The 70642-nt window shown below is 44.9% G+C and overlaps 6 protein-coding genes across 8 annotated transcripts; 3 read left to right on the plus strand and 3 right to left on the minus strand.

Annotated features, from left to right (window-relative positions):
- Window positions 1-28924: 28924 nt before the first annotated feature.
- LOC9653948 (carboxylesterase 1) lies at window positions 28925-29959 on the minus strand. The gene has a single exon (XM_002964509.2). It carries the CDS (start codon window positions 29957-29959, stop codon window positions 29006-29008), a length of 954 nt encoding a protein of 317 aa, XP_002964555.1. The 3' UTR covers window positions 28925-29005.
- Window positions 29960-30526: 567 nt separating this feature from the next.
- LOC112344355 (TELO2-interacting protein 1 homolog) lies at window positions 30527-35052 on the plus strand. Of its 3 annotated transcripts, none has more exons than XM_024668902.1 (16): window positions 30527-30685; window positions 30748-31114; window positions 31164-31253; window positions 31303-31749; window positions 31809-31916; window positions 31971-32101; window positions 32149-32281; window positions 32338-32967; window positions 33011-33190; window positions 33248-33406; window positions 33453-33527; window positions 33577-33634; window positions 33685-33854; window positions 33909-34118; window positions 34178-34801; window positions 34858-34939. In XM_024668902.1, exons 1-16 carry the CDS (start codon window positions 30531-30533, stop codon window positions 34861-34863), a joined length of 3543 nt encoding a protein of 1180 aa, XP_024524670.1. In that variant the 5' UTR covers window positions 30527-30530; the 3' UTR covers window positions 34864-34939. The 3 variants fall into 3 exon arrangements, with proteins under 3 accessions (XP_024524670.1, XP_024524668.1, XP_024524667.1); XM_024668900.1 differs by having other exon boundaries at window positions 34855-34893; XM_024668899.1 differs by having other exon boundaries at window positions 34178-35052.
- Window positions 34981-36081, minus strand: LOC9654720 (splicing factor 3B subunit 4). The gene has a single exon (XM_002964510.2). The coding sequence runs from the start codon at window positions 36011-36013 to the stop codon at window positions 35102-35104; it is 912 nt and encodes a 303-aa protein (XP_002964556.2). The 5' UTR covers window positions 36014-36081; the 3' UTR covers window positions 34981-35101.
- Window positions 36082-38579: 2498 nt separating this feature from the next.
- On the plus strand, window positions 38580-39875 carry LOC9653949 (enoyl-[acyl-carrier-protein] reductase, mitochondrial). The gene is made up of 4 exons (XM_024668904.1): window positions 38580-38843; window positions 38903-39168; window positions 39225-39346; window positions 39402-39875. The coding sequence occupies exons 1-4, from the start codon at window positions 38595-38597 to the stop codon at window positions 39782-39784; spliced, it is 1020 nt and encodes a 339-aa protein (XP_024524672.1). The 5' UTR covers window positions 38580-38594; the 3' UTR covers window positions 39785-39875.
- Window positions 39849-42665, minus strand: LOC9653950 (G-type lectin S-receptor-like serine/threonine-protein kinase At1g34300). The gene is made up of 4 exons (XM_024668903.1): window positions 42552-42665; window positions 42438-42503; window positions 40531-42377; window positions 39849-40483 (listed from the first exon to the last, which is right to left on the minus strand). The coding sequence occupies exons 3-4, from the start codon at window positions 42348-42350 to the stop codon at window positions 39859-39861; spliced, it is 2445 nt and encodes an 814-aa protein (XP_024524671.1). The 5' UTR covers window positions 42351-42377; window positions 42438-42503; window positions 42552-42665; the 3' UTR covers window positions 39849-39858.
- Window positions 42666-43540: 875 nt separating this feature from the next.
- On the plus strand, window positions 43541-44608 carry LOC9654722 (G-type lectin S-receptor-like serine/threonine-protein kinase At1g34300). Its single transcript, XM_024669011.1, has one exon. The coding sequence runs from the start codon at window positions 43541-43543 to the stop codon at window positions 44606-44608; it is 1068 nt and encodes a 355-aa protein (XP_024524779.1).
- The last annotated feature ends 26034 nt before the right edge of the window (window positions 44609-70642 follow it).

Below are 70642 nucleotides of genomic sequence, written 5' to 3' on the forward strand. Positions count from 1 at the left end.
GATCTGAGATGACCACTCACGGATGGTTCGCCTAGTCTTGGAGAGCCAAGACGGTGATGCAAGTGGTATTGGACTACCAGTGTGGCAAAGGTGATTGGGCATGGCCTTAGCGTGATGGGCTGCTATGTCGGTGGTACCTTTGAGTGTCGGTCATGGGATCGGACACGTGGAGCACATGGACCAAGTGCAAAAGTTAAGTGGCATGGATGCCATTCTCGGGGCTAGCAAGTCCCAAGTCCTGGATTGGACTTATGGAGGTGGTGAATGAGACTCCTCCAAGTGGTCAGAGGTGTGGTTAAGTGACTAAAGTAGAATGGAAAATTTAGTCGCTTACAGAAACCTCAATCTAATTACATGGCTAGAGCACCCTAGTGGTGAAAGGTGGGGACAGCATCTATAAGGCTTGTGTTGGGTTGTGGTATTTCAAGATGTCATCCCAAAATATCTAACAGTGAAGAAGAAGAGTGACCCTCTTGATTAATAACTAAAGGTATAGTTGAAGTCCTAGAGGTTAGTAGGATTTAATGAATGGGCTTGTGGGCCCTGACCTAATAGTGATGTTGGCAAGCATTGTTGTGGACAGATTAAGAACTGAAGAAGGGATATTAGGGGATAGTGTTCATGTCTTAAGGCATCCTAAAAATGCTAAAGAATGGTCATATAGTGACCACTTATAGATGGATGGTTTAGTCTTAGAGAGATGCAACTATGGTAAAGATGATATTGGACTACTAATAAAACAGTAAAAATAAACATGGCTTTATTGTAAAAGGGTAGGATGTCTATGGTACCTTTGGGTGTCCAAGATGGGACTTAGATAACACTTGGACTAAATGTGAAGTCGGTGTGGCTTTGAATTCACTTTTAGGGACTTTGTAAATACTCCAAGTTGGGATAAAAACTTATAGAGGTTGTGAGTAAAACTCCTTCAAGTGGTTAAAAGTGTGGTTAAATGACTAAAGTAGAATAGAAAATTTAATCACTTACATTAAGGAATAGACATGAAACAATTGATAAGAAAGTCTTTAAAAAGGAACAAAAGAATGACTAACATATGGCAAGTGTGACACATGAAAGTATCAAAACCAAGTCCAAGATTAAGTTTGAAATTGAGTTTGAGATCGAGGCCAAAATTGAGGCCGAGATCAAGTCCAAGGCCTAATATATCCGAGGCCAGATAAATATGAACGTGGGGTGAAAGCCCAAAGTGATTGTATCCCAAACTTTAAGGGGTTTGATAAGTACTTATGAGATAGTAAAGGGGAGGACTTCTAGGGAATCAATATGGCTAGTGAAGGCTAGTGTAACTAAAGAAGGTTATGCCTATGTAATGGGTGATAATATGAATATTGGGGAGTTTGAAGTTAACGTGAACATAAATGGAAAAGTCAAATAACTTAGTAAAGTGTTCAAAAGTCAACTTAAATGGTTAATGCTCCCAATCCAAGTGTAGCTAGCACTACCTACTTGAATACTTGGGATGGTTAATTGAAGCCACATGGTTGGCCACCTTGGTCAAGAAAGGTGAGGAGAGTACTCATAAAGCTTGTATTGAGCCGTGGTGTTTCAAAATGTTATTCCAAAGTCCTTAACGGTAGAATTGAAAAGGAATAGTCCTCTTGCTTACTAATCAAGGGTATAGTTATATAGTGAAAAAGTCCTAAGGGTTAATGGGACTTAGTGGACAGGCTTTTGGGCACTTTTCTAGCAGTAGTGTTCGCAAACACTATCATGGAAGGAGAAGGATTTCGTAATGATTAAAGAAGGGATATTAGAAATGGTGTTCCCCCATGTTTTGGGGCATTTTATAAATGTTAAGGAGTAGTCATAGGATGAACATTCATGGATGGATGATCTAGTTTTAGAGAGATAAGATTGTGGTACATGTGGTTTTAGATTATTAATAAAATAGTGAGAAGGGACATGACATTAATATAAAAGGTTGTTATGCCCATGGTACCTTTAGGTGTTTGAAATGAGATTAAACACATGCAAGTGCAAAGCTAGTATGGCTTTGAGATCACTTCTAGAGGTTATAAGTACCTTAAGTTAGGATGAAGACTTATAGAAATTATAAATAAGACTCTTTCAGGCTTGATAGAAGTATTCATTTCTACATTGACTATTATCTATTAAATGATATGACAATTTTAGATATGTACTATTTTCCCTACATTACTAATCTTTTAACTATTTAGGGCAAAACTATTAGTTCACCAAGTTGGATTTTGCTTTTGGATACTGACAAGTTCCAATGGCCAAGGAGGATGTTTCTAAGATTGCTTTCCATACATCATTTCATTTATACAAGTTTTTAGTGATGCTGTTAGGGTTGAATAATGTTTTAACAACTTTTCAGTAGATGATGGATAAAGTTTTTTGTGATATGCCAAAAATGACTACTAACTTCATTGCTGATGTCTTGATCCACTCTAAGGGGATATAAAAAGAGCATGTATATGATATTTGCAAGGTGTTAGATCAATTATAAAAAGTTTATTTGAAATTAAAGTGATCAAAGTGTTGGGTTCAAAAATACAACTTATCATTAGTATTGCATTTCTCATGAAGGTTTGCAAGTTGATTTTGACAAACTTATGATTATTATGAAGTTCCCTATTATAAAGTGTGTAAATGATGTATGATGTTTCCTTGGCAAGGTGCAATATCTTAGTTGTATTATTGTTCATCTTTCTGATCATATTGCACCATTGCAAGTGTTGCTAAAGTTATCTATATTGTATTTTACCTAGTTTGAGGATTGTGAACGAGCATTTATAGATCCCAAAGTCCCAATATTCTTGATTTACTTCATGGTGGCAGCCTCGGGAGTGGAGGATTTCCATCGTAGCTCTACATTATCAATTATCTTTTCTTACTTAAAGTGAACTACTCTAACCTTCATGTGTACTTATCAAATATTATTAAAAGGTGATTATGCTATAGTTATTTCACTATTGAAGGGGAAATACTTGGTTGGTCATATAACTTAATGGATTTTAAAACTTTAGATATATGACTTGGTGGTAGTTTATTATATAAGGAGTTATATAATTGATGTTGATGCCTTTCTCAAGCTCCTCTCTCTACTTTGCTATCTTCTCATATTCTTGATGAGTCTATGATTCAAGCATTATTAGATTTTCCAGATGACAATTCCATACTATTGGCAATTATTGTATTTGATGTTCAATATCTATAAGGTGTGAAGCTAGATTTACTTTCTTTTAACAAGGTTTATGAGGCTTAAATGATTAAGTTATGGATCCGAAGCCTTTATGATGGGTTTGAGAATCTTGCATCATTTACTAATGACTTGCTATTTCAGCATTTACATTCTTAATATTGTTTTAAGAACAACCTTCTTTACTTTGTGAGGATTGATCCTAATGACCATTTTGTAAGACACAAATCCCTATGTTCCAAACTAAAGCCAAAAGTGTGCCACATGGTAGTGGTTGAAATAGAAGTTCAACAAGTATAACATGTTTGGACCAAAAGCTTTAACTCAGAAAGTCGAGAGTGGGAGTGGAACTCCTAAAGAAGTGCTCGAGAAATGAGTATGAAACAATCAATGAACAAGTCTCTAAAAAAGGACATAAGAGGGACCAACACATGACAGGTGTCATGATACAGGGAAGTGTCAGGACCAAGTCCGAGATGGAGTCTGAAATGGAGTCCAAGGAGGAGTCTAAGATGAAGTCTAAGATGGAATCCGAAATAGAGTCCGAGAAGGAGTTTGAGATGGAGTCCAAAATGGAGTCCGAGATGGAGTCCAAGAAGGAGACTGAGACCAAGACCAAGACTGAGACCGAGACCGAGACCAAGATGGAGTCCGAGATAGAGTCCAAGAAGGAGTCTGAGATGGGGACTAAGACTAGGATTGGGACCGAGACTGAGATCGAGACCGAGACTAAGTCCGAGTCTGAATTCGAGTCCAAATCTGAGTCCGAGGGTGAAAGCCCAAAGCAATCATCTCCTAAACCCCGAGGGGATTGGTGAGTTCCAAAAGTATAGTAGGGGGAGGACTCCAATAAAGCCAGTTTGGATAAAAAAGGCTAGTGTGACCAAAAAAATTTATACTCATGTGGTGGGTGATATTATAACCATTGAAGAGTCCAAGGTTTGAGTGAACATGGATGAACAAGTGGGGTAACTTAGTGAAGTATTCAAAAGCCTGACTCTAACTCCCTCAGGAGATTGAATGTAAGTGTGAGTGAGGGGCACTACCTATTTGGATACCTAGCATGGCTCATCAGAATCTTGGTTTAGCCACATAGCTAGGGCATCTAAGGGTGGAAGGTGGGGGCAGTACTCATGAGGCCTATATAGGGCCACTAGTGTTTTAAAATGTTGTCTTAAAATCCTAGATTGTGGAAAGGAAGAAGAACAATCCTCTTGCATAGTGACTAAAGGCATAGTCATGTGATAAGGAAGTCTTAAAAGTCAGTGGGATTTAGTGGTTGGGCCCCCGAGCCTTGACCCAGGGGCAGTGTTGGTGAGTATGGCCGTGGATGGAGAGGGACTTGGTGGGGACTAAAGAAGGGACATTGGGGAATGGTGTTCTCTATATCTCCAAACTTTTTAAAGACATTAAGGCGTGGTTCTGAGATGACCACCTATGGACAGATGGCCTAATTTTTGAAAGACTGGACTATAGCATAGATGCTTTTAGACTACTAATGAGATAAAGGTATATAGATATGGCCTTAGTGTAATGGGCTGATAGGTTAGTAGCACCTTTGAGGTGTCTGTTATAGGATTGGATATATGGAGCATTTGGACCAAGTGCAAAGTCTAAATGGCATAGATGCCATTCATAGGGTTAGCATGTCCCCAAGTTTGGAATAAAACTTATGGAGGTTGTGAGTAAGACTTCTCTAAATGGTCAAAAAGTGTGGTTAAATGACTAAAGTAGAATAGAAAATTTAGTCACTTATAACTTGGTATTAAAATTTTTCCTTAGTTCGACTTTTATTAATGATGAAGTATACCATTTGTATTGGCATCAGAAAGTCCCAAGAGTGGGCCTATCCTCGAGGAGTAGCATGTTGAGAGAGCATGACTCTCCACTTTGGTTCATACGTGAACATATTGGCAATGTGGTGGATAGAAAGGGGCCAATAAAGGAATGACTTTGGATCTTGGGAACAATAGAAGGTTTTCCTCATAGAGTTGAGGATGTGATTTATATAAACGTTTGAGTTAGTAAACTAACTAATATGATTATGGTAAACAATTATAGTTGGGATTACAAGAAAGAAACTCTGAGACAATAAAGGAGTTAGAAGATTATCCTCATATAGTTGAGGATGGTGCTTATGAATTGATGTTTTTTGATGGCCAGATTTTTTTTTCTCATTCTTGGTGATATCTAGGAACCTCCTGTGATTGTGAGAAAGGGCTTTGATAGCTCCCCAGCTAGTGTGTGAGGAATAAGAGAGAACAATGCAATGTAAAAAACAAAGTTACCCTTGTGGTACGGAAAACCAGGATCCCTTGTGTACGGTCGGGGCTTTCCCCGCGCAAAAGGGTTTTCTTATTTAGCTATGGCGAAGTGAAGATGACGCTTTAGAGCACGGGATCACCTAGGGTTCGTGGAATGGCATCGAGCAGTAGGCATAGGCTCAACAAGGAGTAGAGTTAATGACCATAAGAGGGCAAATATAGATGAGGACATGTGTCCTTGAAATGGTAACTAAGGCTACCTTTAATAAAAGTTGGAATTGCAAGGTGTAATCAAAGGATAAGTTGATGTTTTTATCATATGGGAAAATAGTCTAAGGTGTAAAAACAGCCCATGTAAAATAAAGGATAAGCAAATGTCAGAGTAACACTTGCAAAGATGGTCTTTATAAATAAAATGTGAATACAAGAAGTTATATTTAAGTGTGATGGCACTTCAAAAGTAGCCAAGAAACTAAGACCTTATAGGACATCAGATTAATAAAGTCCAAAACCTAGATGACCCATTAGAGTCAAGAGATGGTCCCAAAGGCTTGAAGGAATCCCATTTGGATGAAGGTGTGTTGTACCTTACGGAAGACTAAGAGGATTATAAGATCCAAGTATGAGAACAATGGGCATTTTATTGATGGCGAAAAATGTTATACTAAAATCGTGAAAAGGTGTTTATAGAAGATAACAACTTTGATAAAAAACTGTAGGTGAACACTATAAACCAGTGCTAACCAATAGTTGGTATAAGAAAGAACTACTTTGGTTTTGATGAACTTAGACATATGTGGAAAGTGTCTTGAAAGTAGGCTCATGGAGCTAATAGGGTGGAGACCCCAAATGTTTTAAAAGATGATGCTTTGAAGTCAAGTTGATGGGTTCATAAGAACTTTTTACTAAAAGAATCCCAATGGAAATGGGATTGACATAACTTAAGTTGGAAGGCATGTGACTCTAGTGCATTGACCCAAATAAAGATGGAAGTATGGAATCACTAATAATGAGTTGTAAGACTTGACGAATATAAGGTAACTAAACAAAAGGTATGGCCTAATTGACTGGATTTGTGGAAATTAACTTCCTAAGCCTTCTTATTGGGATAAGAAGGAGGTTAGATATATCCCTTAAAGGATAAATTTGCTTATGTTGCAATATAATGAGTCAATAATGTAAAAGAAAATACTCATTATCAAAAAAGGCCATAATTAGAACACCTAAACACTCTCAAACACCTAGAAATGGTGTTTGGTATTATAAGGGCATTAGATAAGGCCCAAAAGAATAAATCCTTAACAAATGATGGATAAAAAATGTTATTCAAGGTCCAAAGTTGCGGAGATAAAAGAAGTTTGTCTATCTGAATTGGACAAAGTTAGAAGGATTTTGGCAAGGTTAGTGACGGGCATACAAAGGCCCATGAATAGTAATATTAATCCTGATGTATGAGATTATAAGATGAATATATCCAAATTGAAGAATCACTCCCTAGATCATTGAGTAAGTTCATCCCTAAGAATACTTGCTAAAGCATAGTAAAAAGTGCAAAACTAACCTCCTGATCAAGAGGGGAATAACCGAAAGGAACGTACAAAGCCAAAAGTAGGTAATAAAGAGATAAGACCAAACTATAAGAATTGAAAAACATAGCCAAGGGTAGTTATGCAAGTTAGGAATGGGGAATCAAGCAAGTGCTCGAAAGTGTTGCTATTAACAACCATAATACTATTGTGAATTTAAAGTATGGAATTGCCTATATTAAACTATATGGCAGTTAAAAAGCTTGTGAAATGAGAAGTTTTGGCAAACTAAGGGATAGAGTCCCTTCAATGTTCCCAAAGAATTTTCTGGGTAGGTTACTACCTAGAAAGACAAGTGTAAATGGTTTATAAAAATTCACAACATCAAAGTGGTGTAGTAGAAGCGTGACCTTGAAGCTTGCCATAAGGCGAGGCTATCAAGGTTGGGGAAGTAATTCCCAAGTGTTTAAAAAGGTGGCTTTGAACAAACGTTAATATTTGAGGACTTTCACGCTTATGCATAAAACCATCTTACACTAGTCATATGACTTGCTAAGTAAAAATGGCAAGTCAGAGAAACAAAGACCCTAATTGAAGGACTTCAAAAGGAGTGGCCCATAAGGCCAAGCATAGAGGAGCCCATACACAATTATATGTTAATTAATTAGCTTGTCAAGTGAGAAGACTTGGAAGCTTAGAGTGTTATGATCCAGCGCAAAAAGACAAAGATCTAGTCACCCTAGATTATACTACACCATCTCTTGAGGTTCCTCACCACCCAACCACCCCTAAGCTACCTCAAAAGCTCCATTGTGCTGCCGCTCCATTGTGAGCCCTAAGGTAAGTTAAACCCTTTACCCTAACATGCCTTAATATACCCTTAAGCCTCCCTTTGACTGATGTTAACCACGTGGTCAAAGTTAGTGCCTAACAATTCTTCCCCCCAACAAAGTTCTTGTCCCAAGGACAAACCCAATGCTTTCTTGATGTATACAGCTGTGGAAGATGGACTAGAAGCTTGAGTAGGGTTCCCCAAAAAGGGTGATGACCGTTACAACCTGTCACTTCAAAATAGTACACCTTTTAACTAACTAAGATAAAATACCAGATGAAATTTCACCCCAGCTAGTAGCCACACCCGATAAGCCGCTTTACCAATGCGCTCCAACACTTTATATGGACCAGCATATCAATAGAAAAGTTTATCACTCTTCCCTGTTCATAAAGGCACTAAGGTGTTTCGCTGCTCATTTGACAGAAAAATCACTCATACAAAGACAAGATCACCCATGTTATATTCCCAGAATTGGCAATGCTCATTAGCAAACTTTTCCGCTTTATCCTAAGCTACTTGTAAATTCCATTTGCACATCTCCAAAATCTCATTAAGTTTTATGGCTAGATCAATCGCCTCAGAATTAAGCTTATCTTGAACGTCCTTACTCAAATGCAATCTTAACTCCACCACTATTCAGGGATGCCTTCCAAATATAACAAAGTAAGGATTTAGCTTCATTCCACTGTGTTGGCTATTGTTATAAGCAAATTGCACCAACGGAAGATATAAATCCCACTATCCTTGCCTTTGGCCAACACTATAATGTAGCATATCCTCCACCACCTAATTCACACACTCAGTTTGCCCATCTGTCTGAGGATGATCTCCACTTGAGAGTTTCAAAGTCATTTATATAGCCTTCAGAAAGCTCTTCCAAAATCCATTTGTAAACTTTGAATCTCGATCACTAATGATGTCTTATAGCAAACTAAAATCAAGAAAAACCTTCTCCAAGTAGACTATAGCCAAGTCTGAGGCAATGACAGTCTTCCGAAGAGCTAACAACCACACATACTTTGTCAATCAATCCATTATAACCCATATTTACTCCTTTTGCCTCTATGTTCATGGTAAACAAATGATGAAGTCCATAGAGATATTACACTAACAGCTCTAAGGAATAAGTAAAGGTTGCAAAAGTCCCCCCGGCTTCTCTCGTGGCACCTTAACCCACTGACAGAGCTCACATGATTTACAATACTTAAGGATATCAACTTTCATATTCCTCCAATAAAAATTATGCTTAATCAACTCATATGTCTTCTTCCCCCTAAAATGTCTGGCCTCTAGACGATTATGATAGTGGAATAAAACTTGAGTAATTAACACATCCACCCGTGGCAAATAGACACAGCCATTGTAGTGGAGAATCCCATCCACCAATGAGAAAGGGGCTTCCATTTGGTCTCGCAAAGAGGCCACCTCAGCATTCTGAGCCTGAGCACGCTTAATCAATTGCCCAAACTCGCTAACCATTTTACTCAAATGATGACAAAACCGTGTTTGTAACACCGTCACATGACGAACACGAGATAAAGCATCTACCACCACATTCAATTTTCCCGGATGATGCTCAATAGGAAACTCCCTAAACTCCATGAGTTTAACCATTTAATGAACTTGCCTAGTGTTCAACTCCTGTGTGAAAAGATACGTAAGTGATTTATGATCCGTCAACACTAGAAACACTGCACCATAAAGATAGTGTTGCCACGTTCACAAAGCATGAACAATAGAGAGTAACTTGCTCATATATGGAATAGTGTTACTATGTGGAATTCAAAGTTTGACTCTCATATGCAATAGGTTGTCCCTTTTGCATAAGAACTCCTCCCAGTGCATAACCACTTGCATCACATGTCACCTCGTAAAGTTTTGATAGATTAGCAATATGAAGCATCAGAGCCTGGCTCAACAATCGTTTTAGCACTACAAAACTCTCATCTTGTGGCATCTTCCACTCAAATGGTACATTTTTGCCCAACAACTATGTTAAGGGAATAGCCACCTCCGCAAACTTATGCTGGAAATGTCGGTAGTAACTATCTATACCAAAAAAACTGCATAACTCAGCCACTGAAGTTTGTGTAGGCCAATTCTCCACCACAACCACCTTTCTTGGATCCGTCTTGACACCCTTAGATATCACAATATGGCTTAGATATTCCATCTCTGATTTTGCAAACTCACATTTGCTTTTCTTCATATGAAGTTTGTTGTCACAAAGTAACAAAAGAACATTGCACAAATGCACCTTATACTCTTCCATATTCTTGCTGAAAACAAAAATATCATCCAAGAAAATCTCCACAAACTCATGAAGATAACACCCAAATACCTTTGTCATCAACCAAGTAAATGTGGCTAGTGCATTCATCAAACCAAATGGCATAACTGTAAACTCAAAATGCCCAAAGTTTGTGTTGAATGCCATCTTAGAGATAGATGCATCATCCATTGCAATCTAATAATATCCACTCCTCAAATCAATCTTGGTAAACACTTGTGCTTCACCAAACTTATCTAAGATATCATCCACACGTGGCATTGGCATCTTATCCTTCACTATTTTTTTGTTCAAGGCACAGTAGTCAATACACATCCGTATTGAACTATCCTTTTTTTTCACAAGCAAGACCAGAGCACCAAATAAAGACTTACTTGGTTGAATAAATCCAAACTCAAGTAACTCCTTGATTTGTTGTTAAACATTTTGCTCCTCTTCATAACTTAACCGAAATGGACACCAGTAAATTGGCCATGTCCCCAGCTCCAACATAATCCCATGCTCTACACCTCATAATGAAGGCAACCCATGAGGAAGTTCAAATGGAAAAACATTGGAAAACTCATCAAGTATATCCCATATTGCTGCTTCTCCCCCACACGTGCCTTAGTCCCCCAAGTCATTAACAAATAGTAAATAACTCAAAGTGTTTTTCCATTATAACAAACTCGCTTCAAAGATGTAGTAGAGAGCATAACAACTGAAAGTTGAAATCCCTCTCTAAACTACACATCTTTAATGCCACCGTACTCCAGCAAGACACGCTTAATACTCCACTTTATCTCCAAATCCACTTTCACCAACCATGGCACCTAAGAATGAGATCCACATGATAGATATTCACAAGATAAAAAGTCTCCCTAAGTGTGGTAATGTCCAAGCTCGCCGTAATGATGACAACCTTGTCTATAATTCTTCACAAAGAACTTCTGCTTTTTTGACCCCTTTACATCCAAAGTAATCACCACAGACTTCAACTTGTGGTGCTTATTCCCATCCTTGTGTCCACGGCGATTATCACAATGATTCTTGATAGAAGGACTCTGCAAACGCTTGTGAGACTTGTGTTTGTTATTGTCAAATCAACGAGCCATATCAAAAAGCTCCTCTAAACTCTTTGTAGGTTGAGAATGACGCAAGTGTAACCGCATGCTCTCACTATGAAGGCCATCAATAAAGTAGGACTTGTTTTGATCTGGAACCTTCATTGGAACACAACTAATCAAGCGAGTAATCTTCTCAATATAGTCCCCAAACATCATTTTCCCTTGCTGGAAATGTCAAAGTTTTGTGTGAGCATTCTCCATGTCGTAGTGAGAGGAAAAATGTAAATAGAAAACAGCCTCAAACTCATCCATGGTAGATATAGGTGGTTTCTTATCCACAACACAAGACTCCTCAAGCCAATTCCACCACCGCAGACCCGCATCATGCAAAACTATTGGAATAGTGTCGCGAATATGACTTTGGGTATCGAAAGTTACCTGTTGACTAATCCTTACAGACACTCTTTCCTTACTGCCACGACGGCAAGAGGTTGGTATTGCTGGACCCTTTATCAGCCCCTCTTGTGCTAGTGAAGTTAACTGGGCATTTCAAATGTACTTAGACCAAACGAGCATAAGGACGGAATTCTTATGTGTTATTAGCTAAGCATACTTAGCCCTGTAAGGAGTTCCCGTCTCGTTTTGTCTTGCACTGGCTAGTGACAAGAACCCTCGCGTATTGAGATTAGTCCCTCAATATTTTTGGATGATAGCTTACCATGTCTGCTAAACACCCTCGCTATCATGCCCTTTGTGTTAGTCTCATTTCAGTCCCAAATGCTATTTATGGAAAGTGTCTAGATTTGCTCATTTGGCATATTTACGGAATGTAGAGATTGTCTTGAACATAATGGTTTTTATCCCGTGTCCAAATTTGCAATTTAGCGCCATTCCATATTTAGTAGGTTTCGAGCTTGTCCTAGAGACTAACTCCTGATACTAAGGGAGGCTTGGGGTGAAAGCCCAAAGCATGTGTTCCTCAAGGAAGGGGAGGTGGGGGCGGGGGCGGGGGCGGGGGTTGTGGGGGGTTTCAAATGTATAGTAGGGATAGTGGGTAAGTCGGGCATGGTTGACCAACCTGAGGCATAATTTAGCTCCCACTTGCGTGTCTGTCTTTGTTCTATATCTGGCTTGGGTCTAAGCCCAAGTTCCATTTCATGCTAGCTGGTGGAGTACCCATATCCTTGCGTTAGGCCACCGGTATGCCGAAATAGCGCCAGACGCCGTTTAGCTCCGTTTTGCGTGCTGGTCTTGGTAGTGGGATGCTGGTTACTCCAAGACTATTCCAAGTCGCTCCGGGCTTTTGTCCTTTCGCTCCTTGGGCTGTATGCTTGGGAGTTGCTCTGTGGTTTGGTTCCGTCACTCCTTGGCTCCATGCTTGGGAGTTTGGCACCATTCTTTTGTTCAGTGGCCCAAGGCCTTGAACCTCGGATTCCGCACCACTGTCCTTTGGACACGTGGCATATGTCATGTGGCATAAAGAGGGTTTAGGTTCCACTTCGTGGTGTTATCCTATGGTAAATCACCATAGGATAAATGGTCAAAACCATGTGTGCTACATTTGGTATCAAAGGATGAGTTTCCACGAATATTATCCAATAAGATTGGGCAACTAATCTCGTTGCATACGCAAAGATGAAAACGATGATCCAAGTGGGTACACATTTGGGTGCAAAGGCTTCACATTGGTACTTTGAGTATGGATTTGGTTACCTTTTTGTACCCTAATTGTATGAGCTTGCTCTTGGGCTCATAGGATGGAAAGAGTTGTACTATTTATATGAGTTTGCACTTGGGCTCGTGAGTGAGGTACATTAGCAACTCAAGGTTATGCTTTGGGTTGGCAGGATTAATGTTAACCTATCGATGGTTCCATGAGTTGTTCTATGTACCATAGGTAAAAACAAACTTCCCTAGGTTTGCTATGAGTGTGGTCCATAGCTATTTAGCACGGCACTAGTGGATTGCCATGCTCTCTAATTAACTTTTCTTGGATTGGACTGAAGGCAATATGAACGCAAGCTTGAGGTTTAGTCAAAGATGAGACCGAAAAAAGAGTTGTCAGAGACAAAGGATCAAACACATAAATCATTTTCTCTTCTTTGAGGGATGATTTGCAACGAGGTGTTAACTCATTGCTCGTGTTCACATCATGCAATCAAAAGTCCCTATCTTGATGCATGTTGGAAATGATAGTCTTGCAAATAGTGAGTCGTGGGATGGATAGCGGTGAAATGTTAAACCACTTTATCTAGGCTTGTTGTTTGAAGACTTGGATTACAATGCTCAATTCTTTTCTAGAGAACCTTGCTATTGCTCCTTGAGTAGTTTGGTGTTGGATTAGTTTTGAGTTTGGTCAGATAGAAAGCGCTATGAGCTTGTCCGTGTTGTGAAAAAAAGTTAGTGGTGTTAAGTGTTGTAGATTTCTATTGCTGGAGTTTAGCATTTATGCTGCATTTTGTCAAATTAAGTTGGCACTTGATATTCACATAAACCTTTGAAATAATGACATAAGCATTGCTCGTGGTGTTGCTTGATTGATGATCAAGACATTGTGATTTCTTATATCATATCCATGTGATAATGAGTAATACGTTTACGAAATCTCTTGGTTAAACAATGATTAACCCCCAAAGTGGTTGATGGTGAAGCTAGTCTACTTGCACGAAGTAACATTATAGTAGTTTTGACTAGATTCTCAATGGTGGTCTGTTATGCTAAACTTAAGTTGGTTCCTTGTTTCCTTGAGGGTTTGCCCATAAGGTATTGGAAAGGGTTATAACATTCACTTGCTATGGCTTGTTAGTTTATCCGTTAGCACTTGGAGTAGATTGTTGGATTGAGAAGATGTGTAGTTAAAGCATTAACATCACTAGCACTTGTGTTAGTGGAAGTGGCATTGTTATTCAAATGATGAGGAATTTTCCTTAAAGCTTGATTTTCTATGTCATTTTTCTTGTTAATGTTTGGGCTTTGCATTGGATCTTGAAAATGGTTGAAGAAAGTGTTAGTGTAGTGTAGATATCCGAAGATGTGGTCTTCGTGATCAAGTCTTAGATGTTCATTTTGCATTTTGTGGATGTCAGTGTTGGATGTCAGAAGTATGGGAAAAAAAAATGTTCAATGCTTAAGCATACTATAGGTCATGAGAATTTTATGTTAAGGTGAACCTATGTGAAGTGGTTGAGTCCTGAAAGTTTATATTCCTAGACTGAGAGTCATTCTTTCTCTAGGATGGAAAATTTTCCACAAATTTTCTTAGGCTTTTCCAATGGCTAATCTATTGATCACTTTGTCCAAAAACCTTTCCATTTTCATAAAGCCAATACAAATTAGTGAAAAGGTTGGAGTTGACTTTGGTTGGCTTAGATCTTAGTAAGTAGTTTGTATGATGCAACTTGAAAGAGGATGCTAACTTTTGGGGCTAAGGCAATTGAGTTGGATGAAGTCTGGAGTTGGTATATAAAAGTGGTCATTGCGCTTTTCTAAGAAAGGTGACTCTTATGCCTTTCTTCTGTAGCGTTGTGCTTGGTAGCAGGTTGCACCTTGCATTTTATTTAGACTCTATGAAAATAGTGAGCTCTCACTAATCCTAACTTGGTCTTGGTGGTCTTGTGCCTTGGCTGAGGATAATGATGTTTAACTTAGTTGTTTGAGTTTGAGATGTTGGTACATGTATTATAGCTTTATCTATGAGGAGGTTGTATACCATCTATCTTATGGTCTTCACTTTAGTTTCAACCTAACTGAGTGTTGATTATGCATAGCTAGCCTCTTCAAGGCATGCTCAAAGCTAGTGGCTAAATGTATTAGTGAGCTTATTACAGTTGAGTTGGATTCGAGTGGTCATTTAGTTCATGCTTGTCCATGAACCTTTATCTTGTACCTGGGGTATTACGTTCATGTTAGACAAGTATATGACTCAATAACGTGAGTTTAGTGTTTGGGTCTTGTGAAAGGCAAATTGGAAAGTGATTGTTGGTTGTTTTGCAACTAGTGATTGCTTGTAGATTTTGTCAAAGACTGTGACACTTACTTCACTTGATGATGATTCAGCAATGATGGGCTTGCTTTACCGGATGGTGTTGCAGAGGATCGTGTCGTTAAACTTACATGGGTTTTCCATGTTGGCATGTCAACTCTACTTCTGTTGATATCATTTGGTTGCGTTTAGTTCATGGTGTTGGATTTCATTAAGTCTTGGACGTGGTGAATCACTCCTTGATAATGTGTTATCTGTAACTGAGTTTTGCTGAAGGATTAGTCTCAGATACTGAGTTAAGTATCTTCGACCTTGGTTAGCTTAGTTGCTAAGGAGTTTTAAGTGGTGATTCACTCATGCTTTCTTTTAACTTTGTTATGGTGTTAATGGCATTGAAGTGATGCCTTATCGTTAACATTGTTGATGTTGAGATTCGAGTGAGATAAGATGTCTTTCTAGAAGATTGATATTGAGTTTCATTAGTCTCGATGAAAGATAGTGTTGATGATTTGGCTATGGCTTTGTGCTATTGGCATTTCGTGCATTGCTAGTTAGCAACTATATTGATGTTCAAACGAACTGAGTGGCAAGTTTGAGTTAGTTGTGTTTTAGACAAAATTATTTAGTAAGGGTTGAGCTTTGGCTTTTCCTTGAAAAGTGATTTAGTCATGGGCTATATTACCTCTACAAGCGGAAAATATAGTGATCAATATTGAAATGTTTGAATCCTTATAGGATTTGAGTTGGGATATATTGATCATTGGTGATTCTTCTTGTACTTGCTATAAAATAAGTTATGTCTTGCTATAAATGGATTCATGGAGGATCGTTTGGTGATCACTTGTTGAGTATAACTTTGTTATGCATAGCTCTATAGGCTTCTTCGAGCTTTTGGTTTTTTGAGTTTTTATACTCATTGTTCCATTTATTAAAAGTAGTTGAGGAAGGCATTTTGGCTAATTAGCTTCGATGTTGAAGGTGGCTTTTACATCTAGCAATCATTGGTAATGATTGACTATCATCTAAGGATACTTGATTATCTTTATCAAAAGATTTTTGCTTGATTATTGTTGATATAGAATGATTTGCCATTCTATAGGATGGTAGATTCTTTCTTCAATGATGATTATGCATCTCTTTATTAATGGGATGATTGATGATCTTTTATAATAGTTAGTGATTCTCTTTGATGGTTTTTGGCTTTTCGCATTACCACATGTTCTTTGTGGTTTGCTTTGGATTGGTCTCTTGGGTTTGAAACATCACTAGGATGTTGCTGATGCTTGCTTAAGCAACTCTGGTTCCTTGATATTGTTGATATTTAGATTGGCTTCTATGATAGTTGGCATGAATGGGTGTTTGCTGGTCTTACCGCATTTATTCTGTTCTGTTGATTATTGCTCAGGTTAGTTTTGATAGATTGGGATGTTATTTCTTTTGGGTAATACATTTGTGAGCATTGTGCTTGTTGATCAATGATACTTTGTGTTCTTTGAGTTATCTTTAGTAAGTTGTTGGCATACTATCTATACTCTTCAGTAGTTAAGTTTTATCATTGAATTTTCTTGATGATACGTTGACTATTGAATTTTGTTGAATAGTGAATCTTATCTTTTCCAATTACGATGATCTTGGTGATTCTGCAAGTAGGGGCATATCACACTTTTGTAAGCTAGGTGACACCCAGAGTAGCAAGGGACACTCCATTGGTCATTTCCTTATTGGCGACGGCCAGAAGGTGTCTGAGTAGGTAGCGCATTCGTGTTAGACAAAGAGGTTACTGTAAGTGACTAATTTTTCCATTTTACTTTAGTCACTTAATTGCACCTCCAACCACTTAGAGGAGTCTCATTCACAACCTCCATAAGTCCCAATTAGGACTTGGGGCTTGCTAGCCCCGAGAATGGCATCCATGCCACTCAACCTTTGCACTTGGTCCAAGTGCTCCACGTGTCTAATCTCATGATTGACACCCCAAGGCACCACCAACATATCGGCCCGTTACACTAAAGCCATGCCCATTCACCTTGGTCACACCGGTGGTCTAACGCCATCTACATCATAGCCCCGTCTCTCAAAAACTGGCCATCCGTCCATGAGTGATCATCCTAGATCTACTCCTTAACGTCCTTAGGATGCCCGCAGACATGGGGAATAGCCTTCCCCGACAACTCTTTTCCAGTCCCCACCAAGTCCCTTTTTATCCATGGCCGTGTTCGCCAATACTGCCACTAGATCAAGGCTTGCAGGCCCGACCTCTAAGTCCCACTATACTTTGGGACTTTTTCACCATGTGACCGTATCCTTGGTCCCTGCATTAGAGGACTGCTCCTCTTCCCTTTCACCATTTGGGACTTTGGGACAATAATTTGGAACACCTTGGCCTTACGCAAGCCTCATAGGTACTCTCCCCACCTTTCGCCTTTAGGTGCTCTAGCCATGGGCTTAGAGCGAGGTTCCGTTGAGCCACACCAAGTATCCAAGTAGGTAGTGCCACCCACACTTGGACTGGGAGCATCGGCCAATTGATCTCCCGGGGGAACTAGAGCCGGCTCTTGAACACTTCACCAAGCTACCCCGCTTATCGGTCCGTGTTCACCTAGTCTTGGACTTCCCAGTGGGTAGCTCATCACCCAACACTGGGTACTGCCTTCCTGGGCTAAACTAGCTCCACTGCAGTCCTCCCCCTTACTATACTTTTGGAGCTCACCAAACCCCCCAGGGTCTAGGAGACGAATGCTTTGGGCTTTCACTCTCTCAGACTCGGACTCAAACTCAAACTCAAACTCAGACTCAAACTCAAACTCGGACTCGGACTCGGACTCGGACTCAGACTCGGGCTGGGGCTCGGGCTCGGTCTCAGCCTCGGCCTCGGGCTCGGTCTCGGTCTCGGTCCTGATCTCGGTCTCTTTCTCGGTCCCGGTCTCGGTCTCGGTCTCGGTCTCGGTCTTGGTCCCGGTCTTGGTCTCGACCTCAGACTCCATCAGGGGTCCTTCTCGGACTCCATCTTGGACTCCATCTCGAACTCCATCTTGGGTCCATCTCGGACTCCATCTCGGGTCCATCTTGGACTCCATCTCGGACTCCATCTCGGGTCCATCTCAGACTCCAACTTGGGTCCATCTCGGGTCCATCTCGGACACTTCCACGTGTCAGGTGTTGGTCCTTTTAGGTCCCTTTTTGGAGCCTCACTTATTGCTCGCTTCATGCTTGTTCCTCGAGCACTTTGTCGGGAGTTTCACTCCCGCTCTCGACCTTTCAAGTCAGAGCTTTTAGTCCAAACGTGTTACGCTCGTTTGGCTTTCGCTTTGGCCACTACCACATGGCGCCCTTCCAGCTCCACTTTGGGGCCTAGGGATTTTGTGCCTCACAGTTACCTCCTAACTCATTTAAGTTGGTGCATTTCTCACATAGTGTGAATACCATGAACTTTTTGTGGAGTTGTTTTCTTGGCGGTATTCTAGACTCGAGTATGCATCGACAAGGACGTCGATCTTCCCTAGGGGGGGAGAGTGTCGCGAATGTGACTTCAAGTATCGAAAGTTACTTGTCGACCAGTCCTTACAGACACTCTTTCTTTACTACCACGATGGCAAAAGGTCGGTATTGCTAGACCCTTTATCAGCCCCTCTTGTGCTAGTGGAGTTAACTGGGCATTTCGAATATACTTAGACCAGGCGAGCATAAGGACGGAATTCCTACGTGTTATTAGCTAAACATACTTAGCCCGGTAAGGAGTTCCTGTCTCGTCTTGTCTTGCACTGGCTAGTGACAAGAACCTTCGCGTATTGAGATTAGTCCCTCAATATTGTTGGATGATAGCTTACCGTGTCTGCCAAACACCCTTACTATCATGCCCTTTGTGTTAGTCTCATTTCGGTCCTAAATGCTATTTATGGAAAGCATCTAGATTTGCTCATTTGGCATATCTACGAAATATAGAGATTGTCTTGAATACAATGGTGTTTGTCCCGTGTCCAAATTCACAATCTAGCACCATTCCATATTTAGTAAGTTTCGAGCTTGTCCCAGAGCCCAGAGACTAACTCCTGATACTAAGGGAGGCTTGGGGTGAAAGCCCAAAGCGTGTGTTCCTCAGGGGGGGGGGGCACTGTGGGAGGTTTCAAATGTATAGTGGGGATAGTGGGTAGGTCGGGTATGGCCGACCAACCTGAGGCATAATTTAGCTCTCGCTTGCGTGCCTATCCTTGTTCTACATCCGACTTGGGTCTAAGCCCAAGTTCCATTCCATGCTAGCTGGTGGAGTACCCATATCGTTGCGTTAGGCCACCGGTATGCCGAAATAGCGCCAGACTCCGTTTGGCTCCATTTTGCATGCTGGTCTTAGTATTGGGATACTGGTTGCTCCAGGACTATTCCAAATCACTCCGGGCTTCTGTCCCTTTGCTCCTTGGGCTGTATGCTTGGGAGTTGCTCCGTGGTCCAGTTCCATCACTCCTTGGCTCCATGCTTGGGAGTTTGGCACCGTTCCTTTGTTCAGTGGCCCAAGGCCCTGAACCTTGGGTTCTGCACCACTGTCCTTTGGACACATGGCATATATCATATGGCATAAGGAGGGTTTAAGTTCCGCTTTGTGGTGTTATCCTATGGTAAATCATCATAGGATAAAGGGTCAAAACCACATGCGCTACAAATAGCTACTAAAGCCTCTACATCCGAAGTTCCTCTAGTAGCCAAGAACTTCTTTACATTGGCTAGCCAAATGAGACACTCGTCCACACCACCATCACTGGAAAAATGTTGGAATCTTGAGTCAATCTACCAAGGAAGGCTTACTTGGAGCATTACCAGGTCCAGCCTTGAGTGTCTCAACAAGCTCACACATGGTATTCATCATGCCATGCATCTCATTTTGCATCTCTTGTTGATTTGATTAAGGGCTTGCAGCTCATGAATAACATTTTGAATGATCCAAATCTCCACAACTCTGTCAACACCACCATCAACAATAGGATTCCAGCGTTCAACTTGGTCGGCCATCACAATCAACTCTTGTAATACCAATGTTATAATCCGGTGTAAAAAGACAGAGATTTAGTTGCCCTAGACTATGCTATGCCACCTCTTAAGGTTCCTCACCATCCAACCACCCCCAAGCTATCTCAAAACCTCCATTATACTACCGCTCCACTGTAAGCCCTAGGGTAGGTTAAGTCCCTTACCCTAACATACCTTAATATACCTTTGAGCTTCCCTTTGACCAATGTTGACCACATGGTCAAAGCTGCCGCATAACATGAAGGAACTAGGTTCCAAAGTTGTGATCTATAACGCAATTTAGGTATAAATTGGTGTACCAGCATGAGGAGTCATGCCAACATTTTAGATGATACCGTCTATAGATGCATATGTGAAGGTTGGGTTTGAGTTCCAATCCTTTAGTGCTTGGATTCAAATCCCAACTCACTACAGCATGATGATGATTGAAATCTAAGGACACTTATTTTTCGGTGGTTATGGATTTTTAGAAAGGAGGTTGGCTTGAGCACATTGCTAAGCAGAGGATGCTTTAAATCATGATGCACGGTTAAATTGCTTAGTGTGAAAGTTTGGCATATCTAATTTGAACACTCTAGTGCAAATAACACCAAGGACGTGGTGAATGAGATGGGGACATTCAATCTCAGTTGCTATGAACTCTTGGCCAGAAAGGTTACATTGGGTGCACTTCCAAGTGTGGGGGATACTCCCAGGGTTATAGTCAACAACTTAAAGGTTTGAAAGACATAATACCTATTCATAAACCTATTAAGGTGTCAAGGTGAAATCACTAAGTGAGCTTATGGCTAAACAAGGACAAAATCATTGTTATGTTAAGAAATAAAGTTCCTGATTTGAACTATTAATAATGATGTGAATTGGTCAAGGTGACCAAAAGGGAAAGACACCTAAGGGAGTTGAGTTATAACTATACAATTGTACTGTGACTCCAAGAAAGTAGTCTTGAAAGAAGGACCCATAAGAGGGTCGTAGAGGGTTGTAGATAAAGCCCATAATAGAAAATGTTAAAAAGACTTATTAGAAGTAAACACCCTCTAGGTTTAGCAAAACAAAGTCTTTGCTATAGAACCAAAAAGATATCTCAAGATTGGAGGTAGTAATCCTATGTTGCTTGGTGCAATAATCAAAGGATACGAATAAAAGATTAATGGCCGAAAATGGGTATTGGAAATTCCAAATAATGAATTAGGCAAGGAACCACCATATGGCGGGTGCTAATAGATTGTAGGAAGGGAAATTTATTTCTAAGGATGGGATTCCGAAATGCTCTAATTTAGTAGAGGTGAAAGTTCTGAGAAATAGAGTGGTAAAGTAGCCAAATGATAGGGCTATAGATAGCTCTAACACGAATTATGGATAAATGGAATTTAGTGCTAAGGGTGACACGAAAGAAAAGAGAGGATGATGGTGCCCTTTAGTAAAGAACCTTTTATGATGAAGAAGTGGTATTTGCATAACTAATGCAATACAAGATGTCATACACACTTAAGAAATTGACTTAAGATGTCAATATTAAAATTATAGAATATGATTGTTATGTTGGTAGAGGCTAAGACTACTCCAGAATAAGTAATAATATTGAGATAGAAAAGGTGTCTTTAACGGGTTTAGCAAAAACTAAACGAACAAAGGTAGAGAATTACCACTGATGATTTAATGAGACTTTAAGTTGGAAAGACTATGCTCCTTAGAGGATAAGTAAGGCATGGTGAACTTTCAGTGTCAAACCCTTGATGAATATTAGCTTTGTGCTAAGGATGAAAATGGTAATCCATGATAGGGATTACTTTATAAAATGGTTAAATGTTCAATGAAGACATCAAATTTTGTTTATGGGTGGTGGAGTTATGAGACACAAATCTTTATGCCCCAAAGTGGAGCCAAAAGGGTGCCACATGATAGTGGTTGAAGCAGAAGTCTAACAAGCGTAACATGTTTAGACCAAAAGCTCTAACTTGGAAAGTCAAGAGCGGAAGTGGAACTTTTAAAAAAGTGTTTGAAGAACAAATATGAAACAATCAGTGAATGAGTCTCTAGAAAAGTACACAAGAGGGACCGATATATGGCAAATGTCATGACACAGGAAGTGTCAAGACCGAGTTTAAGATGAAGTCCGACATAGAGTTCGAGAAAGAGTATGAGATAGAGTCCGAGATAGAGTTCGAGATAGAGTCCAAAATGGAGTCTGAGATGGATTCCGAGAAGGAGTCTGAGATGAGGACCGAGACCAAGATCGAGACCAAGACTGAAATCTAGACCGAATCCGAATCCGAGTATGAGTCTGAGGGTGATAGCCCAAAGCAATCATCTCCCAGACCTTGAGGGGTTTGGTGAGCTCCAAAAGTATAGTAAAGGAGGACTTCAATGGAGCCAATTTAGCCAAGAAAGGCTATACTTATGTGGTGGGTGATAATATAACCAATGAAGAGTCCAAAGCCTTCCTTGGTCTTGGTCCAAGGCTTCCAAGGGTGACCAAGGAAGGTTCAGTGGAGCCAATTTAGCCAAGACCAAGGAAGGAGTCCAAGGCCTTCCTTGGTTCAAGGCTTCTAAGGGTGATCAAGGAAGGCTATATTTATGTGGTGGGTGATAATATAATCAATGAGAAGTCCAAAGCTAAAGCAAACATGGACAAACAAGTGGGATAATTTGGTGAAGTGTTCAAAAGCTCAACTCTAGCTCCCCCAGGAAATTAAATGGTTAATGCTCCTAATCTAAGTATGGGTGGCACTACTTACTTGGATACCTAGTGTGGCTTATCAGAACCTTGCTCTAGCCACATGGCTAAAGCATCTAAGAGTAGAAGGTGGGGAGAGTACCCATGAGACCCACATTGGGCCATGGTGTTTCTAAATGTTATCCCAAAGTCCTGAATTGAGAAAAGGAAGAAGAGCAATCCTTTTACATAGTGACCAAAGGAATGGTTACAAGGTTATTAGGACTTAGTGGTCAAGCTCTCAAACCCTAATCCAGTGGTGGTGTTAGTGAGCATTGCTGTGGATGGAAAGGGACTTAGTGGGGATTAAAGAAGGGACATTGAGGAAAAGTGTTCTCTATATCTCTGAGCTTCTTAAGGTCAATAACGTGTGGTCTTAAAATAACCACCTATGGACAGATGGCTCAATCTTTAAGAGACAGGACAATGCCATAGGTGGTCTTGAACTACCAATGAGACAAGGGTATATAAACATGGATTTAGCATAATGGGTTGATAGGTTTATAATATCTTTGGGATGTTTATCATGGGATTAGACACATAGAGCACTTGGACTAAGTTCAAAGGCATAGATTTTATTCACGTGCATAGTCCAGAATAAAACTTATGGAGGTTATGAGTAAGACTCCTCTAAATGGTAAAAAATATCGTTAAGTGACTAAAGTAAAATGGAAAATTTAGTCACTTACACATTTGTGGCTAATCATGCCTAATCTTTATTTTATATTTTTTCGACAATCACTATTGAGAGATGAGGGCTATCTTCTAACATTTCTAACTCTAGCTCTCAAACCCTCCATTACAAACTCAAGCTCTTTCCAATTGCCTTAAGTGTTGGCAATTAACAACTTGCTTAAGAAAATGGCTTAGGCACTCTTCATGTGTTGGATGATGCTGGCTTAAAGAAAAACAGCTCTAAATGTGCTAGTACATCACAATGATGTAAAGTTGTAGCTATAACTTGTACATGATATGTTAGATTTGGATAACTTTTGCTATTGTCAAAAGACATTTGTAGCTGTAGTGGAGTGATGTAAATGCATATCAAGTACCATAGATAGAAAGTGGATGAAATTGCTAAAATCCTAATGCAAGTATCAATTACAAAGAATGAATAATGGTGTGTAGTGAGAATGTTGTGTGATCTTGGAGTGTGATTTTGTGTGATGAAAGTGATGAATGGTGGGATGAAGTGAAGGTGATGGATTCTAAAAATAGTTAAGGACTCACTAAGAAACTGTAAGAGCTCACACACAAAAGGAGTTGATACAACCTTGTGGCTAAAATCCAAGCTAGAACCCATGGCCCAATGTAGCAAAGCCTAAAAATAGAAGGGGAGAGGTGAAAGAATGTGGATAAAAAAAAAACAAAAAGAAAGAAAAAGGAAAGAAATCATTGCATGAATGTTTTGAGGTGGTAATGATTGTGAGCATGTGTAAACACATGGCCAACCTCATTTGCAAGCACATAGGAACCACCCTCTACCTAGCGCTGGATAAAGGAGGAATTAAGCCATTGTGGAGAGAACTTGGAAGGAGTGAATTCCATGAGAAGAATAAGCTGCCCGGGAGAAAAGAGGACTAAACCGAGAATTTTGGAGTCAATGGTCACCTTAAACTTGTGCTTTGGAACAAGAAGTTTCTCAGCTGATGCCTTGTGCTGCTTATCAAGGGCAAGGATCTCCATGTCATGAGCATGAAGCTTGTTTGCGTCAGAAAGCTAGAAATCTGCAACATGGTGTAAAGATAGCAAAAGTGATGGTACCTAGAAATCTATGAAAATAGGAGCAGTTTGGTCCTCAAATAAAGAGGTTGGACTAACCACATGGTCACTCACCACCCAGTCCTTAAATAAAGAGGCCAAGTTGCTCTTGCTTGTGATTATCATTCCTGTTTCAAAGGTAGTAAACACTATAGGATGTACATGCTTTATTGAAGTACCATACTGAAGGCTTTGAGACTCAGCTGCAACTAAGGGAAAATCCTCCACATAAACTCCACACTCGAAAAGAAGTGATGATCACAACAAACACTCAATTTGATCAAAGTGATGGGCAGCTTCAAGAGTTTCAAGTGGAGGCTCTTCCAATGAGATTGGGGAAGCCTCTGTGATGATAGTGTTGCATTGGAACATGTTAAACTCGGGCTATGATGGATCTTCAATCAACTCAGGAAAGATGACTGTTAGTGAGTTTGAGGAAAAGAATATGGCTTGAAGGATATTCACTTGCTCGAAGGATATTGACTGGCTCTGAGATAGGCCTAGAGGCTATCCTTAAAGCTTTCTTAATAGAGAGTGTCTGCAGGCATTGTAGAGATAAGAAATCTAATGACTGTCACTAATCTCTATCATGCCAAGCAACCAGTTGGTGATGCCTTTAATCTGATCATGCCAAACTCATCCAAGGATCAGAAAATCCTTCAAAGGTGTGGAACTGAACTTTTGGTAGTCCACCACCACAAAATCCAAAAGAGACTCCACCCTGTTAACATAAACTTGAATGGTGTGACAAATGCTTGCAAGGACAATAATATGGTTCATGAACATCTTTAGGATTAGAGTTGTGTTTCCAAAGACCTAAAGACTTGCTCTTGTGGCTGCATCCAAAGAGATCACATCACTCCCAAATCTAGAATCGACAAGAGTATTGATGATAGGAGAACCATTGCCAAAGTCTATGGGTGCAAAAAATGCATTTGGATTGAAAGAGAAGGCTGTGTCAACTATGTGTACGTCATGTGGGAGAGAGGCTGTTGCTCTAGTAGACCTTGCAAAATCCTCAAAATGCTGTTCAAAGCTGGGAATTGTGCATAAATGCTCACACAGTGAAAAGGTGATGGACATCTCCATCAACTGTTGAAGTACACTCTCAAGGACTTGGGAACTATTAGAGAAAGGCAGAGGACATCCAGGAAGGAGAGACATGAATGGGAGTTTACATACCACCTTTTTACTGAATTAGTGATCACTGAAGGAGTTGGATCATCATTAATTTCCTCTTGAGCAACTTTCTTCTTTTATGCTCTTGTGGCTGTTGTCCTTGTGACTTCCTCCTCAACAATCTTGATTGCATTGACCTTATCCATTGGAGCCTTCCCTTTACTGGAAGATGATGAAGGTGCATCTTTGATTGCATGTTGCTCAAGCTATTACTGGTAACAATCTTTCCCTTGTGTTGCAATGCTATTATCAGCGAATGGTTGCTCCTAAACATGCTAAGAGTGTGGTGGCCATAGCTATGGAAGAAGCTTCTAGCACCTCTTCATGTTGTAAGTCACGATGTTGCAATAGAAGCAATACCAAGATTTGGAGCCCATTATGGCTTCTTGGCTTGTTGTAAGTGGCAAACACAAAGCACTTTAAGCATCTTCTCTTGCATTTGCTACTAATACTAGATGATCTCCTTATATTGTCACAACTCCGTGAGTGCACTCTCGATGGCTAAGGGAACACACTCCACCACTATCACAGGAATATGTGAGTGGATGGTGGAACATGTGGACTTAAGGGAGGGTGATGCCAAGTCCTCCTCCACATGTGAAATGCCCAAGTCCACAAGAAGTTCCTGCTCCAACTTTGTGGCTGTTGCAAATGCAACATGGCATGTAGCAAATTGCCACTTGAACAACTTTTATTGCAAGTTTCCCTGAAGACCGGTGATGATGGCTGTGATCCCCTGCTGCTCCTGGGTGATAACCTGATGACCCCAACACCACTTCCAATATGAGTGAAAATGTGTGATGTAGTCCGGCACCAACTTGTGAGCACTTTGCCGAAATGCAAAGAGATCAATGACCAGGCAATTCAATGGCTTCTCCTCAATGAAGTGGTCCTTGAAGGATTCTAGTAGCACCTGGTAGTCCATATTGTCTTCTGCAAGGAGGGACTGTACCTATGTTGCTGCTTTGCCGATGAGCGATTGGAGAAAATCCCTCTTCTTGTGATCATCATCAAGGATGGTGTTGGATGAGCAATAGTGCTCAATGTGGATGGAAGGAGAGATGCCACCAATGCCAAAAAATGTTGGCAAGTCGCTCCCCTTTCGGAATATATGAACTTGAGGTTGTTGAGCCATCACATGCAAATCCACCAAGCTGGAATCCTCTAAAGACGTTGAATCCTCATTATCTGAGCGTGCCTTCATGCCATTTGATAATCTAACTCTCTTCTCAGACATGAAAAGCCACCCTCATGCTCTAGGAAAGGTACTCAAACTCACAGGGTGGAGATTGCTTCCTTGTCAAGTCCACACCAGCCTGAAACATCTAGTTCACAGCAAATGCCCTACTAGAAATGTGAGATGCCCCAATATCCAGCCAAACACCTCCAAATGCTAACCAGCAACCAAAATAAATGGCTGCTAGCTCTTAAGAATGCCCAAAACTCCAATCCAAGTCATGCTAAAGCCAGAAAGATGTTTCAAGATGAAGGAAATGGACTCCTCTTGCAGGGACTCTTTCATCTCTTGCAAGCATATGTATTTTGTAATTGTATGCTTTTTGGGATGGATTCAAATGTTAAAATTTAGATTCATCACCTTGTAATGTCTGAATATGAGGTGTTTCATGACATTAAAAAATAATTAGATATTGGTATTGTATTCGAATTTAATATAATATAAATAAATTTTTATTTATAAATTATATCTAAAAAACATAGGGCATTACTTATAATAGGGATTTGATAGTAATAATAAATTGCTATGCGTTGCATGTAGCAATGTTTGGTTTGCTTAATAGTAGTGTTATTCTTACTTATTAATCCAATTGATCAAATAAACTTTATAATTATAAGCATGTTTGTAATTTATAAACACAAGATTAACCTTATTGCATATCAACCATTAGATGATAGAATAAAAAAGAATATACTAGAAAGGGTTTAAGAAATTTTATAAATTATAAACATGTTTATAAATTATAAATATAAGATTAATCTAAATGAATAACAACTGTTAGATGGTAGAATATCCTGGAATATCCAAGCATATTTTAGGTATATCCACTACCATCCCAGTCCCCTTACAGATTTGTTTAAGCAAACTAATAAAAAATTTAATATAAATATACATTATAAATTAGAGGATGCTAACTTAAATAATTAATATAAATACTAATTATTAAATTTTAAAATAAGACAAAACCTCTATTAAATAGCAACTATTGCCACTAAGATTAGATACTGGTAGTTTACACAGATCTAAATATTATTAAACTTATTAATTTGGTTTAAAATACCTATTAAATAAAAATATTGCCACTAAAACCTTAACTGTGCCAGAATATTCTTAAAATATTGTCAACCTGTAATAACTCTCTTGGCTATTGGCGGATCCATGATAGCAGGATATGATGTATTGAGATGCTGGAGAGAATAGAGGCCTGGAGCCAAAAGGGCACCATGTCTCCCATGTTTCACTTGAAAGGCATGGTCTCCATCTTCCAGTGTAGTGACGGGTCCGAGACCTTCATGTCGGTTTTGAGCGCTTACAGCGATACCAGTCTGGTCGAAGAGGCAAGGAAGTATTTCACAGTGATGCGCAACAAGCATGGAATTTCTCCAGGGAAAGAGCACTACGTGTGCATGATGGATCTGCTGGGCCTCGCAACCCAGGGCAGTAAACGTGATTGAATCCATGCCTCTGGAAGACGCTGCTTGGAGTGTGTAAATGGAAGAATGTGGCCGTGAGGGAGGTGGATTTCGAGTCGTTGGTGGAGCTCGACGTGAGCAGTGCTGCGGCATATGTTCTCATGGCCAACATATACTCGAGCACAGGCAAGCTCGATGAGAGGAGCAAAGTTTTTGTGAGGATGTTGGTGAGAAAGAGGATGCGCTTAGCACAGCGAGAAGCTTGCAGTCCCTTGTGCGTTGATCAATTCCAAGCCAGGAAGTGTCATCAGTTATTTGAGAGTGTGCCAGGATTGTCAAAAAGCCACGGCAATCATCTCCAAGCTGGAGGAGTGTGTGCGAGCAGGCTCCATATTTTTAAAGATGGACAGTGCTCCTGTGGCGATTATTTCTAAGACACAAAACAAATTTTAGACATTTTTTTAAATTATAAATGAAGAATTAAAGACAATTAGATTTATTGAATTCTGAGCTCATGAGCTAAAAAGTGGTATCAAATGTTTTGTAATGCAATATTATATCTCTTGACTTACGAATTCTGTCAGAACTTCCACAAGCTTCACTCTCTCCTGTTCTTCAGCCATGTAAAACGCATGGCCTGCATTCTCAAACACAACCTGCTGAACTGGGATGCCAATCTCCTTCACCTTCTTTGCAAAGTCGAGCTGCCTTTCATGGAGCAAATCAGCGGTCCCAATCACAACAAGCGTCCTTGGCATATCCGCATCATTGAGAGCATGGGGGAGCTCCACCATTGGGTTGCAGTATGGATGATCTCTATTGGCTCCATCTGGGAGTGTGTACTTCCAAAACACATCGCACAACTCAGTCGTAAGTTGGCCAGGCTTGAACTCGACGAGCTCGGGGGGAGTCCGCTCAACACCTCCAAAGAACGGCTGGATGAGAATCTGGCCAGCCAGAACCAGCGGCTTCAAATCCGAGCCACTCTTCGCTGAAGCTCGCTTCATGACATGATAAACAATATTCCCTGCAGCGCTATCGCCCACCACGAAAACCTTGGTAAAATCAGCACAGTCCGACAGCCAGGGCGCGGTAACTTCCTTCTTGGCCACTGCTTGAAGCCATTTCAGAGCGGTAAATCCGTCCTCATAAGCAACTGGCAAGCGGTGCTCTGGTGCAATCCGGTAATTCACGGAGACCACAAGTGCCCCCACCGATTTTGCAAAATCCTCGCAAAGGTGGTGGTATCCAATATCATCAGCGCTGGATTGAATGAACCCACCTCCATGGATGAACAGGAGGATAGGCAGCTTACCAGATTCATGCTTCTGCTGGGGACAGAATACCCTCACCCATAGATTGCTTTCCTCCTCAATTGTCAGATCTTTCGAGGCCACTCCATCCACAAAATCGGGATTTGCCGGACTCGTTGGGATTGTTCCACGAGTGTATGAACCATCTTGGTGAATGACCAGACCATCAAGCTGTAAATCCACTACACTTGCCATTGCTTGCCCTGTGTCTCGGTCTTTGTTCTTATATTGTGATGAGATATTGTTATTGAATGAGCCCAGCAGTCAAGGTGTTGCTTTCAGTATTCAACCCGTGTTCCTTTTGCCTTTCCATGTGTACTGACGTCCAAACACTTCTCTCTCACAAAAGATTCTTTTTTGTTGGATATGAATGTAGAAGTCCGTATTGATGCGCTCGATGTAATCGTTAAATAAATGGATCTGGCCTCTTTCTCGCTCTCTCTGATCAGCCAGCTCCGTTACTTTTGAGCAAAAGATCTAGCCAATTCGTCTGCTTGATCCAAAAAAGCCTCTTTTCCCAGTTGATTGGTCCTAGACTGCTTTTAAAGATCAACCCTGCTCCAAGATCAAAGTTCCATAGAAGCTATCTCTCGATTTGAGAGCAAGAATGTGAGTGATCTCGTCCATTAGGGTATTGCGCAAGTGAAAATCCTGTTAAGTAATAGTATGATAATAATTTATCGCAAAACCGGGGCATTTTTACAAAATCGTTAGCACCTTGGGCATAGGGTTTAAGTTTTTCTCTGTATAAACCCTAAAAATGTGAATGATGGCCTCTTCGGCGCTCCGGCCTCTGTGCACGAAGCTCCTGGAGCTTCCCACCGCGGGCATCGAGGCGCAGGGCCAGGCGATCGAGGCGGCAGAGGCCCTCGAGAAGATTTTGGAGGCGCTCCCGGCATCGGCTCTCCAGAGCTGCTACCAGTAAGCAAAGTGAAAATCCCCCCCTCTCTCTCTCTCTCCCTCATTCTGGGATGAATCGTCAGGTGTGCGCTCTTCCCACTGCTGCTCCTCATCGACGCGGCCGTGGTGCTGCGAGCCAAGGGCGTGGCGGTGCGATCCAAGCCCGTGATCGTGAGCGACAGATTGGCGGAGAGAGTTGCTGCGTGTTTGGAGATTCTGCTGCGGAAATGCCCCGTCCAAGACATCCAGGAGATGGCGACGCTGCTGCGGAAACTCGTCGGCGCGGCCATGCTCAAGCCCGACGAGGCGTCGGAAGAATTCCGCCACGGGGTTGTCAAATGCCTGGCTTCCATGTTCCAGCATTTGCCTCCTCAGGGAGATGTCGCGGAGAGAATGCGGTCGGAGGAGATGGCCGCCGCCATCGGCCATTTGTTCTCGGTCTTACTCCAGGTATTTTTGTGTGGTTTTTCTCTCGAGTGTGACTAGATCCTTCTTGCAGATCTCTCATGCCGAGGCTGCAAGAGCTGGCGTGGGGAGTGCATCAATACGAGCCGACTCTCTTGCAACGCTTAGAATCGTCGTGACGAAGGTGATTCAAGTTCTTCCTTTTCTTCTCTTGGTGAATAGAGTTCTTCCAGGTTGCATCGCCCGATGCTCTCGCGTTTTTTCTTCCCGGTGTTGCCAGCGGGCTTGGAAAAGTGATCAAGGGTGCAGTTGTGAGCAACGGGAGGTCGGGTTTTGTTTCCGCCGCGCAGTTCTATTCCGTTGGAGCAGCTGCCAGCAGCCGGTCGTTGAGTGAGGCGATCCTGGGGATTGCCGAGTTGCTCGTTCTCGTGCTTGCGGATTCCCGGAATTTAGTAACTGCAGACATCGCCACTCCTCGCATTCAGGACCAGGAAGCTTTGGGAGCTTTGCAAAAGCTGTCGAAGAAGGCGGTACATGAAACTCGACGTGATGAGCATCAGCTTGAGGTGGCAGACACGAGCATGGAGGATCGAAAGGTCATGCGCGTAGAGTGCAACGAAAGGTGGCTTGCCGACACAGTATCTCATATCGACAAGTTGTTACAGGATGTTCTTCCCTTGGTACGTTTGAAACTTCCTCCTTTTCTTTTTGCAGTTCAAGCTTCTTGACATGGTTTCAGCTTTGTGCTCACCCGGTCGCAGCTGTACGTAAAGCGGTCGTGGAAGCTACCGGGCAAATAATTGGATCTTGCCAGAAGACCTTGGAAGTCTGCATGCCATTGCTTTTGGTAAGATCAATATTTGCTAGCGATCGTTGTTGGGGAATGACTGATGTATGTCAGGAAACTCTGCTGCTCTTTGCTTGCGGTGATTCAAGCTCCGTTTCGGCCACTGCAAGTCACCATCTCTCATTCCTCGCACATTCCGGAAGTCACTCCAAACTAAAATCGGCTTTCACTGCTGTTCTCAACAGGTTTGAAAGTCAAGTACTGAGATAAAGCCTAACAGTTGATGATCCAGGCTTTTGGAGGATCTGCCTAAAGTTGTTATTTCAGCAGATGAAGTTTCTGCATTGCATCATGCGCGACGACTAGCAGCCGCAATGTATTACTCAGGCCCCAGAGCTGTCTTTACGTCGCTGTTTCAATCTCCGGTAAGCCTGAATTCTTTTGAGTATCTTTTGCAATTGAAGGCTGACGGACGTTTCAGGCTTGTGTTTCGCGGTTCATCACTATTATGACACAATCTCTAAGTCTTCCTTCAACGTTTGCATCGTCCGGCTACATTGAATCCGGAGGCTACAAGTTTCGAGAGATTTCACTTCCGCATGGAGCGAGTCTTGAGGCTGAAGTGGCAAATGATCAATTGCCTCGGACAGCTCCTTGGTTTACGCAGGCTGGAAAAGTGAAGCTGTATGATGCACTGGCAAGCACTCTGAGGCTTGCTGGATTCTCGAGCTTGAGAGGTTCTGTCGACAAACCAAGTTTAGCGGACTTGCTACTACTCCTCCAGTCGTCTATCCGTGATTGTGCATCGGAAAGTGGAGCTGACAAGGGTGGCCAGCTTCGACGCTCTGCTGCCGCTGCAGCTTGCGCATTGAACGAGATTATCTACGGAGCATCTGGAACTTGGCTGGACAGGAATAATCTCTTCGGAAGTAAAGACTCCAATGAATGGGATCCGCTGCCGAAGGCAGACTTTCTTTCACATGTCCGTGACGCCATTGGCGACGTCCTTCACGATTACATGGTGTCAGAATTGTGGGATCTTCCAGTTGATTCTCAAGGAAGTGACGAGAGTGATCTGCCTATCCTCGAAGACAATGCAACACTTCAACAGGTTTGTGTATTTCTTGCATGATCGTCTCATAAAAGTTTTACAGGTGCTTATTGAAGGTGTTGGAATTTTCGGAATGACTTTGGGAAGCTCGTTCGAAACCAGCGGCTACTTGGGCTTGGTGATTTATCCCCTACTGGAGAAGCTGGGCTGTAGCCGATATTCGATCGCCCACGCAGCGAGCATTTCGTTACGTGGAATTTCCCATCACTCCGGTTATGTTTCTGTAAGTTATGCTTCTGCTTACAAATTGTGGATAATAACTCGTTTTTTTCGTTTCTAGGTGCAAAAACTGGTAGTGGCAAATTTGGATCATGTGGTGGATTCGTTGTGTCGGCAACTGAGGCACATATCAATGTATCCTCATGCGCCTGAGTTTTTGACCGCTATATTACAACAAACCGGAGCTGCAGCCGACCTGCTTCCTCTCCTCGAAGAACCAGTAAGCGATCTGAAGTCTCAACTTGTTTAAACTCTCCCTGGTTTAGATGCGAGGTCTTCTCCAGGAACTGGAAATACCTGGCAGGCACCACCATCCTTTCCTTACGGTTCCAATCCTGAAGGTAATGGTGTATGAAATCGTCATCAACTAGCTAATCACATTGATAACAGGCACTGCGAGAAATAACTAGAGCTGCTAGGCATGAAAGCTTTGAACTAGCGTCGAGTGGTGGGTATGGTGTTTTACTGTATTCGTTTCTGACCGAAGCTACCTTTCAGATTTGCCATCATCTATGGATGAAGGGGAGCAGAACATTCAGAAGTTGCTGCAGCATAAAAGATGCCACCATTCAGTTTTGACGGTGGCATCTTCGTGCATTGTGTCTTCGGCTCCGCTACTTGCCTCAAAAAATATCCCCGCGAGGATTCTTGCACTTGACATAATAGAGGTTGGTATTGAACAGAGTGTACGCAAATGTTAATGAGCCGTGATGTTGTTACAGGATGGTGTTGCAGCGCTGTCTAAGATCGAAGCCGCTTATAAAGCTAGCAACTTGAGATGGCAAGAAGCCATGCAAGCTTTCGAAAGATCCCAAGGCAACTTGGATTATGAAACACCGGACAGGGACCCCAACGACGGGAACAAGCTTCTTCCTACCATTCACCAGATCTGGCCTCACGTAGTATGCTGCTTGAGGAGTGAACACCCAGCGGTAAGCTAGCTTAAGTGCTACTGTCTTTTTCCAGTTTGCAGACAAGTTTTCCTTCGCAGGTTCTCGTAAGATGTTTGAGTGCCATAGCATTTGTTGCGCGTGAATGCGGTGGATCTTTTCTAGCTCGTCGCCTGCAAAAGGACGTCCTGCCTTTGCTTCTACGGCTTCTTCAAGACGGTCCGGTAACTGGAGGCCGGGTCGGTCTCGACCAGCTTATAGCGCAGCCTGCCACTCGAGCTCTTGCCACCAGGGAGTCTCCAGGAACAGTTCGTAAAGTCCAAGAAGCAGCGCTCAAGTGCATCAAAGCTATAAGCGGGGACAAGAAGAGTGCTCCAGCCTTGGATGCAATCTTTGAGACGGTTGCCGGGGCGGTGGTGAGCTTAGCTTGCAGTCAGTGGGAGCTGAAAGAGCTAGCCGCGGAGGCAGCGAGTGCTCTATCAAGCAGCGATCCAGATCTCGTGTGGATCCTGGCAGCGGACTTGGCTTATGAAAGCGGCGAGGCGGTGGCTCCTGCGTCTCCGTGTCTTCCAAGCTGCTCGGAGATACTCCCGCCGCTCACGTCAGACACCGAGGCCTTGTGCTCGCAGTACGCGGGACGGGACTTTCGGCTCCAGCACAAGCTCGACCGCAGGTGTGCGTACGAGCTTCTTTGCAAACTGGAAAGCTCGACTTCGTTCGCTAAGGTAACGGTTTTTTGCTTTTGTTCTTGCTGGTTTTTTATCTATCTTCTCGGTAGAAGCAATGAGGAACTGGCTGGGGCTGTAGATCTTCGAAACTTTGTAACTCCTGCTTGTGCGTACATTTCTTTGCTTTTGTTCCTGGTTTATGATAATCGTCTCGGTAGAAGCATATACAGCTTCCAAACTTTGTAACTCTCGAGCTCTTGGAGATAGATTCCTGGACAAAACTTATAGCATACACTCTTTCATCAAAAGCTCTGCTAGAGCTTCCACAACTCTAAGAAAAGAAAAAAAGTGGCTACCTTACATCCGCGGAGGAGGTGGTGGCATCCACGCCTGGTGCGGTGGCGGCGCCCCCGGCGACGGGAACCACTGCCCCTGCGGCGGTGGCGGCGCCGCTACCACCGCCGGCGCGGGCGGCGCCGCCTGCGCGTGGTGGTGGTGGTGCGACCAGTCGTGCTGCTGGGGGGGCGGCGGCGGCATCACCGTGTACGGCACCCCGCTACCGTAACCATGGTAGTACCCCCCGGTGGCGGCGGAGGCCTCGGGCGGCGGCAGCGGCGGCTGGAACTTGGGGATGATGTGCGGCTTCCGGTCGGGGTTCTTGGCGGCGATCTCGCGCTCCGCGGGCGACCCGTGCAGCTCGCCGCTGTCCTTCTTGCGCGCGTACGACACGCTCACCTGCTGGTTCTCGATGAACTGCTTGTCCATGCTCTCGATGGCCAGGTCCGACGCCTCGAAGCAGTCGTAGTGCACGAAGCCATAGCCGGGCCGCGTCTGGTCGTCCGAGTGGACGACGCTCGAGTAGACGACGCGGCCGAAGCCGCTGAAGATGGATCCCAGGAGATAGTTGTCCACGGTCCGGCTGAGGTTGCCCACGAAGAGATTGGCGCCAACGTTCTCGTCCTTGTGCGAGGCCTTGCTCATCCGGATGCACCGCCCGTAGAGGCGGCAGTTGTTGAGGATCTTGACGGCGTAGTCCACCGCCGTCTCGTTGGCCAGCTCCACGAAGCCGTAGCCCGAGTGCGCGGTGGTAATCTTGTCGCGCGGGATGTAGACGCTCTGGACGCGAGCCACCTGCGTGAAGAGCTCCCACAGGATGTCCTCGGTTACCTGGGGATCCAGGTTGCCCACGTACGCGGTCGCGTCCTGGTTGTGCTCCTTGGCGTGCTGGGACAGGAGATTGGCGCCCGCGCCGGCCACGACCTTGGTCATTCTCGCCCCTTCTTCCTACCCAAGAACCCTAAAAGTTGAGATTTCCTAATGCCCAAGAGCCCTAACTCTCCCCTGCCCAAGAACCCTAAAGTTGGGAATTTCTAGGGTTCCTCTATGTCCAGCTTTCAGGAGGAAGCCCGGAGCGCCAGGGCATGAGAATTTACTGCGCCTGCGCCTCCCCGCTCCTTGCTGGATCCGCCGATCCCTCCGCGCAGGTACATTTGTTCTCGCCGCCGCTTGGATTCTCCTCCTCCTCCTCCTTTTCCTCGCGGCGGCCATGCAAGCCATGCGGCCCTCGCTCCCGGCGCACCGGCGGAGCAAGGAGAGCCCGCTCAGCTCCGACGCCATCTTCACGCAGAGCCACGCCGGCCTCTTCAACCTCTGCATCGTCGTGCTGGTGGCGGTGAACAGCCGGCTCATCATCGAGAATCTCATGAAGTATGGCCTCCTCATCCAGGCCGAGGTCCTCTTCAGCTCCAAGTCGCTCAAGGACTGGCCGCTCCTCATGTGTGGCCTCTCGCTGCTGATCTTCCCCCTCGCCGCCTATGTCATCGAGAAGATCAAGGCCCGCCGCCCCGCCACCGCCGTGGCGCCGCTCCACTTGATCAACCTCGCCGCCGCGCTGCTCTACCCGATCTACGTGATCGAGATGTTCCAGTCGGATCTCCTCTCGGGGCTGGTTCTCATGCTCATCGCCGTCACCGGCTGGCTCAAGCTCGTCTCCTACGCGCACACCAACGCCGACATCCGCGCGGTGAAGAAGGACGGTGGCAAGATCGAGCTCCCCGCCGAGGCGCCGGCGATCGACTACCCGGACAACATCTCGCTCAAGAACATCGCCTACTTCATGGCAGCGCCGACGCTGTGCTACCAGCTGAGCTACCCGCGCTCGCCGCGGATTAGAACCGGGTGGGTGCTCCGGCAGCTGGGCAAGTGGATCGTCTTCAACGGATTCATGGGCTTCATCATCGGGCAGTACATGAATCCGATCATCCGGAACTCGACGCACCCGCTCAAGGGGAACTACCTCTACGCGATCGAGCGCGTGCTCAAGCTGTCCATCCCCACGCTCTACGTCTGGCTCGGCTTCTTCTACTGCTTCTTCCACCTGTGGCTCAACATCGTGGCGGAGATCCTGTGCTTCGGCGACCGCGAGTTCTACAAGGACTGGTGGAACGCCAAGTCGGTGGACGAGTACTGGCGGCTGTGGAACATGCCCGTCCACCGCTGGCTCGTCCGCCACGTCTACTTCCCGTGCCTCCGGCTGGGCCTCCACAAGCAGTTCGCCATTTTGGTGGTGTTCGTCATCTCCGGGATCTTTCACGAGATTTGCATCGCGGTGCCGTGCCACATGCTGCGGGGCTGGGCGTTTCTGGGGATCATGTTCCAGGTGCCGCTGGTTCTGGTGACCAACGTCCTCCAGCGCAAGTTCCAGAGCTCCATGGTCGGCAACATGATCTTCTGGTTCTTCTTTTGCATCGTCGGGCAGCCGATGTGCGTGCTGCTCTACTATCACGACGTTGTCAACAGGCAGCAGCTCCAGCTAGCTGGGCGGTCCAAATAATCCTTGGTGATATGTCATAGTTATGTCATAGCAAGGCCCCATGGTAGCAGCGAAATAATGATTAATCTACCTAAGATATATTCTTCCTGGATCGACGCAATCTTTTTTGTTGATCTTTAGTCCGAGGCAGCCGTCCTGGAGATGATAAGACACCTGAGGGACACGTAAGGTTTGGTAGGACTAGTAACCTTTGGAAACAAAGTCCTATGTCTCTCATGTCACCACAGGACTGTCTGTCACCATAGCGCATAAGAAAGGTTTGGAAAAACAAACCACGAATCGTCAAAGGAAGAGTGATCACGCACGAAAGCATTATGAGTAGCGACCTGTCCAACCATGGCTGGCTCTTTCGCTTTTGCGCATTGGAACTTTAAGACCTCCGAGCCCACAAGTTTCATTTTTATGTGGCGGCACAGTTGCCCATGTTTTTTTGGGGATCCAACAGCGTAGCGTTTGTCCCAGCTCGAGGTGGTGCACGAGGACAGGGTGAACTCGCTTGTCAAGGAGCATTAATTCGTAGACGAGGAGCCTGTGATCTCCGCCAATGAGGTTCTCGGCCTTTCTCAAGTTCAAGTCGTGAGTATCTTCGTTCTGTTTCTTCCATTGTCAAAGCTCGCGCTCATCAAGTGTTTCTTACAGTTGCCAATATGAAGGTTGAGATCTTGCGTTGAGACACTATAAAAAGTATAAACTATTATGTATTTATGTACTGATGTGTGTGTGCGCTTCTTAATAAAAAAGAATTTGATGACATTCATGATCTCGAACTCAAACTGGCTACATATATACATATTAACCCCCAGGAGACGGCATAAAATTTAACAGTGACTTTGTCTAGAGAAACTCTTGGATTTCCGAAATGGTAAAAAGGCTGTGAACTTAAAGGAAAATTCAACATTTTCCATTGTTTATTTGCTTTGGAAACAACAAAGAAAGCTGCAATGCAGCTGGAAGGAAAGAGTACTGGACTTATATAAACAAAGTTTAGCAGGAAGTCAGCAAGCAAACAACGCAAGCATGGGTGAGGGAAACTTTGCAAGAGCAGTGCGTCAAAAGGTTTGTGGTGCCGGGGAGGCGAATCAAGGCCCGGAGCTTGTCAGTGTTCCCAGGCCCGGAGCAGCCGAGCCCGGGAGTGTGGTGGTGCGCATCATTGCCAGGCCCATCCATCCCTTCGATCGCATCATCATCAAGCAGTCCTTCTCCATTGGGATCTTCGACAAGGGTGAGTTTGTTCCAGGGAGTGAAGGCTTTGGCATAGTTGAAGAGGTTGGTTTCATAGGGAAAAAGAAGAAGAAGAAATTCTGATCGTTTCCAATCTCTTGAAGGTGGGAGAAGGCGTAAGGCGTGTGAAGAAAGGGGATAGAGTGGTTCCTATATTTCTGTGGAACTATTTCTCTGCCAAACAAGGCTCTTGGCAGGATTTTGTCACTGTCTCGGAGAAAGACGTGATTTTGATGCCTCATGACATCTCCGACGAGGATGCGGCACAGCTGATTATCAATCCTTGGACGGGCTATGGTCTTCTCAAGGATATCAATGCTCCAAAAGGAAGCTACGTCCTCCAGAATGGCGCTGGCTCGGTGCTTGGAAGGTAAATCTTTAGTAGAGTCCCTACTCTCACAAACGAAACGATCTTTCACGCACTAGGATCATTATCAAGCTTGCAAAGCACTGGGGCATCAAGACCATCAACCTTGTGAGGCGTGACGAAATCAAGGAAGAGCTCAAGAGCATCGGTGCTGACGAAGTTCTCAACGTGACAAAAGAAGGTACAATTTACCCACACCCGATAATTTCTAAGTTTGCGTGATCTTCGTGGGGAAGATGTTGCTGCTAAAGTGAAAGAACTTACAAATGGAGCCGGAGTGGAGGGAGCGATCGACATGGTATCGGGGTCGCAAACTAAGCTCGCTGCCGCTTGCGTGAAATCCGGTGGGAAAGTCTTCACTATCGGGAGCCTCGAATCATCGGACTCGGTGATATCGGTGAATGATCTCGCGAGAAAAGTTTCCCATTCTTTCTGGAGCTTGACAGCTGCTTCAGGGGACATGCAAGAGCTGATGGCTAAAGAGATCCCAGAGCTCTTCCAGGCAAAGATCATAGGATCGCTTCCAGTGGTGGCTAAATTTCCTCTCGAGGACTACGAGACCGCCATGGAACAGGCAGAGAAGCAGGCCAGACAGGGCAAAGTCCTCCTTGTTGGATGACGAAGCTTTGAAATGGTCCCGTCCCGCGAGACTTTCTCCCACTCTATAGACTGAAGAGATTTCCTACTTGAATTCTATCTTGGATCGATCACCGACTGTGACAGTGGAGGAAGAAAGCTCGGACTATTCCCGCTCACCACTTCCTCCGAGGCTGGCGTTGGAAACGGCGGCACAGCCACCTCCAAGTCGGGCTCCTCCAGCATTTGCACCACCCGGCTCATGCTCGGCCTGGACCTGGCGTCGAGCTGGATGCACCAAAACGCCACCTTGATCATCCGCTCGAACTCGTTCCACTCCAAGTTTTTAAGCCCCGGGTCCGCGATGGCGTGGAGCTCTCCGGCCACGTACTTTTGAAAAGCCCACACTGGAAAGTAGCGGTTCTGGCCGATTCTCGACTTGTCGTTGCCGCTGAGCAGCTCCAGTAGCACCATGCCGTAGCTGTAGACGTCCACTTTGGAGGTGATGGGACGGTCGCCGACCCACTCGGGTGCCATGTAGCCTCGAGTTCCTCGGATGGTGGTCACATCGAGAGCCCGTTCTTTGTCAATGAGCTTGGCCAGGCCAAAGTCCGACACCTTTGGACAGAAGTTCTCGTCGAGGAGAACGTTTTGCGGCTTGATGTCGCAGTGGAGGACGCAATCGTAGCACTCCTCGTGCAAGTACGTGATGCCCTTTGCAACACCAAGAGCAATCGAGTACCTGTAAACCAACTTAGTAGACAAACTTTGGAAAGAGCACGAACATACCTCGTTCCCCAGAGATCGATACACTCTTGGTCCAGTGATCCGTTGCTCAGGAACTCGTAGACGAGTAAACGATGGCTTCCCTCAGCGCAGTAGCCCAAAAGTTTCACTAAGTTGACGTGATGAACCCTTCCAAGGGTGGCGACCTCGGCTTTAAACTGTTTCTCGCCGTGGCTGGCAGCTCCTTCAAGAGTTTTTACTGCCACCACCGTCATATCCGGAAGAACACCCTTGTAAACACTTCCGAATCCACCGGCCCCGAGCTTGCAGCTAAAATGGTTTGTGGCAACTTCCAGCTGCTCGTACGAGAACCATGTCGGGCCGCGGTGATCCTTGGCGGCTTTCTTCCACATTCCACGAAGAGATCTTCGCCAGCAGAACCACGCCGACAACGCGATGCACAAGAAACTGGCGAGCTCTCCAATTGCGATGGCAAAGACCAGTCTGTGACCCGCGTCAGAGAAGTAACTCCAGTTTCTCAAAGAATCGGGGAGTGACGGCGTATAAGCATCCAGGACCGTCACAAACACGTCCTCGGAGAAAGAAGTTGTCAATGGATCCAGTGCCGAAACTTTGAGAAGTGCGATGGAGGCCCGCTCCATTGCCTGGACACCATTGAAGAGTCTTCCATCTTCACCACCAAGAAGACTACAACGTTTTGTTCCCGCGAGCATGTACGTAGCACCCAGGCAGCGGCAATCCTTCAAACAAGAGACCTTGCACTGCTCGAGGGAAATCGGGTCTTTGGAGAGTTGTTGCAAAAGATTTCCAACGTACATGGCCCTCTGAACTTCCACCATCTTGCTCGCAGAAGAAGTAGCGTTACCGGAAGAACAGCTGAGGGGAAATTTGCGGACGCATCCGGCCGATTCACTGGAATCCACAGCATAAAATCCCGGTGGACACGAGCAGCTCTTCCTCGGCTTGTATCCACACAAGCCAAAAGCTCCACACGTCCCAAAAACTTCACATTCGAGCAATGCCGACTGCCATACCACTCTCCACCTTTTTTCCCTGCTGCCACAGCTATAACTCCTCAACGTTCCATTTTTTTCCAGCGTGAGCCTCCGGGTCACGCTCGTATCACCGAGATCTATCGGGTACTTTTGAGCGTTGTCGAACTTGTAGCGGTACCAGGAGCTTCCGTTGGCATCGAAAAAGGCAAGATGACCATCGATGCTGAAAGTGAACTTCGGAGTAGAAGTCATTGTCGACTCTGAGGTGTTGAGCTGCTTGTTGATGATGCCCCAGTAGGAATGATTCAAGTAGTCCTGGAAGTAGAGTTCAATACCCCGTCTGTTCATGCTAAGCCGGTATTTTCCAGCGACCAAACTCGTATTTCCACGAAGTTCTTGTCCAGGAAGGAGAGTATCTGTTGGGAAGTCAAAACTTTGCCAAATCCTGTCCGAGCTACGGTCGAGCAGCACAAAGTTGCCAGTTTCTTCCAAGGACGCGGTGGCGATAGAACAATTCTCACAGCGGACAAGCCATACTGTCATGGACTTGTCTGTAACGATGAGTCCAGTTTCTTTAAGCTCGAGCTCTCCAGTTTTGCCTACTTTGATCTTCGGTTTCTCGGTAGTGCTACCATTCTTGATGAGCGCTTCAGTGGCCTCCCATACTACTGTTCCTGTGCTTTGATGCCAGATTGCAAGAGTAAAGAGCTCACCAATCCCATCGCTTGTGTGGAATCCAAATGCAAAAGTGTTGTTAAGTGACATCCATGGTGGCTGCCTCGCACCAAGCTTGTCTCCCAGTCCAATCCCCTCGCAATTCAGCACCAGGAGCACCAGTAGAACTAGCGTCACTAGTTTTGCTGCCATCAGGAAAAAAACTTCTTGTTCTTTCTCCTGCAAATGAAACTCACTAATTAGAAAAGAAGTGAACTCTGAAAGCTATATCAGAACTACAATTTGACTTGGTCGATGTCAACTACAAGATATCCTCCATGATTTCTCATATCCTTCTGAGTTTTGCTACGAATTCATGGCATTAAAAACAATTGAAAAAAAAACTGATCATACCTCACAAGAACTACTTATAATAGTAGTATCCTTAGCAAAGTCAAGGTGAAAGTAGATGACTTTCACAACGATTGACTTGGGCTTTGATCAATTCAATCCGGGAACGTAACTCCAACGAAAGAACCACATAACTTAAAAAGTCAGAACCGCAAAACAGAAGAAAAACTTAGCGAGAGCAAGCTTTGGAGAAACCATGTCAGAAACAACATTCATGAAGCTACTTACTCTCATGCTGCTGCTCTCTTCGACTTACTACAGCAGAGTCCTGGCCGACTTCTTGCGCGGAAGCACTGTCACAACAGGAAGCCCTTGGAGATCGCCTGGAGGAATCTTTGGATTTGGATTCGTAATGCCTGAGTCTTCAAGCACCCGGAACTTCAATTTCGCGATCTGGTATGATATAGACCCGAAGAAGACTGTCGTCTGGATGGCAATGGCAAACGGGCAGCTGGTCCAGGTGAGTGAAAATGCCAAGCTTGAGTTGAAAGCCGAGGGAGGACTTTCCGTCACTGCTGGCAACAGCTCCGTCCCCTTCTGGCAAACCAATCCTGGACAGTGTTGTGCTGAAAGTGCTGCGCTGCTCGAGAACGGGAACTTAATTGTCCTTCGGAAAGACAAGAAAATTGCATGGCAGATCTTCGACTCTCCAACGAACAACCTTTTGCCCGAGCAGCAGCTCCGCACGCAAGGAAATCCGTCCTTGGGATACACGAGGTTGATTTCTCGTGTATCTGGAGCATACCAGCTTGTTCTCAACAGTGGTCAGGTGCTGCTCAAGAACTTAAAGCTGGAGATCCCGCAAAAGTACTGGTCTATTGCAAATCCGACACTGAACTCCACCATGACTTGCCTGGATGATGAAACCGGAGAGCACGTCTTGAACAACAACGCTTGCCAGCCCGATCGTTCTCTCAAGTTCCCGGCCGTCTTGAACTTGAGCTCTCAAGGGGTCCTTTCCTTTTACGACGCAACTGGATAGAGCTGGATCAATGAGTTCACAAGACTACGCGCTTGATTATGACGATGCAAATGTGTTGAGGAGACTTACGCTGGACGACGATAGCAATCTCAGGATCTACAGCTTCGGCCCGAAGAACAAGAGTGGCTCCTGGAGCATCGTCTGGCAAGCCGTCATGCACGAGTGCGACGTCTTTGGAACATGTGGACCTTTCGCTCTCTGCACCTACAGGCCCACAAAAACTTGCAGCTGTCCTCCTGGATTTCACCGAGTTGATCCAAACGACGAATCGAAGGGATGTGACTACAACATACCTCTGGGAGGTTGTCAAAACTCCTCGAACTCGGTGAAGCTCGTCCAGGTGAATCGAGCAGACTACTACTTCAACGATTACAACTTCGACTCGACCATCAAGTCGCTCGAGAAGTGCAAGGACACCTGCATGCAAGACTGTAAGTGCCTGGCAGCCGCTTACAAGTACGACGGCACGGGCTTGTGCTTCCTCAAAGGCAGCTCCAACAAGCTCTACAACGGTAAGCAGACCTTAAACGAGATCAACATGGTGTTTATGAAGTTGTCGAGCCTGGACACATCTGCAGCCGACGACCAGCACGATCCCTTCCTCGCGGATGCAAACGCCACAGTGAGTGACCAAGTCATGCCAAAGATAAACAAACGGACAGTCTACCTCTCGCGGCACCTCCACTCCATCATTCTGTCCGTGGCCATCGTCGAGCTCGGGCTGTTTGCCACTGGAGCCGCGGTCGTGGCGGCTGTGTGGAAGAAAATCTCCGGCAAGAAATGGGAGGAGATGACGGCAGAGATCGAGGGGCTCCCGACCAAGTTCACGTATCGCCAGCTCCAGGATGCTACGGAAAACTTCTGCAACGAGTTAGGCTCGGGAGGATTCGGGAGCGTGTATAGAGGAAACATACCGGAGAAAGGTGGTATTGTGGCCGTGAAGAAGATCACCACCGTGAACCAGGCCGAGAAGCAATTCAAAGCCGAGGTGAGCACGATTGGAAGAGTACACCACGTCAACTTGGTCCGCCTCCTCGGCTACTGCGCTTATGGAAACCGCCACCTCCTCGTCTACTAGTTCATGCCAAACGGTTCTCTCGACCACCACCTCTCGGCCTCGTCCTCGTCTGCCGCCTCGCAAGAGATCTTCTCAACCTGGGAGACACGACACTCAATCGCGCTGGGGATTGCCAAAGGATTGACGTACCTCCACGAGAAGCGTGACGAGCGCATCGTCCACTGCGATATCAAGCCACAAAACGTGCTGCTGGACGAGAGCTTCCGGGCTGGCGAGGATGATGAGAAAAGAATCGATGAGCATCACCACCGTGCAAGGAACCAGGGGATACCTGGCCCCGCCCCAAGGCCGACGTCTATAGCTTTGGGATGCTCCTGCTGGATACCTTGAGCGGCAAGAGGAAGGCCCTCATGGAGCTGAAGCAATACGAGAATGCGCCACTGCCACCGCCTGGCGAGTGGTATTTCCCGATCTATGCCTTCCAAAAGTACATGACCTCGGAGCTGGAGAGCATTGCCGATCCAAACCTGGCGAGCGGCAGCGTGGATTGGGAGCAATTCGAGACGGCGCTCAAGATCGCGCTGTGGTACCAGGATCCAGGATCTAGGCCAGCGATGAGCCGCGTGGTGCAGATCCTGGAGGGCAAAGCGGAGGCGCCGGCGCCGCCATTTCCAGACGCTGGCGAGGGTAATTGAAATAATAATAACTAAATTTAAAAAATTATTATGTGATATTTTTCAATTATCTTGTCTATAACCATAATCATTCACCATTGCCATTTCATAGAAAGATCATAGTGAGAGGTGTGGTACTTCATTCATGGAATAAGGTGAATGGAATAATATGAAATGGAACAAGGTAATAGAATAGATGTTTGTGATCTTTGGCATCCTTTCATTATCTAAGTTTAAATATGGTTAAGGATATGTGATCTTAAGCCAAACCCTATATGAACTCTCTGCCAGCTCACTATTGCTGAGATTGAAGGTATTAAGCCCTCAGAAATCTTTTTATTTCTGGAGGTTCTCAACAACCATGAAGGTTGTTATTGGCCTTTTATAAGCTTTTAAAAATGATCTACCTGTTGAAAATAACTAGACTAAAAGGTGTTGACCAGAACTTGATCAATTACAGCATCTTTAGTGTCAAAATCCACACTATTTCCACAAACAGAATCCAAGGATACAATAGTGTGGCTACTAGAGGCGCCTAATTTATTGAGCATTGCAAGGAAGTGTGGGTGATGGAAGACTAAAGACCATTGCTTGGGAGCCCTGTGAGTGATCTTCTTTAATATACTTATTTCCTTTGACCCTTATGACCTTAAAAAACAAAAAAAAAAAAAGTTATTCTGAGAATATTCTGTTATGTAAAAGTATAAAGCTTAAAAAAGGAGATTTACATAGATTGCACAAAGACATTTACCTGGGGAAAATTGGAGTCCAACACCAAACAGTAATGAAGATCTGGGTGGGATGTTTGCCGTTACATATATACCACCTATCCAGAGGCCCATGTAGCATAATGATGGGCATCTAAATACACCATATAGCTCAAGTCAGCCACTCAAATTTCTTAATCTAGGTGCTGACCACTATTTTAATCATTTGAACAAATATGTCTTACACAAGATTAGATACAAAGTCTAAACTTTGTACTTTCTAAAAAAGTATACTGAGATTTTTCACTATTATTATTATTAAGTAAATTTGACCAATAAAATACAAATATAAATATAGATCCGAACACTAAAAGCAATCTAAAAACACTTCTCAAGCTCCGTAACTGTAAGGCTTGTCTAGTGGATGTGATGGTCGATCTTAGGATCTTGATTTAGTTTATGCATAAAAATGTAATAGATGTGTTTGCAGGCTAAATATACCTTTTCCTTATTCTCCCTTTGTGTAAAATCTGGACAGGTATAGGATGGATTTTCGCAGATTTTGATAGTGTAGTTCGTACCTTTGAAGACTTAGTCACAATAACAAACTCCTTAGCCACAACACTAATGCAGTTTGTCTTTGTGATTGTGCACTTCAACTCTTTTGCTAACTTGATCTTCTTTTGTGCACCTTTTGAAATGGAAGACTTGTATTGTACAGCCTTCCCATTCCTAGCTAGTCGTGTATGCTGGTCTAGTGTTGATATTGGTGGCATAGTAGTACTAACAGCAACATTTGAGGAAGTTTTTAGCTTGAAATCTACTCTCTTTAGACTTTCAATTTCTTCTTTCAAAAGATTGTAGCTTTGCTCAACTGGCCACTCCTCTAGCATAGAATCTGGCTTCAAAATAATTGAGCTGTGGATCCAGCTTGTATGAGTAACATCAATCCCACAACAGTAAATCCAGCTTGACTAGCAGCCCTTCATTCCTAGATCTCGACAGCCCCAGAAACATGGCATTGTTAAAGAACTTGAACCTGAGCACATAAATGTGAGACACTAACCTCAACTCCCAATCATTCTGGAGCAACGTGCATTGCTCTTGGCACTGACTCTTCGAATTGCCTAGTTGATACGAGAAACTAGCTCACAAGAAATAACCTTTTCAACCTCTGGCACTGGACTTACTTGTGTAACAACTAACACGTCCTTCACTCCATATTCCTTAGTTCTTTTCCAGTGTCATGGAACAGAATGGTAGTCAAACTCTGGACGGTGAGAGCTAGGAGTGATGTTTGGCCCATCAAATATCTGTTAACGCTTCATCCGAGCTGTTCTCATGTCCCCAAGTGGTTTATAACTTGATTCATAGGAATTCTAGCAACAACTTCCTCCACCATCTTAGACATTAACCTTGTTGTTGGTGTTGTCCTTCTACCAACCCGCTCTCGAAGCCTGTCTAAGTTCGGACCTGTACTAGCAAACCTTGCTTCCTATACAGCTAAAGCTTTTGATGACTGCTCAAGAGATCTAGTGAGGTCGGAGAGCATAGCTTCATAAAGGAACACTTTTCCTTTCCCTGCTTCAAAAGCTCTCTGACTCCAATGTTTTCTCTCAGAGAGATTAATTGTTGGTGTAAGTGCTATGTCATCAAGTGGTTGATCCTAGGAAAAATGCAACATTTGAATGTGACAAGAAAGAAAATGAGAGAAAGCTTACATAGAGAGTATAATAACCCCACTAAAACATTCAAACTTCCCACCATATGCTCTATTTCGTTAAAGTGGGATTTATTCAATAAAATGGGACTAGGTACAAATTTTCAAGTATTTGAAAATGACGTGAAATTATATGTTTTTTGTCCAGGGGCTAGACATATCTGGGGCATGGTGACTTTATGTCCAGATTGAGTCCATCTGGTTGTATAATAAATCTCATTGTCAAGGTGAACAAGCCGAATCTGAAGCTAAAGAAGAACGATGGCATGCGCGCACACACTATTTGTTTGTTCATTGAGTGTGTGGTGAGTTTTCCAAGATGAACGTCATTCCTATTAGCCAGACATATAACTTAATGGTGAGAACATTTAGATATTATTCAATGTTATCTTTTTCTAACGAATCTAATTGTGAAGGTGTAGCAAGAGGCATTGCTAGTCTGGAGAAGTCATTTAACTCATTTGACCCTTAGTGTATTTTCATGAAACTAAATAACATTCATATTATTAAGGAATTTCTCTAGTACCTTTTTTTTACGACATAGAGGCTTGCATTTCTTTCAAAGGTGATTTAGTAAAAGGCCTGAGGGCACATGCCATTCTATTTCTCAGACCGGTATTAAGATATACTAGTGCAAAGGGAAAAAGGTATTTGGTGATCAAGTAAATGGCATGAGGGCACACGCCATTATAAGCCTAAGCGCTAGTGGACACCTCCTTTTTGGTACTCTCAGCGGTACTATCATCCTTCTCTGGGTCAGTTGTTTTGCTTTGGATTGTTGTCTCTGATGTTACTGGGGCGTTCTCGATAGTTGTTAATGTTGCCGTTTGTTCAGAAAAATGATCACCTGGAGTATAGTACGGGGAGTTTGGAAGACTTATATATTCTACATCTTCACCTATCTCCTTCTCCGTCTCCTTTTCTGCCTCACTTACAGATTTTGTGCTTGCCATGAGAACGCTCTTCACCCTAAAATATGGAGTTCGTTGTGTTATAAAAGGAAACCAACACACACGCTGCAAGGGAATGATGGTACATAAAGCACGTAAGCCCACAATATGGGTTTATGTGCCATTAATATGGGCCACACACCAGATTTATGCACGTGTGATTGGTAAATGCATATGTCACATCATCTTTGTTTTACCTCACACACTATATCAGGCCTAATGAACCATATCACATGTGCGCACATGCTATATATATGGAGAAGTATTATGCAAGGATAGAAATTCAATGCATGATTGTGGAGAGCAATGGCATGAAGCCACATGCTAAATAACATTTTAGAGAAAGAATTAAAATAAAAACATGCAAACAGTACTAAGTGGACCAAGACTTAGAAGTGCACAATTGAATGAGGTATTTCTAATAAATACTTCACTCACCTCATATAGGAATGGCTACCACTCTCAAATGGCGTATCGCCTCATGCCATCACCTCGCAATTTGTTATAACAATCCGATGAATTCATATTCGGCTTGTTCACCTTGAACTTTAAGTAAGATTTGCTAGAACAACTAAGAATTTATACTTGTTATTTATATCATCTCACCTAGGAATGGCGTAAGGCCACATGCCATCACGCCTCCTCTGATTCAGATTCGGATTGTTCACCTTGAAATAAAATACATTAGAAACTTAGTAAAGGAATATTCATGAATCTCACCTTGAACCCGGGTTATGAATGCTCTTGCTGCATCTCTTGCATGGTCTGGCAAGGTGATGGTGGCACTCTGCTTCCGCATCCAACCATGCACAACATTATCCACCGATATGCTCATGCTGGGATCCCTTGGATTCAGCACCCATCTCTTTTCTAGGCAATCGTTCGTATATCCGGAACTTGGCTTGAACCACTCCACAGTTACATTGAAGGAGTTAGTTTCCGCGTCCTCCTCTGCATCAGTGATGCAGCGCCCCACCCATATCATTTGTTTTTTATTATTGGGTCTGACAAGCATGACCATTCCTTTGCAGACCTGTACTGGATTGAATGCTGAATCTGGCTTCTTGTTCCTCGGCCCACAATAGTGATCCTCAACATCGTTATCTGTCACTGCATTTCCAGAGGACATTGTTCCGCTACTATCTGGTGCTCTGGGTTCTGGCTAAAAGGACTCTTCCAATTCTTCATATACAACCGGCCCATTTTGGATAGCAGATATAATCTTCTCCCAGTATTCGAGCAAAGGTTTGCACCTCTGAAAATAGGATTCTCCACCAAACACCAACCCCCTCTTCCAGAAGGCAATATGCTGTCTAATCCCGGCCACTATACTTTCCTGGTCTTTGAGTCCACCGGGTGCATCGGCCGTGGGGAACCTTGAGGAATCATAGGTTCCCCAGTTATGGGATTTCTCTTGAAGAGTTCAATGCCGTCCACTGGCAGCCACACTGTGTCCCATTCTCTCATCTTGTACCTCATCACTGGAGCACCGTCACACATGCTGAAATGAAACTGAAGAGGCTTGGAGTGGCCAATCAGCGTTTCGGATCCGTCCCTGATGTAGCCTCTTACAAACCCCTTAAAGTCTGGAACCTCTGTCAGAAGTGCAGCTTCAACAGTGCCTTTGATGGAATTTTGGAATTCATCGTAGAGTTGTGGGAGGGTGAGGACATTGGATCGCCGGAGGGACTCTGCCAGGTGACTGAACATGGCATCGACGTCTTCATGAGTGTGCCCAACCATGAGAAAGCCAAGTGTAACCGTTTCAAATATGCCTTTGGCAACAAGCATCGCCAAGTACGCAAAGACGTACATGTTTTTGTTCTCACTGCCAGCATTGTCTGTTTGGAGCAGAAGATGGGGTGGAAGGCCACATCGGCCGCAAGAACTTCCTTGAGATTCTGCTTCGTTTGGATGAGGCTGTGCATTCACCGGGCGACCAGCCTCGTCGGAATGGCATGAGGCCTCACGTGATAACCCTACAATCTGACGGCCAACATATTCACTGGGATGGCATGGGGCCCCACGCGATACTGCAAGCCTTTGCTCCTCCTCCAGCTGAACCCTGTATGAGGTTCGATCGACAAGGGCCTTATGCAAGGGTTGGCCGTTCAGCTCAGTCTGCGCACTTTGCAGAGACCTTAAGTGTTTTGCTAGGGACGCAATCATCATGTTTGCACCCCCGCCACCCCATAGAGGTACAAAGAAGTTCCCATAGTTCTGGGCACCATGCCCATGAGCGATTATGTCAAACAGAGACACAGGCAGCTGCATGGATGAAGAGATTGCCTTGGGGGCAGGATTGAGTCGAGGTAAGCACGTTTTTTTCTGGTCCATTTTGTCGTGGATGATGCAGAGGTAAGAGTCAAATCTCTCCATGGAGAGAATCCTGTTATGATAATATGCAGTCCTGCAGCTTCTCTGCTCGATGTTGTGGTCGAGCCGCCTTCTAACCAACGTCTCTCGCTCTTGAGTGCTAAAAGAATTCTTTGACAAAGCCATTTTGATAGCAGTGCACTCGTCACACTTTGAAAAGCTGGAGTACTTTCCTATACTCACATCCCTGAACCTGTTTCTCCACAATCTACTAAATCTAGATTGGCTCAGCTTCCTGTAGCCATTACTCTGGAGTTCCCGATTCACATCTTCCAATATGGCCCCCTTGGTATACATGGAAGGGAGAACTCGTTGGGTGTCTCGTGTTCTATCTTCCAAGAGGCGGGTTTTATGTGGTTGCTGCTCGCTACATGTCTCGACAAACCTCTTGAAGATTGCCTCTCCATATACAACATGACCCCTGGTTTTGTGCGTACTGTCGTTCCCATGGACTGCCTGTTGAAGCCTTTGTTCCTCGAACTCAGTTTTGATTCTGTAGAATGTGGTTTGAGGGACTCCATAAATGATTCTCCATGCCTTCATGCAGACCAAACCCCTCTGGAAGACCATGCCCCCCACCTGATGTTCTGAAGCATCAATAGATGACCATAATGCCTCATACACAAAATTGCGAGCTGCCTTCCAGGACAATGTCTTGTATCTTGCTCTCTCCTCTTCAATAGCATCCCAATCAGCATGTTGACAGCACCTCCTCTTGAAACAAGCAACTGTCGAGACCATTCGAACCTCCATTGCCATTTTCTGCCTTTTTGGTTCGTTGCTCAGATCCCTTTGGCTGCGCTTTAGGAAGGTGTACTTTCTTTTCCCATGAAGAGATGTTCTGTCATCAGTTGTAGTGGTGTTTGATTGTGAATCCTTCACATTCTCAAACACTAAGTGCCTCAATTTCCACCGCACAATGCTTCCAATAGTCAGACTGTTTTCTTCTGTGTCAACAACTTCTAAAATCGCAACTCCAATATCATCCCAGCCCAATTCTTGATTAGCAACCGCATCTCTTGGATCGACAACTGTGGCTAAGCCCTCAGCTACCACCTCCCCCTCGGGGTTGTTTAGAAACACCTTTGCCTGAATCCATGTAGCACGGTTCTTAAGATCCACGGAGGGAACATGCGTCGCACTTGCGGCGTCCCCAACATCTGCTTTCTTCTGAAGATTTTTCAAGGCAACAACAACATTTACCCCGACGACCATCTCTCCTCGTTCAATAGCGACCACATTCCCATCGAAGACAGTCTCTACTGATACAGCAGCATTGCCTTCCCCAAGCCTTTGACAGTGTATAACAAAGTTCCGATCCATAGACACAAGGGTCCCTTTTGCAACTTGCTTCCCACCATTCAAAATGTAAACCTTTTCCCCAACCCTGAAGGCCATTATTTTTGTGTGCGTGACTAGTCACCCATACAAAAATATATACAGTTGCAGCAAGGCAAAAGGAATATGGCAATAGGCTAGGAGGGGCCAAAGATGGCATTAGGCCTCATGCCATCTTGATATACACACAGCTGCAGGCAAGTAAAAACATACATGACAATACGCTAGCCATGAAATTGCAAGGGCCCAAGATGGCATGTGGCCTCATGCCATTTCTAAATGTGGTCCTAAGCCATTCCATGGTGAACATACCAGGAAGCACAAGTGCCGAATATCAAGAGGAAGCGGTAGCCACACCAAAGACAGTGCCGCTCGCAACACCGCAACTACTCGTAGTGCCGCTCGCAACACCGCAACTGCTCGTAGCGCCGCTCGCACAAACTGCCACTCGCATAAACTGCCGCTCGCAATGGCGCTCGCAATGCCGCAACCGCTCGTAGACGCATAAACCACAGCCCACAACGCCGCTTACACAAGCAGCGCTCACTGCGCTCAGCGGAACCAAGAACACGGCGCACAAAAATGATAGACCTAGGAATGAGTTCAAGAATTCAAAAATAGCACACGCTTGAACGTCAAATCCTCTGACAAACCAGATCTTATGATTCCTCTGACAAATTTCAAACTGAGTAGCTTCTAGACTTTGCTGTCGGAGGTTGAACTTTGTCACATCATGTCCTTGCCTCGATCCAGCTGTGCCATGTCAGTGATTCGAACTTTGCCATGCCATGTCAGCGATCCGCGCCAAGATTATTCGCCGTGTAAAGGAATAATTATGCTGTGTGTGTACGTCCATTTATGGCAATATAAGGCCACACGCCATTCAAAGAATAATGCTAGTCGAGCATTTTTTGGTGCATTTTTGGGTTCAAAATTGCATGAGCCCACACGCTATAAAGTTTACCTGTACCAAAAATAGAAACAGCTTTATTTACTTGGGAATTTAAGTGGTTGAGGCATTTTTAAACTTACAAACACATGCCCTACTTACATTCCTTTAGTTGCTTAAAATTCAAAAATATTATAAACCTTTCTTTTTGCATTTTCAATGTTTTCAATTATGGTTTTTGATTTTCGTAGGACCAGCCTAGTAATCTATTTGCATCCCGTCATGTTTATAGCTAGCTTTCGTTTGTCCCCTTCGCTAGCCTGAGATACATCTGCTCGGCATCTGCCTCTTACAGCATTTGCCCAGAAAGGGCATCTTTCTTCACGCAGCATTTGCCACATGTTTAGGGTTTAGGGTTTAGCAATTCAGTAGCTTGATAAACATGCAAATACAGAACTTGATGCAAAATCCTTTGATATGTCACAATGCCCCTAGGACCATAAACACATTTCAATAGAGAGGGTCCTTTCATTTCATAACTCCTTACGTAGATCTTGGTGAAACTAGAGTTAGTGAAGTTAGTTTCTTGTGATCCCGCATCTGATTGTGATGTCCCTTTGCAGTTTCGATGGAAAGGTCAATGCACACCAAACTGTAAAATCTTGGAGCAAAATAACGGTCGGATCTATGGCAAATGCCCCTGAAACATTGTAAGGCTCGTGTGGTCTCATGTGGTGTCCGATCGAGATGCTTCTTTGCAGGGTCATCAAGAAAGACATTGTATACCATTCTGTAAAATCTAGTTGCGATCTAACGGTTGGATCTCCAGAAAACTCAAAAAAATCTCACGCGTGTCAGAATATCCTAGGAATATACTCCTATGTGCCCCTGAAAATGGCATGCGGCCCCACGCCATTCAAGAGATAACGCCAGATGACGCCGAGAATTTTTTGGTGCATTTTTTGGGTTCAAAATTGGATGAGCCCACACGCTATAAAGTTTATCTTTGCCAAATAGAGAAAAGTTTATCTGTGTCATGTGAGGTAGTTACAGTCCTTTGTGCTCGGCATCTGCCTCTTGCAGCATTTGCACTGAAAGGGAATTTTTCTCCATTCAGCATTTGGCCCTGAAAATGGCATGCGCCCACACGCCATTCAAGGAATAACGCCACAGGACGCCTGGATTTTTGGGTTTAAAATGTTTAGGGTTTTTTGGGTTTTTTCAAAATATTTTGGGTCCAACGTTTTTTGGGTTTCTTTGGTTCAAAATTGCATGAGCCCACACGCTATAATATTGATTTGAGAGAAAAATAGAAACAGATAGAATTTCTTTATTTAGCTGAACATCTGCCATTTTTGGAAATACAAGATGCTTTGGAATATCCAATCATGCATGGTATAAATATAGCGAGGGTATTAAATGATATCCCAATCATGATCTTTCTTTTGGATTTCGCGTGCATGCAGTCCGAGGAATGATGACGTTGCGGATTTCTTTTGGATTTTGCGTGCTTGCATGCGTGCGGCAATCCAGAAATTAATGGTGGCGCCCAAGTCCAAGGAATGATGACGTGGCGGGATTACCAACCATTGTGACATTTCGCGCGTGTGAGGTTAGGTTTTGCATTTTGCTTTGTACTCGCGCTCGCGCTTGCACACTCGCGCTCGCGCTTGCATCACACTCGCGCTCCCGCTCGCATCGCGCTCCCACTCGCGATCACGCTCACTTCTCTACAGGTTTCTCGTGTGCATCGGCGTCCACTCGCGCTTGCATCACACTCGCGCTCGCATCGCGCTCGTGTGCATCAGCGTCCACTTCATGACACACCCAGTTTGTAACTTCGCCGCCAACTCCGCCGCCCACTCCGCCACCCACACGCAGCCCACTTGGCGTCCCGGGAGATTTCAGCACTACTCTCCAACTGTAAGTGGCAGAGTAGCCTTGCTGCTACGATCCGCTGCACACACAGTGCACATCGCCAGCGAGTCCGGCCTCGATTGTCACGGCCTCCATTCGGCTTCAAATGGTAAGTCTTTTAGGCCAAGTAGAAAATGGCATGAGGCCACATGCCATTCAGTAGCAACATTGGCATGCACCAATTGGGCTCTCGAGTGCAGTCCGGTTACAGATGGCGTGTAGCCTCACGCCATCTTAGGATGCAGCCTCAAGACATCTGATGCAGTGGTGAATGGCGTGTGGCCTCACGTTATTTCCAGCTGCTAGCTTTTCATCTGTCAGCTCTAATTGTTGTGCATTTCTGAACAGGCGAGGAATTGCGTTCTTCTTCCAGCCACTGTCAATGTGGATGCAGAGAAGGGGGAGGAGCTCACCAGTTGGACTTTCGGGATGGAAGGCGAGGATCTGATGCTGTACAACACAGATGGTGGGAGAAAAGAATGCATGGGGATCCTCATCCAAGTGACAGACACTCCATGCAGTTCCATGCAAGAATATGGACTGGCACTTGTGGTAGAGACAGCGTCCGCCTTCAAGATCCACCTTGCACATCCTAGCGGCTTCCCGGAGGGGGGCAGCGGCTATGAGGAATTCCTAGAGGGAGCTAGGGAGAGGTTGTCCAGGAGGCCCACAATTTCAAAGACGCTGCGGGTTTATGAAGATCACATGGAATCCACGGACCTCACCTACGGCGATGTTCAAAAACTATATTCCAACATTGAGCCGTTGAGAGTGCCTCCAGTTTGCGAAGCGAAGGGGAAGGGGGTCGATCTGGAAACTACCCTGAAGCAGAAAAGGGTGGTCAAGCTCAAGCCGACGTCCGACTCTGCTGCTCCAAAAAAGAAGCTACTCGGTGATGCCATTGCCTCGGGTTCGAACACTACACCCACCAAAAAGAAGAGCCGCAAAGAGCAAAAAGAGCAAGAAGAGGCAGCAAAAATCGTCGCAGATAATAGTACTTGTTACTATTCCAACAAAGTATATACAATCGACGTGAGCCGTATCGAGATCCAAAGCAAATACAACCACAGGCTAGTATCTAATGAGTGGGTGGAGAAACTGAAGCAGAAGATGCTGGCAAGTCCAGTAACACCCGACATCGCAGACGTGATCCCCTACTACTGAACAATGAAGGGCGAGACAAGGTTTCCAGACTTGATCAATAGGAAGGTGTTGGACGATCAGAACATCCGGTTCTATGCCGTCTCCGGGCAGCATTCTAGCTTGGCGATGCAACAGATAGTTGTGGATATTATGGTGGGCGAGGAGGTGAAGAAAGTCTTCAAGACAAGAGTTGTCCGCCTGATAAAAGGCAACTCGCCCCTCCGATCTATCATATACATCTCCCACGCGCAGAATGTCAAGCAAGAAACGTGCTACAAATCGGGTCTGCACGAGACATTGGCACGAACACGGAAGCTCTGGGTTCAACTGAAGAAGCCACAAAAACCAGGACAAGGATGTGCACTAGCAACTAGCGCCTGGCAGGTAAGCCTCGTTGCATGTGGCATAGCATGTGGCCTCACGCCATTTCCATTGCAGGAATTCTCGAGTCTTCTCTCGAAAACACTGGGGGTCAATGACACACTCAGCATCCATAACATTCTACTCGCGACAAAAGTTGTTTTTGACAAATGGGTAGATGTGCTGAGGAGGTACCATGACGGGGAGTTGCTAAACTCAATGGGTGTGGAGGACGGCCGGAAGCCCAATGATTTGAATCTCAATGCCTTGCGTTTCTCGCGGTCTCTAGACGACGACGACCTTCTGACAGTGGCTAATGCTCTTCTACGTGGTGAGGTAGTCTTCAACAAGACCAAAATGACTCCCGGCCATATTGTGACATACAAGGACTTGTGCACGACTCTGAGAGCTCGTGCGCTATTGAAGGATTGGATCTTCTAGCAAGTGGCCGTGGCGAGGGTGAGCATCGACACCACGCAAGAGATGATGGAAGAGCTGGAGTTGTCAAATGAAGACATCGACGAGTACGTGAAGGGGGCCCCCAAGTTCATCGATCTGCTGCGGGATGCCACGAAAAGTAAAGCTGAGAAGTTGGATCAGTATCCAAATTTCATTAAGAGGGATGTCGACCGCCGGCTTCAGAAACAGCTCGACCCCGCAACAGAGGCCTATCGAGAACCTTACCGGGTATACGTGAATTCAGATGAGGATCAAAGGTGGAGGAGCATCGTTTCCCGCGGAGATGAGCAGGTCAAGAACATCTTTTGTGTGATGGACTTCACAAACGAGGAGATCACTCATGCAGATGAAGTCAGCTCCATCATTGACTTAATGGTGGGACTTGCGGAGGTGGAATCTTCAGTCCACTATATGATCTACGACTCCGAATCCTATCACAAGTTCTGGAAGGCCTTGAACGAGGTGAAGGCTCGGTTGAAAGGCAAGGAGATGCGGGAGATCCATGGGATAATGGCTAAGAAGAAGATACCGACGAATGTCCGCATCTTCACACTCGCCCTTGTTATTGGTCCTACAGCAGAGTGGGATTGGAGTGACTTCCCAGCTTCGTTCGACAAGGCCGATCGAATTGATCTGAGGGAGATCAATTTACCCGTGCCTGAGGAACTGAAGACGGCTATGGAGCTTTCGAATCCAAAGAAAGCTCCAGGTGCAGCATGGGAAATGCTCAGCTGGGTCTTCAACGCAATAGCAGGTGACTCCAAGGGCAAATGCGTTGTCGAGTACAACTGCGGCGGACTATTCTTTCGAGCTGCACTACTCAAGGGTGTCCCGTGTGTTGCGGTGACAAACTCCATTGAAGAGGTGACTTCAATGGAGCATATAATTACAGTTGCCAAAGAAAAACAGTATCTTCTCTACGAACCTGGTGAGTACGCACTTTAAGTTTAAATGTTATCTCACAAGCTCTGTATGCAGGAGCGTGGCCACCCCCAGATGCTGAAACGGCGTTAACAGCTACTGATGTTAGGCCGAGCTCACAACCTGCACAAGGTAAGGTCACGTGAGGCCTCACGCCATTTTGATTATAGATCGTTGTGAATATTCAGACACGAGGACTGAAAAGCGCACTGGTGGCGCGTCGAAGAAGGACAAACAGACAAGCAATAGGAAAAAAGGAGGTACAAATTATATTTGCAATGGCGTGTGGTCTCATGCCATTCCTTGCAGGAGACACTTCTTCAAAGGCAAAACAGGCAAGCACCAGCCAAGCTCAAACTGACAGTGGTCGGGGCGAACAGCTTCTTCACGTACGAGATCAAGGATGCGCGGAACGGTTTGATGGTGAACAGGGAATTTGAGAGAGAAGAAATCCCACGACTGTGGCAAAAGTGGATCACGCTAGGAGTGGAGGTGGACCAGGTGATTGACAATACCGTGGCGTTCTGGAAATTACCGATCCAGGAAAAATCAAAGGTAACCTCTTGGCTCGTGGCGACGAATGGGCTGCCAGTAGGCCAGCAATTTCAAGCGGAGAATGCTCGCAGGTGTCCGGAATGCGGGGAACTGGAGACGGTCACACACCTCCTCTGGGATTGTGACGTGGCCAAGGAGACGTGGCGGCAGGTAGCAAAAGCAACGAGGGAACTAGGGGACAAGCAGGATTTTGAAATTCGAGAAGGGGATGTCACCCAATGGTTTCCAAAGGCAAGGGGACCATGCACAGGAGCAGCTTGGCGGAAGATCGGGTGTTGGGGACGCTCAGGATGGGGCACCCGAGTTAGGTGGGACGCGGTAGGCGCTGAAGTTGGGACTACAGTGTGGGAGGCCCTTGGACGGGCGAGATGGGAGGTATGGCGGGCTTCCGGGGTACAGGCACTCTGGGAGGCTCGGAACTGCAACCAATTCGAAGGGCAGTGCACTCGGATTTCAGCGATCATGGCGAATTGGTGGAGGCTCACACTGGCTGCTATCCGCTTGAGGGATACGCTGCTCCAGGAGCATGGGAAAAACAGGGAGGCACTCACAGCTTGGCGACGATTATGGACTCCGTGCTACGGAACTGAACACGAGGGGGAGGTCAAGTGGAAATGGAGACCTTTGGACACAGTAACAAAGGAGGCTTGACGTGGCGATCTGGCACTAGATGCACTGCGGAGGCGACGACCACAGCAGCCACGATTGGAGGGCAGCGATCACTATTAGGTGGAGAATTGCAGGACAGCGTAGTTGAGTGAACAACGCTAAGGGATTCTTGTTTTTTGTATCAGTCCCTAAGGGACTTGGAGAAATGTACATACACGTTGCATCAAACTGACAGTGGTCATAAAAAGCGAAAGCACGTTGGACAGTCGTCGGGATCAGAGGCGTTTGATTCGAAAAGGAAGAAGGGCAACAAAAAGATGATAGGTAATGCCTCGCGGTTATGGCGTGTGTGCTCATGCCATTCATTGCAGATCAAGGGCTGAGTGAAAGGAGCCAGTCACCACCTTCTGACTCAGATTCCTATGGCGGACTCCCCTTCCCCAATCTCAATGGAGAGGTACAATGGATGAGGGATGCTTTTCAAGTCAGGGCCACGTTTTTCTCATCTCGTCATCTTCGAAGGCTGCAAGAACGTGCAGAAACCATGTTAAGACAGTCGGGTGAGGATACGGTCCTAGGTCACGCACTAAAACAGGCTATGGATGTCTTGTATTTTGAGATGGAGACTCGGCCAGATGATTTTCCCAAGATGGTCCTGGAAAAACAAGCCATCCAGCCTGAGCAGCCTATGGAAGAAATGCAGGAGGGGGATGAGGAGCCAGAGAAAGATAATGAGCAGGAAGAGCAGAAGGACGAAGAGGAGGACAAAGAAGAGGAGGACGAAGAAGAGGAAGATGAAGAAGAGGAGGACGAAGAGGACTTGGATGGTCCTCACAATGGTGACGATCACAATAACGACGATGACGATGATGATGACGATGGCCAGCCTGAGGTGGCCAAAGAGCAGCGGAGGAAGGTCATACAAGACAAACCATTAAGTAAATAATAGTACATCCATTCCTAACCTTTTACCATTTCTAACATTGTCCATGTAGGTCGCAGAAGAAATGGTAAGTAGAGATTATTCAGTTGAATTAAGATACAAACTCTAGCCTTTAGTGTCGAGGAAGGATAGTGCCAAGCAAAGGTCGAAACATATGTCCAATCCTTCAGAATCAGCAGTGCGCCCAAGTGATATCGGTCCTAGTTCCTCAATAGCAGTTGATGGTAAATACAGTATAGTCGATTCAATGTGCTAATGAGTTTGTTTTTAGTAGCCAGTAGGGAGGATACCATCTCAATCGAAGGGAGATATTTGGACATGCATATGGATCCGCCAGTGGACTCTACTTGCCTGCAAGAGTCATCAGAGCTGGTGGAGGCTACTATCCATATCAACACCAAGCAAGCTGACCACGCTCCACTTGATGCTGCCCATACCACTGAGTCAATCTTGTCCACGTATCCAACTGACGGTGACCAGGCGCCATTGGACCCGCATGAGGCCGCCCCAGCCGCCGAGCCGGTCGTATCCTCATTTCCAACGTGTGCCCAATCGTCTGACTACGCGCCATTGGAACCTCCCTACACCGCCCCTGCTGCCTGTTCGGTCATGTCCACTTTGCCAACGGAGGCATCAGCTGAAATGGCGTGTGATCACATGCCATCGGAACCACCCCATGCCACTGTTGAGCCAGTTGTACCAGAGTCTACAGCTGAAATGGCATGTGCCCACACGCCATCGGATGCGATTGACCCCACATTGCAGAGGAGAGTATTTCCGCCCTTCACGTTTCCTCGACCAAAACCCTCTCAACGACCATCGGGAGCACCATTCGCTAATATTGTAGATGGTAAAATTGACTTGTACCATTTTTTATGTTGACGCATTTCATTTCAGAGTCACGGCGAAAGTACTGTATCGTTTTTGATCTGAACGGTGTCCTTTTCTCCCATGAGCGTGGCTCGTCCTCGAATGTCACTGCACCCTCCAAAGCCTGCGGTCGCAAGTTGGTCAAAAGAGACAGATTCACATTAATCACACGGGAAAAACTGCGGGATCTAATAATGACCATGCGACACTTAAAACAGAGGGCCGGGTTCAATTTGCAATTGGGAGTTTGGACATCCATGATGCGCCACAATGCATTAACGTTGCTACAGATGATGCACGATCAGACGCGAGTAATATTACCATTTGACTTTCTCCTAACACAGGAGGATTGCTTGACTATGGTCCATGTGAGGGGTAGCAAGCCCATCTTCGTCAAGCCAGAGGCTGTAGTGATGAACCGGACTGCTAGGTCAAGTGAAATCCTCATCATCGATGACTCGCCGATTAAAACTGCAGCGAACACGCACACATATGCAGTGCACCCCATCTCTTGCAGTTTGGAAACTAGGGAGAAGAAACCGTATGTTCTGGGGGACCTTCTGGAGCATCAACACCACGCAAGAGATGATGGAAGAGCTGGAGTTGTCAAATGAAGACATCGACGACTACGTGAAGGGGGCCCCCAAGTTCATCGATCTGCTGTGGGATGCCACGAAAAGTAAAGCTGAGAAGTTGGATCAGTATCCAAATTTCATTAAGAGGGATGTCGACCGCCGGCTTCAGAAACAGCTCGACCCCGCAACAGAGGCCTATCGAGAACCTTACCGGGTATACGTGAATTCAGATGAGGATCAAAGGTGGAGGAGCATCGTTTCCCGCGGAGATGAGCAGGTCAAGAACATCTTTTGTGTGATGGACTTCACAAACGAGGAGATCACTCATGCAGATGAAGTCAGCTCCATCATTGACTTAATGGTGGGACTTGCGGAGGTGGAATCTTCAGTCCACTATATGATCTACGACTCCGAATCCTATCACAAGTTCTGGAAGGCCTTGAACGAGGTGAAAAAGGCAAGGAGATGCAGGAGATCCATGGGATAATGGCTAAGAAGAAGATACCGACGAATGTCCGCATCTTCACACTCGCCCTTGTTATTGGTCCTGCAGCAGAGTGGGACTGGAGTGACTTCCCAGCTTCGTTCGACAAGGCCGATCGAATTGATCTGAGGGAGGTCAAATTACCCGTGCTTGAGGAACTGAAGACGGCTATGGAGCTTTCGAATCCAGAGAAAGCTCCAGGTGCAGCATGGGAAATGCTCAGCTGGGTCTTCAATGCAATAGCACCTGCTTCCGACTCCAAGGGCAAATGCGTTGTCGAGTACAACTGCGGCGGACTATTCTTTCGAGCCGCACTACTCAAGGGTGTCCCGTGTGTTGCGGTGACAAACTCTATTGAAGAGGTGACTTCAATGAAGCATATAATTACAGTTGCCAAAGAAAAACAGTATCTTCTCTGCGAACCTGGTGAGTACGCACTTTAAGTTTAAATGTTATCTCACAAGCTCTGTATGCAGGAGCGTGGCCACCCCCAGATGCTGAAACGGCGTTAACAGCTACTGTTGGGCCGAGCTCACAACCTACACAAGGTAAGGTCATGTGAGGCCTCACGCCATTTTGATTATAGATCGTTGTGAATATTCAGACACGAGGACTGAAAAGCGCACTGGTGGCGCGTCGAAGAAGGACAAACAGACAAGCAATAGGAAAAAAAGAGGTACAAATTATATTTGCAATGGCGTGTGGTCTCATGCCATTCCTTGCAGGAGACACTTCTTCAAAGGCAAATCAAGCAAGCACCAGCCAAGCTCAAACTGACAGTGGTCATAAAAAGCGAAAGCACATTGGACAGTCGTCGGGATCAAAGGCGTTTGATTCGAAAAGGAAGAAGGGCAATGAAAAGATGATAGGTAATGCCTCGCGGTCACCACCTCCTGACTCAGATTCCTATGGCGGACTCCCCTTCCCCAATCTCAATGGAGAGGTACAATGGATGAAGGATGCTTTTCAAGTCAGGGCCACGTTTTTCTCATCTCGTCGTCTTCGAAGGCTGCAAGAACGTGCAGAAACCATGTTAAGACAGTCGGGTGAGGATACGGTCCTAGGTCACGCACTAAAACAGGCTATGGATGTCTTGTATTTTGAGATGGAGACTTGGCCAGATGATTTTCCCAAGATGGTCCTGGAAAAACAAGCCATCCAGCCTGAGCAGCCTATGGAAGAAATGCAGGAGGGGGATGAGGAGTCAGAGAAAGATAATGAGCAGGAAGAGCAAAAGGACAAAGAGGAGGACAAAGAAGAGGAGGACGAAGAAGAGGAGGACAAAGAGGACTTGGATGGTCCTCACAATGGTGACGATCACAATAACAACGACGACGATGATGACGACGATGGCCAGCCTGAGGTGGCCAAAGAGCAGTGGAGGAAGGTCATACAAGACAAACCATCAGGTAAATAATAGTACATTCATTCCTAACCTTTTACCATTTCTAACATTGTCCATGTAGGTTGCAAAGCAAATGGTAAGTAGAGATTATTCAATTGAATTAAGATACAAACTCTAGCCTTTAGTGTCGAGGAAGGATAGTGCCAAGCAAGGGTCGAAACGTATGTCCAATCCTTCAGAATCAGCAGTGCGCCCAAGTGATATCGGTCCTAGTTCCTCAATAGCAGTTGATGGTAAATACAGTATAGTCGATTCAATGTGCTAATGAGTTTGTTTTTAGTAGCCAGTAGGGAGGATACCATCTCAATCGAAGGGAGATATTTGGACATGCATATGGATCCACCAGTGGACTCTACTTGCCTGCAAGAGTCATCAGAGCTGGTGGAGGCTACTATCCATATCAACGCCAAGCAAGCTGACCACGCTCCACTTGATGCTGCCCATACCACTGAGTCAATCTTGTCCACGTATCCAACTGACGGTGACCAGGCGCCATTGGACCCGCATGAGGCCGCCCCAGCCGCCGAGCCGGTCATATCCTCATTTCCAACGGACTCAACGTGTGCCCAATCGTCTGACTACGCGCCGTTGGAACCTCCCTACACCGCCCCTGCTGCCTGTTCGGTCATGTCCACTTTGCCAACGGAGGCACCAGCTGAAATGGCGTGTGATCACACGCCATCGGAACCACCCCATGCCACTGTTGAGCCAGTTGTACCAGAGTCTACAGCTGAAATGGCATGTGCCCACACGCCATCGGATGCGATTGACCCCACATTGCAGAGGAGAGTATTTCCGCCCTTCACGTTTCCTCGACCAAAACCCTCTCAACGACCATCGGGAGCACCATTCGCTAATATTGTAGATGGTAAAATTGACTTGTACCATTTTTTATGTTGACGCATTTCATTTCAGAGTCATGGCGAAAGTACTGTATCATTTTTGATCTGAACGGTGTCCTTTTCTCCCATGAGCGTGGCTCGTCCTCGAATGTCACTGCACCCTCCAAAGCCTGCGGTCGCAAGTTGGTCAAAAGAGACAGATTCACATTAATCACATGGGAGAAACTGCGGGATCTAATAATGACCATGTGACACTTAAAACAGAGGGCCGGGTTCAATTTGCAATTGGGAGTTTGGACATCCATGATGCGCCACAATGCATTAACGTTGCTACAGATGATGCACGATCAAACGCGAGTAATATTACCATTTGACTTTCTCCTAACGCAGGAGGATTGCTTGACTATGGTCCATGTGAGGGGTAGCAAGCCCATCTTCGTCAAGCCAGAGGCTGTAGTGATGAACCGGACTGCTAGGTCAAGTGAAATCCTCATCATCGATGACTCGCCAATTAAAACTGCAGCAAACACGCACACATATGCAGTGCGCCCCATCTCTTGCAGTATGGAAACTAGGGAGAAGAAACCGTATGTTCTGGGGGACCTTGCAAAACGGCTTGGAGCGATGGTGATAGAGAACTGGCCAGTCCAGAAGGTGGCTGCAGAAATCAACCAAATGGCAGATGGAACGGTATATCAGAAGCCATTTGATCGGACAGACATCAGTCATCATTTATGGCATGTATATTGTCTAGCCAAGCACTATCCGCATCTCCATAATTTGCTCAACCGGATGGGTTCTTCGACCACTGAACATGAGCGTGGACGTATTAGAGAAGAGATGGCATTACTATTGGGTTTAAATCCTGATAGTGTGGAGAGTGATGAAATTCCAAGATTATTGTATAGGCGTTGGAGGCAAAAAATAATAGTCTGAGATGGCATGTATTTATTTAAAAATGTAACTTATTATGGCATGGGGTTCCATGCCATTGTATTAATATTAAAAGACAATTCTTTGAGAGGATTTGCATTTACAGCATGTTATTGGAAGTCTACGAAGTTGTTTTATTAATAAGGGGAAAGTAAAGATTGAATGGGGACTTGGGCTCCACCTAGACTCGGAGCAACTGAGCCAATATTAAAAGGATGGAAAGAAATTGGACGACGATGACAAGGAGAAGAGAGAGGTGAAGCAGTGGCAGGGGGAGGAGAAGTGATTGAGTAGACATTTCCTTGTTTAAAATAAAATGGCATGTGCCTCAATGCAGTTGAATTTTGTTATATTTATATACTATATAAAGGTTTGGAAACCTTATTTTACAAGTGGGATAATGACAATTCCCACTTTAACGAAATAGAGCTTCTATACAAGCCAATATTCTATTTGTGGAAGGTTTTCAATTGACACTTTGTCTCCTTCACGCCACCATATGCACATCTCATTTGCCTTTGTATTATGCTCCTCTTTAGTTGATGCATCCATCCATTCCTGACAAAGCTGCTTGAACTCGTGATGGAAGTCAGATTTGATGCATCGGCAATGTTCGTTAACACTCTTTGCCCAATGAAATTTACAACTCTTCTCTCTACCTTGTAACGGCTAACTTTTATCACCTCCAAATACTTGTCGTACAGCCAATCAGATAGCACTAGCAGCATTTGCCATGAAACCACAGAAGTTGGGTTTCTTCCCGGTTCACTGTTTAACAACTTCAGATATACATGTCTAAAAGACAGTTTGTGCTTGAAAATCTTGAACCTTGAATTTGGCTATAGCTATAGTCAAGTTGCACTGCACCTATAGAAGGAATGGTTATAATGTAAATCGGTATGAAATCCTTAAAAAATGAATAATTACTTACTTGTGATCATAAACATGATCTCCCATAATTGACCAGCATGAAATTCGTTCCATGTGGTCAAAATGGATCCAGGAATTAACCAAGTCCCCATCTCCATCCATATCCATTCATTGTACAAAGTCCACACCAAAAGCAGGACCAAGGGTAGACATTTTAAAGATGAAATGGTGTTGATTATTCACTTGGCTAACTAGTCATTTGGCTAACGAACAAGCTCCTATAAACTCATAGGGACATTTTCTTTTTAGCTCCAAAATCCCATTCAATCTAGATTGAGGCTTTCTATCTTGCCCTTCTTGCATCCAATTCTTTATTCTACTAAAAAAAAGAGTATTATTAGTGATAAAGTAGAGTTAAGTATTAATTTTATACCTATTTAAATTTGTCATGGGTTCTATATTTCGAAGTAGGTCCTTCAAGCTATTCTCCGTGAACTCTTTTTTGCTATTAAATTGTAGCAACATGTCAACCACATAATCCTTTAGTATAGACTGTTGAACACACTTTAGAGTTGCAGCACTTTTCTTCCCAACTTCTGTAGTAACAGCAGCCTTCAAATTGCGAAAAGAATCACGGTGGATTCCTTCCTCTTCGTGCGTGGTTTTTTCGCGCGCCAACCAACTTTTTCGAGTTTGACTCTCTCTCACTTGTCACAAAAGAATGGAACTCTCTTAAAGGGAAGAGAGCATGGAGATGAGAGGGAGAACAAACAATCAATGCTACAACTTTTGTGATTGACTGGCGCTTCTCACTCATAACCACATTCATTTCAATAATATTATTCCTCTCACAATCAATTATACATATCTTAATATCTAAAGCATTGAATGATTGTGTCCATTGATCGCCATTAAAGAGAATGAAAATCATGACCATTGATCATGATTGTTGATCACGTCTGTTGATTTTTAGGGTTTTACACCTATGGTTTGAGCAACAAAGGGCGAGAGAAAAGCGTGTTTGAGTAGGGAAGGGCGAGAGAAAAGCAATTCAACTTAGCAATATGCTTCAAGACGCTCCTCAAACAAGGTATGCTTCCTTGAGAAGGTCAGTTCGCGTGTGAATCAATGTCTCCTCACTTTCTTTCTTCCATGAGAAGTTTTCTATTTTCTTGACTTTTGTTCTTTCTTGAGGGATAGAGATGTCGGTTCTTGTGCAAACCAATATCTCCTAGCATTCTATTTCATTTTGCCCATCTCTACTTGGTTTTTTTTTTTTTTTCTTGTTGAAGGGGTGGGAAAGATTGGTTTGAGTGTGAATTGACGTCTCCCCACCTTCATTTTTTCTAGAAGCAAGCTTTATTGATTTTTTTCATGTTTCTAGTGCTATATTTTAGAAAACAAAGAGAGATAGAAATGTCGGTTCTTGTGCGAACCGATATCTTCAAGGTTTTTTTTTTATTTCATTGACTTGATGGGGCATTTCATGTGAAAATTAGAGGGTGGAAGATGTCGGTTCTTGCACAAACCAACTTCTCCCATATTCTTGTTGTGTTTTTCCTTTTTCTCAAGAGGTAGAGTGAGGTTGGTTCTCGTGCGAACCAACCTCTTCTAGTGACTTGTTGTCGCGAATGTGACTTCGGGTATTGAAAGTTATCTGTCAGCTAGTCCTTACAGACACTCTTACCTTACTGCCACGATGGCAGGAGGTCGGTATTGTTGGACCCGTTATCAGTTTCCCACTTGAGCTAATTGAGAAACTGGTCAATGACCATGCACTTAGATTGGATAAATATAAGGTAGGAACCCTATGTGTTTCTTGCTAAGCATACTCGGCCTGGTTTGAGAAACTTGAGTCATTGGCTTGCACTTGCTAGTAACAAGAACCCCCGCGATATTGAGATTAGTCCCTCAATATTCGCTAGATGATAGCTTACCGTGTCTGCCAAACACCCTCGCTATCATGCCCTTTGTGTTAGTCTCATTTCGGTCCCAAATGCTAATTATGGAAAGTGTTTGGATTTGCTCATTTGCCATATCTATGGAACGTAAAGATCGGCCTGAACACAATAGTGTTCGTCCCATGTCCAAATTCGCAATCTAACGCCATTCCATATTTAGTAAATTTTGAGCTTGTCCCAAAGACTAACTCCTGATACTAAGGGAAGTTTGGGGTGAAAGCCCAAAGTGTGTGTTCCTCAAAGGGGGGGTGGCTATGGGGGGTTCCAAATGTATAGTAGGGATAGTGGGTAGGTTGGGTATGGCTGACCAACCTGAGGCATAGTCTAGCTTCTGCTTGCGTGCCTGTCCTTGTTCTGCGTCTGGCTTGGGTCTAAGCCCAAGTTCCATTCCATGCTAGTTGGTGGAGTACCCATGTCCTCGCGTTAGGCCACCGGTATGCCAAAATAGCACCAGACTCTATTTGGCTTCGTTTTGCGTGCTGTGTGAGACACAAAATCCCTAGGCCCCAAAGTGGAGCTGGAAGGGCACCATGTGGTAGTGGCCAAAGCAAAAGCCAAACAAGTGTAACACATTTGGACTAAAAGCTCCATCTTGAAAGGTCGAGAGCGGGAGTGGAACTCCCAACAAAGTGCTCGAGGAATGAGTACGAAGCGAGCAATAAGCGAGGCTCTAAAAAAGGACCCAAAAGGACCAAGATGGAGTCCGAGATGGAGTCTGAGATGGAGTCCGAGATGGACCAAGACGAAGTCCGAGATGGAGTCCGAGACAGAGTTCGAGATGGACTGAGACGGAGTCCGAGATGGATCCGAGATGGAGTCCGAGATGGAGTCTGAGATGGAGTCCGAGATGGAGTCCGAGATGGAGTCCGAGATGGAGTCCGAGATGGAGTCTAAGATGGAGTCCGAGATGGACCCGAGATGGAGTCTGAGATGGAGTCTAAGATGGACCAAGACGGAGTCCAAGATGGAGTCCGAGATGGATCCGAGATGGAATCCGAGATGGAGTCCAAGAAGGACCCGAGATGGAGTCCAAGGTCAAGACTGAGACCGGGACCGAGACCGAGACCGAGACCAAGACTGAGACCGAGACCAAGACTGAGACCTAGATCGGGACCGGGACCGAGACCGAGCCCGAGTCCAAGCCCGAGTCCGAGTCCGAGTCCGAGTCCGAGTCCGAGTTCGAGTCTAAGAGGGTGAAAGCCCAAAGCATTCGTCTCCCAGACCTTGGGGGGTTTGGTGAGCTCCAAAAGTATAGTAAAGGGGAGGACTGTAGTGGAGCTAGTTTGGCCAGGAAAGGCCAGTTTGGCCCAAGAAGGCTGTACCCAGTGTTGGGTGATGAGCTGCCCATTGGGAAGTCCAAGACTAAAGTGAACACGGACCGACAAGCGGGGTAACTTGGTGAAGTGTTCAAGAGCCGGCTCTAGTTCCCCCGGGAGATCGACTGGCCGATACTCCCAATCCAAGTGTGGGTGGCACTACCTACTTGGATATCAGGCGTGGCTCAACGGAACCTCGCTCTAAGCCCATGGCTAGAGCACCCAAAGGCGGAAGGCGGGGAGAGTACCCACAAGGCTTGCGTAAGGCCATGGTGTTCCGAAATGTTGTCCTAAAGGCCTAGACTGTGGAAAGGAAGAGGAGTAGGCCTCGGGTGTAGTGACCAAGGATACAGTCATGCAGTGAGGAAGTCCTAGAGGACTGTGGGACTTAGTGGTCGGGCTTGTGGGCCTTGATCCAGTGGCAGTGTTGGCGAATACGGCCAAGGGCAAAAAGGGACTCAGTGGGGACCAGAAAGGAGATATTGGGGAAGGCTATTCCTCATGTTTGCGGGCATCCTAAGGATGCTAAGGAGTGGATCTGGGATGACCACTCATGGATGGATGGCCCAGTCTTGGAGAGACGGGATTGCAATGAAGGTGGTGTTGGACCACTGATGTGACCAAGGTGATTGGGCATGGCCTAGCGTAACAGGCTGGTATGTTGGTGGTGCCTTGGGGTGTCGGTCATGGAACCGGACACGTGGAGCACTTATACCAAGTGCAAAGGTTGAGTGGCATGGATGCCATTCTCGGGGCTAGCAAACCCCAAGTCCTGAGTGGGACTTATGGAGGTTGTGAATGAAACTCCTCCAAGTGGTTGGAGGTGCGGTTAAGTGACTAAAGTAGAATGGAAAAATTTAGTCTCTTACAATTTGGTATCAGAGTTGTTCCTTAGTTCAACTTTTATTGGTGCTCAAGTATATCACTATTGATATTGGCATTGGAAGGTCCTAGGAGTGGGCCTATCCTTGAGGAGTAGCATGTCGAGAGGACATGGCTCCCCACTCAAGTTCATGCGTGAACTTGGGCGCGATGTGGTGGATAGAAAAGGGCCAGTAAGGGAATGACTTTGGGATCTTGGGAACAGTATAAGGGTTTCCTCAGAGAGTTGAGGATGTGATCCAAATGAGTGTTTGACGTAGCCAACTAGCTAATGTAGTGGTGGTAAACAATTATAGTCAGGATCACGAGAAAGATAGAGACTCCAAAGCAATAAAGGAGTCACAAGATTATCCTCATATAGTTGAGGTTGGTGCTCAGGAATGTGAGACCAGAAG

Source organism: Selaginella moellendorffii, unplaced genomic scaffold (assembly GCF_000143415.4).
Source record: "Selaginella moellendorffii unplaced genomic scaffold, v1.0 SELMOscaffold_4, whole genome shotgun sequence".
NCBI classification, from domain to species: domain Eukaryota; kingdom Viridiplantae; phylum Streptophyta; class Lycopodiopsida; order Selaginellales; family Selaginellaceae; genus Selaginella; species Selaginella moellendorffii.

Excerpts from the sequence above, each read along its gene's own strand:
- LOC9653948 (XM_002964509.2), bottom strand. The coding sequence starts at position 29,959 with ATGGCAAGTGTAGTGGATTTACAGCTTGATGGTCTGGTCATTCACCAA.
- LOC112344355 (XM_024668899.1), top strand. The coding sequence starts at position 30,531 with ATGATGGCCTCTTCGGCGCTCCGGCCTCTGTGCACGAAGCTCCTGGAG. Across the intron at positions 32,968-33,010 it reads ACAATGCAACACTTCAACAG|GTGCTTATTGAAGGTGTTGG; the intron begins GTTTGTGTATTT and ends AAAGTTTTACAG. Across the intron at positions 34,119-34,177 it reads TGAGGAGTGAACACCCAGCG|GTTCTCGTAAGATGTTTGAG; the intron begins GTAAGCTAGCTT and ends TTTCCTTCGCAG.
- LOC9654720 (XM_002964510.2), bottom strand. The coding sequence starts at position 36,013 with ATGACCAAGGTCGTGGCCGGCGCGGGCGCCAATCTCCTGTCCCAGCAC.
- LOC9653949 (XM_024668904.1), top strand. The coding sequence starts at position 38,595 with ATGGGTGAGGGAAACTTTGCAAGAGCAGTGCGTCAAAAGGTTTGTGGT. Across the intron at positions 39,169-39,224 it reads GCTGGCTCGGTGCTTGGAAG|GATCATTATCAAGCTTGCAA; the intron begins GTAAATCTTTAG and ends TTCACGCACTAG. Across the intron at positions 39,347-39,401 it reads TCTCAACGTGACAAAAGAAG|ATGTTGCTGCTAAAGTGAAA; the intron begins GTACAATTTACC and ends TTCGTGGGGAAG.
- LOC9653950 (XM_024668903.1), bottom strand. The coding sequence starts at position 42,350 with ATGGCAGCAAAACTAGTGACGCTAGTTCTACTGGTGCTCCTGGTGCTG. Across the intron at positions 40,484-40,530 it reads ATCGATCTCTGGGGAACGAG|GTACTCGATTGCTCTTGGTG; the intron begins GTATGTTCGTGC and ends GTTGGTTTACAG.
- LOC9654722 (XM_024669011.1), top strand. The coding sequence starts at position 43,541 with ATGAGTTCACAAGACTACGCGCTTGATTATGACGATGCAAATGTGTTG.